Raw genomic sequence first — 60,522 nt, 5'->3', positions numbered from 1 at the left:
TTACAACCAGAGCCAGAACCACAGATATAACAGTGAACCAGAAATTCTAATGCTCCATTAAACAACCCTGTGCAAATTAACGCTTTTCAGGCTTGGTCCAATCCAGCCTGACCATAGAGCTTAGACAGGTTTAGAAACTTGCCCAGGGACATCTGTAAGCGACAAACCCCAGACTCAGCCCCAAATCTATTTGACTTTGGGGTACATTTCACTGTCTTGGTTCATTTTTTCCCCCAGATTAAAGTAAGAATTTTCTTTTATTTTTATGTAATTGACATATAACATTACGTTACTTTCAGGTGTACAACACGATTTGCTATTTGCAAAATGATCGGGACAATAAGTCTAGTTAACACCCATCACCACACAGAGTTACAAATTTTTTTCTTGGGATGACAACTGTTAAGAACTATTATATTATTTTATATAGGTGCCAGAACAACCTTACAGAGTAGTTAGTGTGAGGCTAACTTTTTTTGCAAAGGACCTAATTGAGTTAAGAAAATATGTTCATAGAACAGAGGTCAGCAGAGTAGAGCCAAAGGGCCAAATCCAGTTCTTCATTTGTTTTTCTAAATAAAGAATTTTTGGACCGTAGCCACACTCATTTGTTTACATACTGTCTATGGCTGCTTTTTTGTTACACCAGCAAAATGGAGTGGTTCTAACACAGATAGCCTGAGGAAACGTAGCAAACTTACTGTCTGGCCCTTTAAGAAAAATTTGCAGACATACAGTAGGAATTAGGATCAACATTCAAATTCAGTTCTGTCGGATTCCAAATAATTAGTGCTTAGTTACCTGGTCTAATTATACCTGCTCCTTGTGTGTACAAATTTTGCAAAGTTTTTGACAGTGTTTCTCTTTTTTTTAACGTTTTATTTATTTTTGAGACAGGGAGAGACAGAGCATGAACGGAGGAGGGTCAAAGAGAGAGGGAGACACAGAATCTGAAACAGGCTCCAGGTTCTGAGCAGTAAGCACAGAGCCCAACGCGGGGCTCGAACTCACGGACAGTGAGATCGTGACCTGAGCCGAAGTCGGAAGCTTAACCGACTGAGCCACCCAGGCGCCCCTGACAGTGTTTCTCTTATCCTTATAGACGTGTCAGAGTGCTGTGGTCTGGATGATAGTACATTTACCTGTTAATTCAGTGTCTGTGGGTAAATATCATCCCACAGTCACCCCAATTGAGCTCCTTTGACCTTCCTGGGCACTATAGTAATGACAGCCACCTGGCCTCTGTTACTTCGGGCCCCATCTTCCTCCTGAGTATTGATAAACCTGGCTCTGTGCTTTCTTACCATCATCCCTGACTTGCAGAGAAGATCACCGAACCCCTTAGTGTTGCCAGTGCCCCTCTAACAAGCACAATTCCAATGGCCTTGGTGAGTAGCGTGTCCTGGGACCCTCCTGTGGGACGTAATCCTCTGTCAGGTCTTCTGGCCACCCCTAATATATCTGTTCCAACATGCCCACTTCCCTCAACCTTTTTTTTAAGCTTATTTTTATTTACTTTGAGAGAGAGCTAGAGAGCGGGGAGGGGTAGAGAGAGAGGGAGACAGAATCCCATGCAGGCTCCGTGCTGTCCGTGCAGACCCGGCTGCAAGGCTCAAACTCACGAATTGTGAAATCATGACCTGAGCCAAAATCAAGAGTTGGTCGCTTAACCGAATGAGCCCCCCAGGTGTCCCTTCCCTCAGCCTCTTTATTCTTCCCTCTCCCACCTGCCAGGGAAACTCAGACATTTCTGCTTCCCTGAGTGTTGGTCATTGCTTTTTGCAAGGAGTGCTGATTGCTGCCTGAGCCCCAGGTTTGCCCTATTCCTTTGCCAGCCGGTTCAAGCAACTCTTTTGGTGGAATCTCTTTCCTCCATCATCAGGCCCAGCATGTCCCCATCCAGGTTATTGCCCTAGCACCCAGGACACGTGGTGGGAGCAGCTCAGGTTTGCCCAACCAGAACCTTGACCTTAGCATAGCAGACTGGCCTCTGGCTGAGAATTCAGACCTCCCTGGAGCACATCTATGTCTGCTCGACTGCTACAGGAGATAGGCCCTCTTTGTATGCCACCAAAAGGGCCTACGACTCTTAGCCATTAACTGCTTATTAATGGTGCTGAGTCTCTAATCATCCCTCTGCAGGGTATTAATACAATTTATCAGCAACCATCTAATTCGACTGTCCTGGAGGACATGGTTCTCCTCATGTTTCTCAAATTCCTGAATCATTTTATCTGCAGGAGTGTTCTTCTCTCCCTGGAAATTTTTCCAGCTCACCGTTGGTAAAATCTTTAGCAACCGGGTCACAACCTCGTGCCAGGCGTGTATGTGCCCAACTACCACTCAGGATAGCATTTTGAACACCTGCCAAGTGGTAAGTCAATAAGTTCCAAATCTCATCCTTCCATCTGGTTTCCCAGGCTCCAATTTCTGTACAATTTGCAACAGTCTGAGTCCTCTGAGAGGCAAAATGCCAGCATGGGATAAGATGTGCAAGAGATTTATTAGGGGAAACACTGTGAGAAAGAATGAGGAAGCTGGAAGAGCTCTCAGTCATGACATATGTATGACCCCTCTGAAGGAGGGAGGGACAAAAGTAAGGGAGGGAGGAAGGAAGGAGGGAAGAATGAAGAAATGTCCATAGATTACAGTGCAGTTCTAAGAAACTTTTGGCAAGACCGGGAGTGTCTTCAAGTCAAATACACCCCAGAGGGGAATCCTGCATCTTGTAGGAATGGGCTTGCCTTAGTATTCCTGCCACTCTGAGTCACCGACTGGGACACAGCCAATGTGGGAAGTGTGGCCTTGGGAAGAATGCAGTGATGTATCCAGAGGACATCATCTGGGAGCATCAGCCAATTAGGATCCCTACAGTCAGAAATCTAAGAGCTACATGCCTCCACTGTCGCACCTCAGGTGCCAAAGGAAAAGGGGGAAACTCCTTTTTTTTTTAATAGGAATTTAATTATTTCCACCTTTACTGAAGTATCATTGACATGTAACATATGTTAAGTTTAAGGTGTACAATGTGATGATTTCATACATGTACGCATGGCAAAATGATTGTCATGATAAGGTTAGTTAACTCCTTCCGGGGGAAACATCTTTTAGGGGAAACCAACAGCATGACACATTCAACAAAACAGCCCAGCCAGACCACGCAACAGGGAATGAGGTCCATAAGTGCCAAGCCCCACCTATATATACAAGCTTCTTAGTTTCACACTTTCAAATATAGCTCGACTACCAAGAGTCACTGAACACTTGAGGAAAATCTCTGATCTGGAAATCAGAGACCAAAACAAACACAAACAATGGTCACAAAACCATCAAAGTCACAATATGAGAAGAATCAGAGATTATTCAAGGAGAAGAAAACTTTTGTTTTTTGTTTTTTTCTTTTCAGACTCTACTTTGTATTTCCATTGCTTTTTAAAATTTTTTTCTTTTTTATTCAATTTATTTTTTTAAGTCACATCCAAGGTAGTTAGCGTATAGTGCAACAGTGATTTCAGGAGTAGATCCTTAATGCCCCTTACCCATTTAGCCCATCCCCCCTCCCACAACCACTCCAGTAACTCTGTTTGTTCTCCATATTTAAGAGTCTCTTATGTTTTTGTCCCCCTCCCTGTTTTTATATTATTTTTGCTTCCCTTCCCTTATGTTCGTCTGTTTTTTCTCTTAAAGTCATGAGTGAAGTCATATGATATATATGAGTGAAGTCATATGATATATATCTTTCTCTGACTAATTTCGCTTAGCATAATACCTTCTAGTTCCATCCATGTACTTGCAAACGGCAAGATTTCATTCTTTTTGATCGCCAAGTAATACTCCATTGTGTATATAAACCACATCTTCTTTATCCATTCATCCAGCAATGGACATTTGGGCTCTTTCCATACTTTGGCTATTGTCGATAGTGCTGCTATAATGCTATAGCATTATAGTGCTATAGTGCTGCACATGGGGGTGCATGTGCCCCTTCAAAACAGCACACCTGTATCCCTTGGATAAATACCTAATAGTGCAATTGCTGGGTCTTAGGGCAGTTCTATTTTTAGTTTTTTGAGGAACCTCCATACTGTTTTCCAGAGTGGCTGCACCAGTTTGCATTCCAACGAGCAGTGCAAAAAGACCCTCTTTCTTTGCATCCTCACCAACATCTGTTGTTGCCTGAGTTGTTAATTTTGGCCATTCTGACTGGTGTGAGGTGGTATCTCATTGTGGTTTTGATTTGTATTTCCTGGATGATGAGTGATGTTGAGCATTTTTTCATGTGTCTATTAGCCATTTGGATGTCTTCTTTGGAGAAGTGTCTATTTATGTCTTTTGCCCATTTCTTCACTGGATTATTTGTTTTTTTTGGGTGTTGAGTTTGATAAGTTCTTTATAGGTTTTGGATACTAACCCTTTATCTGATATGTCGCTTGCAAATATCTTCTCCCATCCCATCGGTTGCCTTTTAGTTTTGCTGATTGTTTCCTTCGCTGTGCAGAAGCTTTTTATTTTGATGAGGTTCCAATAGTTCATTTTTGCTTTTGTTTCCCTTGCCTCCAGAGACGTGTTGAGTAAGAAGTTGCTGCGGCCAAGGTCAAAGAGGTTTTTGCCTGCTTTCTCTTCAAGGATTTTGATAGTTTACTCTCTTACATTTAGGTCTTTCTTCCATTTTTAGTTTATTTTTGTGTATGGTGTAAGAAAGAAAGTGGTCCAGGTTCATTCTTCTGTATGTCGCTGTCCAGTTTTCCCAGCACCACTTGCTGAAGAGACTGTCTTTATTCCATTGGATATTCTTTCCTGCTTTGTCAAAGATTAGTTGGCCATATGTTTGTGGGTCCATTTCTGGGTTCTCTATACTGTTCCACTGATCCGAGTGTCTGTTTTTGTGCCAGTGCCATACTGTCTTAATGATTACAGCTTTATACTACAGCTTGAAGTCCAAAGAAAACTTCTAAAAAACTTGTTTTTTTAATGTTTAAGTGAGAGAGACAGAGTGCGAGTGGGGGAGGGGCAGAGAGAGGGAGATACAGAAATGAAGCAGGCTCCAGGCTCTGAGCTGTCAGCACAGGGCCCAACGTGGGGCTCGAACTCACGAATTGAACTGTGAGATCATGACCTGAGCCAAAGTCAGACGCTTAACTGACTGAGCCACCCAGGTGCCCCGAGGAGAAGAAAACTTTTAATATATGTTTCACTGCTAGGTTCGGGAAGAAAAGATAGGTTATTATATCCAAGAACAGAATAGGATGCTATACAAAAAAAAATTAAAGGGAAAATTTAAGAGAAATTAAAAGTATGAAACCAAAATGAGAAACCTCAAAATAGGTTGAAAATATAGTGGAAGAAATTTTCCCAGAAGTTTAAGTAAAAAGACAAAGAGACAGAAAATAGGAGATAAAAGACGATAGAAGTAGGGGAGCATTGTAAGGATTCAACGGCAAATGGTAGGAATTATGGAAATACAGAATAGAGACGTGCATGGTCCCCATGAGGTAATTCATGAAAAGATCCTACAACTGAAGTGCGTGAGTTTCCGGTGAAAAGCTCCACAAAGTGCCTAACCCACAAAAGAATAATATTAATCCCAGCTCAAGACATATCATTCTGAAGTTTCATAAAGCTATGGGCAAAATAGAGAGTTGAAAAGTAATTTTTCTTCAAGAAGGGGAAAATTTAAGGTGTTTGTTTACAAAGGATCAAAAATCAAAATAGCCTTGGATTTTTTCCACAGTGACACTAGAAGCTAGGAGAATTGTAGCCAAGTCTTCAATATTCCGAGGTAAGAATGATTTATAATCTGTACTTGGTCGAACCAAGTCAGTTAATTGTCATCATAGAAAAAAAGATACTTTAAAATATGTAAGGTGTGTTGGAGGAGGGGTCCATAGCTGGTGTATTAAACCAAGAATATGCAGATTATGACCTGCTGGATGAAGAGGCACAAGCCACCCACATAGGGTTGACAGGGAACTCCCTCAGCATTTGAGCTCCCACTTTGGGAAAGAGAAAACCTGGGGTCCTTTTGATTGAAGAAAACACAGCTTTAATGCATACAAAAGAAGTAACATCACAAGATTTATTACTGACAGATCCCAGAAGCAGGGGGTGGGGGGGAGGTAGGGGCTGCAATGAGTGGGGGGCAGTCCTCTGTCCCAGTTCACTAGGAAGCAGAAGATACTTTTAGATGTTTAGATTTGTCTAGAGCAAAACTATGATCCATAAGCTCCTGATCCAAATTAGTATTATTCTAAATAACCTCAGTGTTATCACTGATAACTTTAAAAAGCAAATGTTGTACTTTAAATTTCAGACATAAATTTTACCCTTTCTCCCCGAGAAATGATTAAACAATGCACTGTCTTTACAGCATAGGATGGAAATGGACATAGTTTCGCTATATTGGATGGAAGCTTGTAAGGTACATTTTTTCTATCTGAATCAGCTTTGTAGTTTATTTAGTCCTAGAAAATCTGTAGGATTAGGGAGGACTTGTGGGAGGACACCGGAATGCAGTTTATACCTACATTTGACTTATGATTGTTTCAACCAAAAGGTGTCAGTTCACACTAATTTACAGACTTTGGAGGTTATAAAATCATTCCTTCAGGAGCCAAGGAGATTCAAGAGTTTCTTGTCATAGAATGCAAATAAATGGCCACAAATTCTTTTCAGTGCTTATACAGTTCTGACACCTGTTGTTGTCATAAGTTCTAAATATTATATCTTTATATGACATGTAAAACTATAACATTTATTATTATATTATTAAATATATATATATTATATAAGTATATATAACATTTATTGTATTATTAAATATCTGTTTACACATATAATTATATATACATTATATTTAATAACATAAAAATAGGAAATTTCAACCATATAACAGTGCTATGACCCAATGAACTGTTTAGGTGCCAGTCCTAAGGATACAGGCAACAGGAGTTGATTTTTCTTTTTTCTCTTTTTAAAAAATATTTATTTATTTTTGAGAGAAAGAGACAGAGTACAAGCAGGGGAGGGGCAGAGAGAGAGGGAGACACAGAATCTGAAGCAGGCTCCAGGCTCTGATCTGTTAGCACAGAGCCTGATGCAGGGCTTGAACCCACGAACCGTGAGATCATGACCTGAGCTGAAGTCGGACACTTAATCAACTGAGCCACCCAGGCACCCCGGCATTGGATTTTTCTACTTTGTTCATCCAAGGGTGGGTTGCCTTTAGAATATTTAATTCAATTCTCATATCTTAAAAAAATGACAGCATTATTGAGATATAATTCATGTACTATAAAGCTAACCCTTTTATTTTTAAGTTTATTTATTTTTTTAGTAATCTCTACACACAATGTAGGGCTTGAAGTCAACCCCAAGATCAAGAGTCACATGCTTGTATAACTGAACCAGCCAGATGACCCTTGACCCTTTTAAAGTATACAATTTAAGGGGCGCCTGGGTGGCTCAGTCGGTAAGCGTCCGACTTCGGCTCAGGTCATGATCTCGCGGTCTGGGGGTTCGAGCCCCGCGTTGGGCTCTGTGCTGACAGCTCAGAGCCTGGAGCCTGTTTCAGATTCTATGTCTCTCTCTTCCTCTGACCCTCCCCTGTTCATGCTCTCTCTCTGTCTCAAAAATAAATAAATGTTAAAAAAAAATTTTTTAAATAAAGTGTACAATTTATGAAGGATATTCTACTTTTTTGTGTTGCTGTTCGGTTTTGGTACCAGGGTGATACTGGCCTCATAAAATGAATTGAGGAGTGTTCCTTACTCATCTATTTTCTAAAATGGTATTAATAGATTTAGTACTATTTATTCCCTTAAAATATTTGATATATTTCACCAGTGAAGACATTTGGCATGGGCTTTTCCTTGTGGGAAGAATTGTATTTACCAATTCAAGATTTTTACCCTGATATGTCTATTCGTATTTTTTTACTTCTTTTTATTTTATTTTATTTTATTTTATTTTATTTTGGTAATTTGTTCCCTCTAGGAATGCCTCTGTTTTCAACTATTTTTAAAATTATTGGAATTATGATGTTCATAAGTATTCCCTTATAGTACTTTTCATTTTTGTAAGGTCTATAGTGTTGTCCCTCTTTTCATTTCTCATTTTGGTAATTTATACCCTTCTTTTCTTCTTAGTCTAGCTAAAGGTTTATCAATTTAATTTTTTCAAAGAATGTGCTTTTGGGTCTTTTTCTCTATTTCCTTTCGGTTTTGATTCATCGATTTCTATTTTTATCCTATTTCCTTATTTCTACTTAATTCAGGCTTATTCACTCCTCTTTTTCTACCTTCTTGAGACGGGAGCTTAAATTATGGTCTTCCTTCTAATGTAAGCACTTAATGCTATTAATTTCCCTCTAAGCACAGCTTTGGTTGCTTCCCTTAAACTTGATATGTTGTATTTTTGTTTCCATACAGTTCCAGATATTTTCTAATTTTCCTTGTGATTTCTCCTTTGGCCCATGGGTTATTTATTTATTTATTAAAAAAATTAATATTGATTTTTGAGAGAGAGACAGAGCACAAGGAGAGGAGAGGCAGCAAGAGAAGGAGAGACACAGAATCTGAAGCAGGCTCCAGGCTCTGAGCTGTCAGCACAGAGCCTGATGTGGGGCTTCAACTCAAAAACCATGAGACCATGACCTGAACCGAAGTCAGTCATTCACTGACTGAACTGCCCAGGCACCCCTAGAAATGTGTTAATTTCCAGTTGTTTGGGGGGTTCTTATATTTGTTTTTGCTAATTTAATTCCATTGTAGAAAGAGAACATATCTTGGATATTTTAGTCCTTTCAAATTTATAGAGGCTTGTTTTGTGACTTGCTATATATAATCTATTCTGGATGGTGTTTCATTTGTTTGAAAAGAATGTGTATTCTGCTGTTGGAGTTTTCTACATGTCAAATATTTCAAGTTGGTTGATACTGTAATGCAGGTCTTCTATGTCCGTGTTGACTTTCTGTCTTCATTGCTGAGAGAAGAGTTTGAAATCTATAACCACAAGTGAATTGTAAATTTATCCTTTCAGTTCTCATGATTTTTGTTTTACCTCTATTAGAATTTCCTTCCTTTTGAAAGCTAGTTAATGTTCCTTTGTGTGTGTTTGTGTGTGTGTGTGTGTGTGTGTGTGTGTGTGTGTGTGTATGCCACATTTTATTTACCCATTCATCCATCAATAAACACTTGGGTTGCTTCCGCTACCACAAACATGGATGTACAAATAGCTCTTTGAGTCCTTGATTTTGATTCTTTTGGGTATATACTAAGAAGTGGAATTGCTGGATCAAATGGTAATTGTATGTTTAATATTTTGAGAAGCCACCAATACTGTCTTCCACAGCAGGTGCACCATTTTATATTTCCTCCAGCTGGCAAGCCATGGGTTTTTTACCTCCCAGCAGGAATGAAGTCCATCCCCTCTGGCAAAAAAGTAGCTAGTTTTCTTAGCTAGCCCAGTCCACACTAGTAAAAACTAGAGTTCTGCGGCAACAGGTGGGGCAGGACAGAAGCAGCCTCAGGCATGTCTTGCCTGAGTAGATGTCACAGACATCTACTATCTCTATTAGAATTTCTAGCAGTTTTTCAAGAATCAATATTTCTCAAATTGTCTGTGTTTGATTTCAAGAGCCTTGAAATGGTTGTTTCTGACAATTTTGTCCAGTTATGTACTTGTTTTGTGTGCAGAGGAATTGTTGACCATGTCACATAGCTGCTGCTGAAAGATTCTTCCACAGTTTCTTTTTTCTTTAAAATTTTTTTTAATGTTTATTTATTTTTAAGAGAGAAAGACAGACAGAGTAAGAGCTGGGGAGGAGCAGAGAGAGAGGGAGACATGGAATCTGAAGCAGGCTCCAGGCTCTGAGTTATCAGCACAGAGCCCAATGTGGGCTTGAACTCATGAACCTTGAGATCATGACCTGAGCCAAAGTTGGCCACTTAACTGACTGAGCCACCCAGGTGCCCCGTTCCACAGTTTCTTTTTAAGTGGGGACCTGTATTAGTCATGTAAAAGAAATCCAACTGAATTAGTTAGGACTTTAAGAATTTTGAGTCACAGAACTTCCCCTTCTCCCAAACTGGCTGAAACAATATAGGAAATTGATGGCTCACAATTTTTTAAACTATTGTTTATTTACTTTTATTTTTGAGAGAAAGAGAAGGCTCAAGAGGGGCGGAGAGAGAAGGGGAGAGAGAGAATCCCACACACCCGAGGTGGGGCTCAAGCTCACCAGCGGATTATGACCTGAGCCAGATGCTTAACCGACTGAGCCACCCAGGCATCCCTATGGCTCACAATTCTAAACAGTCTATAGGATAGTTTATAAGTTAAGTCAGACAGGTGAGGTTTGATAGTGCAGCTCTAATGATGCCACTACACGCCGAGTTCTCCTTTCCAGCACTCATTTGACAGTACTGACTTCATCTTCAGGTTTTATTGGTGCCTTTTCCCTAGATGCTATCCCTTCAGGCTTTCCCCTTGAAGGAACAAAACACTTGCCCCACTTTCAGACCTCATATACTCAACACCATACCAGAAGAGCAAGGAGGCTGCAGTTTATTAGAAGATCCATCTTAGGTCTCTGTGGAACTCACTGGTTCTGACTGGGTTCCATGACCATCTCAGAAACATGACCATCTCAGAAGCTGCCAGAGGGAATGGTTATGCTCCATGGCTTAAATGGGAGGAATGAATGCTCAGGAGGCGACCAACAAATGTTATACAACCACATAAATTAGCCCTAAATAAGAATAAATAAACAACTGTATCGGCTCTCCCAGCGAGGCTCATATGCTCAAAGCACTTAAAGAAGAATTGGCCTTTGAAACTAAAACCAGAGTCTTCATGCTGTCAGCAATTGATTTCTCTTTCCAACCCATCCTCCCCTCCTGTTTTGGCCTCATTCATGGCTACTGCAGAAAAGGCTCACCTTATGAAGAATATGGCCATCAGCAGTTACCCCAATAAGCGGCTTTTTCCCCCTCCCTTTTCTTTGTCCATGTAGCAATTTCAAGCAAGGGCTCAATAATGCCCAACTCAGGTCAGTGCCTATCCCTTGGCCCAAATAGTGCTGCCAGAAGCAAAGAGTATTGTAACTGACGTTGTAACATGCCCATCTCAGTGGTCAGGGGACACTCTTCTGTTGCCAGAAGGGCAAAAAGAAAGCTTCTCAAGCAATCAGGAAACAACGGGTACCAAAGACCCTGCTGGGGTCTAATTGTGGGAGGCTCTTGAAAGTCAGGCTGAGGGGGCTGAACTTTACTGAGAAGAAAACACGTGTGCAAGGGAGAGACCTATTGTCAACTTGTCGGTTTATCTGGGAGGTACAGGGCAGGGCAGATCACACGGATTCATCTACATAATACAATGAAGTTCTGAAGACAGTATTGCACGTAGGTATGTAAATGATCGGGAAGGCCATTTATCCCAAAGCATATCTTTCCCCTGATTAACCACCCAACTTTTATAAAACAAGAACACTTCAAAAGACCCGATTTCCGGCCACGCATTAGCAGAATAATTCTTCAAGCCTAGGAGCCTTGGGGGGAAATTTAGTTATTGTCAGCCTTCCCCAGGATTGTTATTTCTCCTTGCAACCTAAGCAGTGCTAATTCAGGTCTTCCTTTGCCAATGTTGAACCAAGGAGGGCGGTGGAAGACGGCAGTCCCACAGCACGGCACGCACCAAGGGCTGGCCCTTGTCAACACCTATTGTAGGATTTCTTAGAGGGGTCCCGACACAGAGCTTTAGGCCAAGTTTCGCCTCAGAGGCCCACGGAGCTTCCTTTAAAGAAAGCCCACAGCAAGAGTCCCCACCCAAGCAAAAGATTCCCCACCCAGTCCAAGGCCGGGAAGATGCCCCACCCAGCGGCAGGCTGGGCCGGCCTCCTAGGCTGGTTTAACTGGTTGGGACGACCGAAGCCTGCTGGCACAAAAGGTCTGCATTTCGGGAGCTGAGGAGCAGCCAGCCAGAGGGTGGAGAGGAAAGCTCTTTCCGTTCTCAAGACCACCCTAGCCGCTGCCCCCAAACCTCCTTCACTGATACTCGCTGGAGGTAGGTGTTACATCCCACCCAGGCCCCCAAGACAGGGGACTGCGCAGGCGCTCGCTGAGCACCCGCGCGGCGCGTTCTCTCGCGCGCTCCCTCAGCTTCCTTAGCGAGCCCCTGGGCCGAAGGAGGCGCGGTGCTTCCAGGGTGTTGTAGTGTGCTTCCTCGACGAAGGGCCCTCACGTAAACTGGGCGCTGGGCGTCGGAGAACTACGCCTCCCAGCGTGCCCCGCGCGAGGGCATAGGGCGTTTGCCCTTGACGGCTTTAGCCGTCAGCGCAGAGAGGAGGACCCGGGAAGCCGGCAGTGGCGGTAGGAGGGAATGCGCGTGCGCGCTGGGCCGGCTCGTCCCGTTCTGTCCCAATCATTGTAAACAGGCGGAGGCTGGGGCGGGGTGGGAATGGGGCGCCCGAGGCCGGCCGGGGGCGCAGCGCAGGAGGCGCCTACGGTGGCTGCGGCGGCACGGTGAGCGCGAGGAGGCGGCGGCTGCGGCGGGGCGGGCGGTCGCGCGGCGTCAGGCACAGGTCAGTGGCGGCCAGCGGTGGCGTGCGGGGGTCGTGGCGGTGCCCCTCGCCTGCCCGCGGGGCGCTCTCCGCACCCACCTCGCAGCGGCGTCTGTCAGGCAGCGTGCGGGGCTGGGAGCTCGCCGCGCGCGGGGTTGGAGTTGGGGGTGGGGGGCGTGGCTGCCCCGAGTGCGGGTTCATCCCGGGCAGGCTTCTCCCCAGTTCTCGCCCCCTTGCCTGCCGTTCTTCCCATTTGCCGGCCGGGCCTCCCTCGTGGCACCCGCGTTTGTGATTTGGTGCTCTCGGGGTCCGGAGGAGGAGGGTCGGGAACCGGGCCCCTCCCCCCTTGAGTCTCCAGGCCTCAGGGCAGCTCTTGGGCACCGGAACGGAGGAGAAGGGACTCTGTCTTTTATATAATCACTGTTTTTTTCATCGCACCCGGAGTATTGACCCGTCTCCGGGACTTGCCCAGTGGGCTAGGAAAAGGCTCTTGATGTTTCCCACCGCTGGCATGGAAGCAGTGGAGCTCCTTTGAGTGCTTCGGTCTTTCGTTCAGGTTTCAGTGCGAATGGGGACAGATCTGGAGTTGAGAATCCTTCTTACAACTCATTCTCAAGTATGCTTGTGCCAAAAGGCTCTTCTTGAGGTCGCACCCCCCTCCCCCTTTTAAAATTTGTCCTTAGCAGAGTGGAACAGGTTTTACACAATATTCCACGCCTCAGTCTTAACCTGAAATAATTACGCTGTTTCGAGTTTTGCGATTCATTACTTCCGAGCCTCCCTCTTGCCTAAGCAGCTTGTTACTTCTAAGGCCTAGTAGCGTTCTTGACAGTAATTAAAATGTGAAGTCGAGATACTTTGAATGTGCATGGTAAGAGAAGGGCAGTCGTTTGGACATGGAGTTCACACACCATCTAGCCTGATTAGAAAAGCTTTCGCTGAATTGTTTTAGTGGAGTGGGCATGTTCGAAGGCTGCCGCAACTTTAGGTAGCATTCCATCATACTTGGGAGTTATTCATAAAATATTTAAGGGGTGATAAGGAGCAAGCTCGCTTTTGGTTTGGTGGTTGTGGAGGCAGCACTTCCAAATGAAAAAATAGGACTGCGAATAAGAAAGGTAACCTCACTTGACACGTTTCCAGTTATCTTGGTGATTTGATAGTTCCTTTCTGAGTGTCTTCCCGAAAAAGAGTAATGGCTGTAAACTGTATTGGCAGTAGGAGAGGTAGGAAGGAAGTTGGTAGAGTGGTTCCCACTTTTCAGAGTGACCCATAGATTTAAGTGGAGTAGGCTAGTTTAACAGTAACCATAGGGTGGTAATTCTTTGAACAAAGAATCTTGAGGCCATGTACCATAACTTAATTTGCTCTCTCTTCAACATAATCTCTCATTTTAGGTCTTTCTAATTTAGAAAACCAGAAGTGTCAGAAAATGAATAATTTGTATCGTTGTGTCTGCACAGCTGTTTGCTTGGCAAGGAGAGATGGGGCCTGAATGTAACCCCCAAATATGTCCTTTTTGAAAGAAAATTCCTGATCGAAACCTAAGTTAGTATATGTGGGAGGAATAAGGAAGAATGCAGGTCATTTAGTATGGGAGAATTACTAGTAATAATTCCATAGCAGCGGGTACTGTCCCAGGTGAAGAAGACTTCCAGATGGATAAGGCACTGCCCCTGCTGTCAGAAGGGTCAGATTCTATCTCTGACTTGAACCGTTACCAAGGACAGTACGTTTTTAAGATTATTTTGACTGGACAAAGTGTGGGCGTATACAGGGTGTACAAAGGAGATAGTGGCCAGTTTCCTAAGGGAAGAGAAGAAGAGATTGAGAAAGGTGGCAGCGGTAAGGAAAACGTTATGTATAGGAGGGGATGAAAAGAGTAAGGATGGGCATTTAGGTAGAAGGAGTGTGAGCAAAAGCACAGGGGTCTAAGCTGCCATAGGGAGTTGGCAGAGGCGAAATTATGGATAGTCTTATACACAGTGGAAGTAATTCCGACTTTTATCTTGTGAGCAAATAGGAGTCACTGAGACAGGATAAAGAAAAGAGAAGCCTAGGCCAGCTCAACCCATTAACTCCCTGCTGTGTGTTAGGTGTTGTGTTAGGTACCTCATGCTTTAAATTCTTAAACTTGAAGGTGTAGGCATGACTGAGGCAGAAAATGAGAGAAAGGAACTTAAGGCAGAAGGAAAGCTGGACATGATTAGAGAGAGCATAGAACACTTAAAAATTAGAAGTCGTTCTCTACAACTATAGCATCGGGTTTATGGTGGGAAGTAGCAGAAGATGAGGCTGCCTAGATAGATCCTTGAGCATTGCATGCCATTCTAGGGATTCTAGAGGTTTTTTTCCTATAGATAATAATAGAGTTCATGGATTTTAGTCAGGAAAGATTCTTGAAAGGTTTTCATTTTAGAAAGATCATTCTGGTATTACAGAATGCAGATTTCAGAAGGGAGGGAGGGGAGGTAAGGCAGGGTGCAGAGAGACTGGTTAGGAGTTTTTGTAATAATTGAGGTGACAAGTAAGACCCTACGTTTAAGGTAACATCAGTGGAGATACACAGGAGTAAGTTCCTAGCACAAACATTTAGAAAGTAGAATTCATAGGATTCAGTTACAGTTGGATTTTAACTTGGGTGATTGAATAGACAACGGTAAAGTACAGTTGACCCTTGAACAATGCAGGGGGTAGGGGTGCTGACCCCCCTCGCAGTCTAAAATTCATGTATAACTTTTGACTCCCTCAGAACTTAACCACTAATAGCCTGCTGTTGACTGGAAGCCCTACTGATAACAAAAAGTCAATTAACACATATTTTATATGTCATGTATGTTATATACTGTATTCTTACGGTAAAGTTAGAGAAAAAAAGTGTTATTAAGAAAATTATAAGGAAGAAAAATACGTGTACAGTACTGTATTTATCGAAAAAGACCACATACGAGTGGACCTGCACAGCTCAAACTCATGTTGTTCAAGGGTCAACTCTGTAGTGAGACAGGGACTTCAGGAAGAGGAGCAAACTTGGGGCGGAACAGTATTTTAGCTTTTGGATATACTGAATAGGGAGTTAATCTATGAAACATTCAAGTGGAAACATTGGCTGCAGAGTCGGGTGTGTGGATTTGGAGTCTCCGAGAAGTCTTACTGTGCAAGTCAGCAGGCTGTATTCTAGGTGGTAGCTGAAACCTTTGATTTAGGTAATACCATGTAGGAAGAATTTACCAATGGAGAATAGTCCTGGAAATAGACAATGGAGAATAACATTTAAAGCCAGATAGAGGAAGAAGACCTGGAAAGGGAAATTCCTGTGTTTAGAGATGCAGAGAAATCATGAGAAAATGTCATAGAAGCCAAAATGGAATCATTTCAAAAGGAAGTTATACTTCAAAACCAACTCTCCAGGAAAAAAAAAAAATTAAAAAAAAAAGCTATGCTCTAACTGCTTTGAGAACTTGAGTTAAACAAGGATTGTTAGGAGTCTATTGAATTTAATAACTAAGATCAGTTGTAACATTCTACTTAATGCTTAACTTAAATTCTACTTAATACAATTAACTTTTGGGGAAGGAACTAGGTTTTATTGAATTGAGGAGTTAATAGAAGGTCAGAGAGTGAAGAAAATAAATGTACATTATTTCAAGAATAAATAAGTCTTAGCTGTGAAGAATGGAAAGAGGTGTTAGCAGAAGGTAAAAAGGGTTAAGGGAGTGATTTTTAACATGGCAAAGATTTAAGCCTGCTTTTTTCAAGTGTACAATTTAGTGGTTTTTAGTATATTCATACAGTTGTGCAGCCATCTCCACAGTCAGCTAGAACATTTTTATTATCCCGAGGAAGAAACCTTTTACTCACCATTCAGTCACTCACCATTCCCCCTACTCCCACCCATTAGCAATCACTAACCTACTTGCTCTCTCTGGATTTGCCTACTCTGGACATTTTGTATAAATGGAATCATATATATTATCATTTGTGACCGACTTCCTTTACTCAGTATAATGTTTTTGACGTTTATCATATTGTAGCATATATCAGGACTTAATTCCTTTTTATTGCCAAATAATCTTCCATTGCCTGGTTGCACCATGTTTTGTTTATCCAGTGATCAGTCGGTGACTGAGTTTTTTCTACTTTATGGCTATTGTGAATAATGTTGGTGTGAATATTCATGTGCAAGTTTTGGTGTGGATATATGTTCCTCCTGGGTATATACCTAGGAACAGAATTGCTGGATCGTATAGCGACTCTTACGTTTAACGTTTTGAGGAAGTACCAAACTGCTTCCCAAAGCAGCTGTACCATTTCATCATGCAGTGTAGGGATTCTGGTATCTCCATATCCTCACCAACACTTGTCATGTTCTGGGTTTTAAAATTTTAGTTATCATTGTGGGTGTGAATTGGTGTCTCATTGTGGTTTTGATTTGATGATATTGACCATCTTTTCAATGGCTTTTGTAGCTCATCTTTGGAAAAATACCGACTCAAGTCCTTTGCCCACTTTAAATTGGGTTGTCTCTATGTTTTTGCGTTGTAAGAGTTCTTTTTGTTTATTCTGGATGCTAGACCCTTATCAAATAGATGATGTGCAAATATTTTCTTCTGTTCTTTAGGTTGTCTTTTTACTTTCTTGATAACATCTTCTGATAGTAAAAGTTTTTAATTTTGATGAAGTACAGTCTGTCCATTTTTTCCTTTTTGTTACTCATGATTTTGTTGTCATATTTAAGAATCCATTGTCAAATCCAAGGATGTAAAAATTTAGGCTAGTACTCTTTTAAGAGTTTTATGGTTTTAGTTTTTATGTTTCGGTGTTGATTCATTTTGAGTGAATTTTTATGTGTGGTCTGAGATATGGGTCCGTTTTTTTGCATGTGGAAATCCAGTTGTTTCATACCCATCTGTTGAAGAGACCATTCTTTTCCCATTGAACAGTCTTGGCACCCTTGTTGGTAATCAGTTGACCATAGATGTTTGGGTTTATTTCTGGACTCAGATCAATTCTGTAGGTCTGTATGTTTATACTAATGCCAGTACTACATTGTTTTGGCTATTCTATAGTTTTGTAGTACCTTTTGAAATCGGGAAGTGTAAGTCTTCCACCTTCTTCTGTTTCATTATTTTTTGTGGCTTGATTCAGGGCCCATTGTAATTCCATGTTAAACTGAAGATCAGCTTTTCCATTTCTGCAAAAGAGATTGTTGAAATTTTGATAGAGTTTCCATTGAATCTATATATCCCTTTGAGTTAGGGCATTATTATTTTGTCTTAACATTGTTGAGTCCTCCGGTCTGAAAAGTCTATATTCCCTATGTTGTACCTTTTACCTCAACAAATGGAATTTTTTTAAAATTTCATTTTTGGACTGTATCATCATACACAGTTAATTTTCTATCTTCATCTTGTATCCTATAACTTTGTTAAACTCATTTATTGGCTCTAATAATTTTCTAATATATTCTTTTGGGTTTTCTATGTAAGATTCTGTCATCTGTGAATGGAGACAGTTTTACTTCTTCTTTTGCAATGTGAATGCTTTTTTTTTTTTTTTTTTTTTTTTGCCTGGTTGTCCTGGCTAGAACTTCCAGTTCAATGTTGAATAGAAGTGGCAAGGACAAATCTCCTTGTCCTGTTCCTGGTCTTAGGAGGAAAGCTTCCAGTCTTTCACCATTAATTGTAATGTTAACTATGGGTTTTTCACTGATGCCCTTGATCAGTTTGACAAAGTTCCCTTCTATTCTTAGTCTGTCAGATGTTCTGTTAAATGTTGGTTAAGATTCCTACATATTTTTTAATTTAAAAATTATTTTTCAAATTATTGATTTTCATTGTTATTTCATTGTGGTCAGGGAATATACTTTATGTGCTTTCAATCTTATAAAATTTATTCAGATTTGTTCATGGCCTAACATATGATCTTTCTTTAAGAATGTTCCAGGTGCACTTGGGATGAATCTGTATTCTGCTATTGTTGAGTGGAGTGTTCTGTGGATTTCTGTTAGGTTTAGTTTAAAGTATTGTTCAAGTCTTCTCTTTTTCTTATTGATGTTTTGTCTAGTTAGTCTATACATTTTGAAGTCTTCAACTATTGTTGAACTGTTTTTCCTTTCAATTTAGTTAGTTTTTTTGTTCCATGTCTTTTAGGGTTCTGTTATTAGGTGCATATATGTTTGTAATTGTTATCTTACTGTTTTATCATTAAATATTTTTCTTTGTCTCTTAGAATATATTTTTGTTTTAAAATTTATTTTGTTACTAGTATAGCCAGTCCTCCCAGCACTCTTTTGGTTACTGGTTGTATGAAATATCTTTTTATTTTCAACTTGTGTCTTAGAACCTAAAGTGAGTGTCTTATGGGCAATAGATAGTTCATCTTAAAAAAAAAAAATCTGTTTTGCTAGTGTCTGCCTTTTAATTTTGGGAATTCAACCAATTTATATTTGAAGTAATTATTCATTAATAAGAACTCCTGCCCTATTACTGTTTGTTTTCTATATATTTAAAATTCTTTTTATTCTTCATTTCTTCCATTATTGCCTTTTCTGTTTCTTTGCAGTGTACTATTTTAATTCCTATATTTTGTTTACTACATAGTTTTGAGTTAGTTCTTAGTGGTTAACCTGGGGTTATGATTAACATTTTAATTTGTATTAGTCTAGTTCAGATTAATAACAGGTTAATTTCAACAGTGTACTCCTATAGCTCCACTCCCCTTTATAGTGCTGTTGTCACAAGTTGTATCTTTATACCTTGTATGTCCATCTGATTTAAAACTGTTGCTTTATGCAGAGAAAATAGATACAAATGAAAAATACATTTATGCTATCTTTTATATTTACCTATGTAGTTACTTTTACTGCCGTTCTTTATTTCTTCATGTGGATTCAAATTACTGTCTAGTGTCCTTTCATTTCAGCATGAAGGACTCCCTTCAGCATTTCTTGTAGGATAAGCCAATTAGCAATGAATTTTTTCAGATTTTTTTCTTCTGAGAATGTATTATTTTTTTCTTTCAATTCTGAAGGATAATTATATAAGATAAAGATTCTCGGTTGACAGTTTTTTTCCTTCCAGTACTTTGATTATGTCATCCCACTGCCTTCTGGCCTGTATGGTTTCTGATGAGAAGTCAGCTGTTAATGAATGAAGATGCCTTGTATGTGATGAGTCACTTCTGTGGGCTTCTTTCAAGATTCTCTCTTTGTTTTTATAACTATTTGATGAAGATGTGCCTCAGTGTGAATTTCATTGAATTTCTCCTGCTTGGAGTTTAGTGAGCTTCTTTGATATATAGATTAATATTTCATTAAATTTGAGAAGTTTTTAGCCACAGTTTCTTCAGATATTATTTCTTCACTTTTCTCTCTCCTCTTCTTTTGGGACTGCCACTATACTTGGTATGCCAGATGGTGTACCACAGATCTCTTAGGTTTTGTTATATTTTCTTCATTAATTTTTCTTTCTGATCCCCAGACTGATACATATCAATTGACCTGTCTTTAAGATCACTGGTCTTTGTCCTGCCTTCTCAAATCTGATGTTGAGCCTGTATAGTGAATTTTTCATGTCAGTTGTTATACTTTACAATTCCAGAATTTCTATTTGATTCTTTAAAAAATAATTTTTAAATTTTTATTTATTTATTTTTAGTGTTTATTGACTTTGAGAGAGAGAGAGCACACGTAAGCAGGGGAGGGGTGGAGGGAGAGGGAGAGGGAGAGAGAGGATCCCAAGCAGACTCTGCGTCATTAGCACAGAGTTCGATGCAGAACTTGAACCCGTGAACCGTGAGATCATGACCTGAGCCAAAATCGAGAGTTGGATGCTTAACTCACTGAGCCACCCAGGTGCCCCTAAAAGTAATTTCTGTCTTTTTATTAATGTTCTCTACCTGGTGAGACAGAATTCTTACGCTTTCTTTTAGTTTTTTAGGCATCATTTCCTTCAGCTTTTGAACATACTTAAATCAGATCTTAAAGTCTTTGTCTAGTAAGTCTGATATCTGGGATTCCTTAGGGAGTTTCCGGTGATTGCTTTTTTTTTCCCTGTGTGTGTGGGCCATTCCTTCTTGTTTCTTTACATGTGCATAATTTTTTGTTGAAATTGGACATTTTGAGTATTATAAAATGGCAGTTCTGGAAATTAGGTTCTCCTCTTTCCCCAGGGTTGTTGCTACTTGTAACTGTTGTTAGTTGTTTAGAAACTTTTCTGAACTAATTTTCTAAAGTATATATATTCTTTATTATGTGTGCCCATTGAAGTCTGTGTTCTGTTAGCTTATTGGTCAGCTAATGATTGGACAGGTATTTCCTTAAAACATTTCATACCAAAAACATCTCCCAGTATGTTCAGAGGGGTGTTGTGCTACTGTTGAAGTATTCCTTGAGCACTCGGCCACTTTACAGCTCTGGTTAATCTTAATTTCCTGTTTGTATAAAGGTCAGGGTCGTCCAGAGTGAGCCTTCTTGGTACAGTAAACTCAGTGAGATTCACACTGAGACTCTTAATCAAACAGTTGAAAAACAGAGAATCTTGAAAGAAGCAAGACAGAAGTGACTCCCCACATACAAGAATCCTCAATATCATTTAACAGCCAACTGCTCTGACTTCTTAGCAGAAACCATAGAGGCCAGGACGTGGTGGGATGACATAGTCCAAGTACTGGAAGAAAAAAAAAAAGTCAAGAGCTGGCAAAATTCCTGAGCATGTGCACAGCCCTGGGCATACACATTGCGTCCTAGATTCCCAGGAATCTGTTCAAGGTCTTTATTTCCCAAAACATCTCATCGCCCAGCCTTACCACTCAAGGTTTTTTGGTCAGTTTGTTTGCCCCAGCTTTTACTCATTGCATCAGGCAGCAGCGCTGAAAACATCTGCCTGTAAATGTTTTTGGCAAATACCCTTTGTGTCCTGTAGTGGCTTTAGCTTCGGGGAAAGTCTGAGGTAGCATTATTAGGTGAGATAAAGCTCGACTTTTCAGAAAGTCTTCCAGGGAGCCCTTAGGTAGGTCAAAACAAATAGTTTCAGTTTGTTTGTGAATGAGGTTTGTTCTGCCAGCCAGTGCTGGGAACGCGTGCTGCTGTTTTCATGGCTGCCACTGATCTGCGGAGCTCAGGGTAGGACGAGAGTAAGTTAAATGCCACAAAGCTCTGTGTTTTTACCAAGATTTAGCGGTGTCTTGAATAAGTAATCCTGGGATTGCTGCAAGCTTTGGGTTAGTTTCTGCTGTTCTGGAAAAGTTGATTCTCACAGTTTTTAGTTGCTTTTAGGGAGGGGTGGACTTTTGCTGTTTCTTATGCCAGCATTTTGCCAACATTCCATCTATTACACTACACTTAACTTTTAGGCTACCTGGTATTTGTATAGTTCAAGTGAATTTCATGTAGCATACAGTAAGCCAGCATATTCTTCTTCTCAGTGCTTTATTTTTAAAGGATTTTAGATGTGTATAGAGATGCAATGTAAATAAAGGTTTCTTGGCTGTTATAAATGTGATGTTAAGTATCCTTTTACTTATATTCTTGCTTACTTTTGTGTGTTTGAGGATAAGGTTTTAATAGTGGAATTGCTAGGTGAGAATATTAATTTTTGATAGGTTTTATTAAGTTGCCCTTTTAAATGTATCAGTTTACACTTTTACTACTAATGTATTAGGGTGTCTCTTTCTACACACCCTTCCATCATTGGGTATCAGACCTGTTCATCTTCAGAAGATTTGCAGTTAAAAAAGAAAATGTCTTTAATTTCCTATTCCTTAATTTTTAAAATCTCTTTTTTGTGTGTTTTGTGTTTATACCCTCTACCATTTTTTTCTTTTTTTTTAAATTTTTAATTTTTTTAGATTTTATTTTGTAATATAATTTATTGTCAAATTGGCTAACATACAGTATGTAAAGTATGCATGTTTATTTTTTTTGAGAGAGAAAATCCCAAGCAGGCTCCATGCTTTCAGTGCAGAGCCTGATGTGCGGCTCTATCCCATAAACCCTGAGATCATGACCTTAGCCAAAATCAAGAGTCAGATGCTTAACCAACTGAACCACCCAGGTACCCCTTGTTTTTCTTTTTTTTTACTTTTTTTTTTTAATGTTTATTTTTGAAGGAGGGAGAGACAGAGTGTGAGTGGGGGCGGGGGCAGAGAGAGGGAGACACAGAATCCGAAGCAGGCTCCAGGCTCTGAGCTGTCAGCACAGAGCCCCATGTGGGGTTCGAACCCACAAACTGTGAGATCATGACCTGAGCCAAAGTCAGACACTCAACCGACTGAGCCACCCAGATGCCCCTTTTTTTTCTTTTTAAAAAATTTTATAAAATATTTGCCACATGTAGTGTCAGTATTTTTTTCCATGTTTCTTCTTGGCTTATTATTTTTTTAAAGTTTAAGTTTTTTTTAAAGTTCATTTATTTATTTTTGAGAGCATGCAGGCGCTCAGGGGGCAGGGGCAGAGAGAAAGGGAAAGAGGGAGAATTCCAAACAAGCTGCACACTGTCAGCGCTAAGCCTGACACAGGGCTTGAACTCAAGAACCGTGAGATCATGCCCTGAGCTGAAACCAAGAGCTGGATCTTAACTGACTGAAACACCCAGGCCCCCCTCTTCTTGGCTTTTTAAATGTGTTTACGATGTTTTTAAAATTTTTTGAGGGGTTTTCAAAGGGACAATCACAAAGAAAAGGCAGGAAAAACCTCATTTTTCAGAGTGTTAGATGGGGGAGAAATATAGTTTAGAAAATTTCAAGTTTTGTCCAGACATTTTTTTTTTTTTTTTTAAAGTTAGTGAAAGCTCGAGCGCCAGCATGAGCAGGGGAGGGGCAGAGAGAGAGGGAAAGAGAAAATCCTAAGTAGGCACCGGGCCTGTACAGAGCCTAATGCAGGGCTTGATCTCAGAGGGTGAGACCATGACCTGAGCTGAAATTAAGAGTCAGACGTTTAATCGACTAAGCCACCCAGGTGCTCTGTCCAGACATCTTTATACTCTTGCTTTTTTTATAGTTAATATAGTACACAAGTACTTACAGCACAAGTAAATATTGGCTAATCTTATTACTGCTTACTGAGTGCCTACTATATATGAGGGATTCCATTCTACTTAATCTTGCCAATGCCTTGCCAGATGTCAGTATTCTTTTGTACAGATAAGGAAATTTGGTCTCTGAAAGGTGATGGTACTTAGTCAAAACCCATAGTTGTGTTCCAGACAGAGTTAAGATTCAAGCCCAGATCATCAGACTCCAGAGCCCAGTATACTTCCTATTTACCAAATTAGCTCTGTGTCGGGATATTTCCCAGTTTCCTTACAGAGGGAAGGGAGTCTGCATGAGACAAATATGATTGTGTTTTTCTCAGCCGTTAAAGATGCTGCCAAAGGAAGAAAAACTTAATTTCTTGTATGTTCTTGCAGAGATATTTTATACACATACAAAGATACATGTATATCTTTAAACATGTATATCTTCCATTCTAAACAGTTGTAGTACATGGAGTGAAGGAATCAATATTTGTTGAGCACTTGCTGCGTACCAGGCACTAGGCCTATTTCTTTTCTTTTTTTTTTTTTAATTTGTTTAATGTTTATTCATCTTTGAGAGACAGAGAGAGAGACAGAGCATGAGTGGAGAAGGGGTAGAGAGAGGGAGACACAGAATCCGAAGCAGGCTCCAGGCTCCAACGAGCTGTTAGCACAGAGCCCAACGCGGGGCTGGAACTCACAAACCGTGAGATCATGACCCGAGCCGAAGTGGGCCGCTTAACTGACCGAGCCACCCAGGCGCCCCAACTAGGCCTATTTCTTTGAGTGAAGTCCTTAAAACTGATTGCCTTAGAAAGTTGTACAAATATTTAGATATGAAGCTTCTGCATAAAAAATTGTTAAAAACAAAAATACTAGTGAAACATTTGGAATTGCTTTCAGAGCCACCCAGGTGCCCCCAGTTTGGATACAGAAATACTGAAGAGAAAAAAGAGAGGGAAGATGAGGAAGAAAGCTCCCCTCTCCTATACTAGAAAGAAGACTTTGTAAGGAAAATTTATAAATTGTAGCAATTTTAAGATGTTGGCAATTTTAAGTAGTTTCTTCGGAAGTTAAAATAATAAATCAAGACCTTTGACGTTCCGCTTAGGAAAATCATGGGAAACAAAAGTGTGGATGTAAAACTGGAGAAGAGGCTCGTTGAAGTCTATATTGTTAACACGCTAGTGTGGTAACACAATTGGAAAGCAGCAGATACCATCCAAGTTTTTCAACTTAAGTTTAGTGTTTTAAGAAAATGAGCATATTATGACATTAAATTTAGCTTCCGTAGGTTTTCCTCAGGTTACTTTTTCTTTTTTTAAATTCACAGACTTTTTAAAAGCAGTTTTAGGTTCACAGGAAAATTGAGCAGAAGATAGAGATTTCCCATATGCCCCCTGCCCCCACATATGCATAGCCTACCCCATTACCAGCACCCCCTTCACCCCTTGCCAGAGTGGTACATTTGTTATGCTTGATGACCCTACAGTGACACTTCATAATCACCCAGAGTCCACAGTCCACATTAAAGTTCACTTTGGTGTTGTACATTCTGTGGGTTTGGACAAATACGTGACATGTACCTACCATTGTGTTCTCACCCAGTGTTTTCACTGCACTAAAAATCCTTTGTGCTCTGTCTGTTCTTCCTTCCCTGCCTCCTTCCACAGCCACAGCAACCATTGATCTTTTAGCAGTCTCCAGAGTTTTGCCTTTTCCAGGATGTCATATAATGGGAGTCAGTACAGTATGTAGCCTTTAAAATTTTTTTGTTTTTATTTATTATTATGTTAAAATGTTTACATATTTATTTATTTTGAGAGAGAGAAGGAGAGAGATGGAATCCCAAGCAAGCTCTGTGCTGTGAGCACAGAGCCCATCGCAGGGCTTGAACTCTGCTTAACTGACTCAGCCACCCATGCGCCCCAGTATGTACCTTTTTAGATTGGCTTCTTTCACTTAGTAACAGGCATTTAAAATTCTTCCTCCATTTAAGATTCCACTCATTTATTTTTATCACTGAATAATATTCTGGTGTCTGAATATATCACAGCTTATTTATCCGTTCCCTTATGAAAGGGCATCTTGGTTGCTTTTAAGTTTTGGCAATTATGAATAAATGTAATTCTCTAAGCCGCAATGAACATCTTACGTGCAGGTTTTTGTGTGTACATAAGTTCTCTCAACTCATTTGGGTAAATACCAAAACATCAAGGAGTGTGATTGCCGCATTGTATGTTGTATGAGGATGTTTAGTTTTATAAGAAACTGCTAACCTGTTTTCCAAAGTGACTTTGCCATTTTGCATTTCCACCAGCACTGAATGATAGTTCCATATCTTCATCAGCATTTGGTTTTGTCAGCATTTTGGATTTTGGCTATTCTAATAGGTATATAGTATTTTCTTGTTTTGTTTTTTTTAACTGAGGCATAACTGACATTTATTTTAGGTGTACAATGTTATGATTCCATATTTGTATATACTGCAAAATGATCACAAGAAGTCTAGTTAACATCCTTTGCCATACGTAGTTAACAAAAACATTTTTTTTAATGTTTATTTTTGAGAGGGACAGAGTGTGAGTGGGGGAGGGCCAGAGAGAGAGCTCCCTCTCTCCCAGAATCTGAAGCAGGCTCCAAGCTCTGAGCTGTTAGCACAGAGCCAGATGTGGGGTTCAAACTCATGAACCGTGAAATCATGACCTGAGCCGAAGTCAGACGTTTAACTGACTGAGCCACCCAGGTGCCCCAACAATTTTAAAAATAGATATATCATTTTTTTAAAATCTAGATTTTTTTTTTAATCAGGTTCATCATTTTAATTAGAAATGTTCCCTAATGATATGGAGCATTTTTCATATGTTTACTTGTCATTTGTATATTTTCTTTGGTGTCTGTTCTGCCCCATTTTTAAATGGATTCGTTTGCTTATTGTTAAGTTTCGAGAGTTCTTAGTACATTTTGGATAACAGTCCTTTGTTACATTATAGTCTTTTATGACTATTTTCATCCAGTGTGGCTTGTCTTCTCATTCTTGGTCTTAAGTCTCTTAATTTTTATATGTTTACCCTCCCCGCTCTCTTTTTCTTACAAAATATTAACTAAAAAACTAAATTCCATACCCTTTAGATTTTGAAGCTTAATCAGATTAAGATTTTATTTGCTTATTTTTGCAAGGCTGATGTGTGTGTCCATCAGAGAGCACATTAAGGTGTTTCTTTTTTGTGTAAGATATTAGCAGCCATTGATAATCATTATCAGTACCCATTTTTAACTTGCTTATTAAGTGGTGATAGTCTTTCATTTCTTTGTTTATTAGGTGGAAGATTTTGATCAAAGTAAATTTGCTGCATCAACACTTTGTAATGGAAGTTCAGGATAAATGCCTTTTTCCCCCTTTATTTACCAGCTATTCCAAATAATGAGATGGTTCTCTAGCATCCTGCAAAGTGACCAGTGAATTTTATTTTTGAGTATATTATGAACTCATGGATTTAAATATACTTGATACATTTTAGTTCATTGCAATTATTTTATTAATTTTTGACCAGTGGGATCATCTTCTAGTTGCCTTCTGAGTCATTTGGACTTGATTTCAAGCATCTTTTGTAACTTTATTTTTTTTTAATGACATGATATTTCAGTCTCGTCTTGTACATATCCTGCTCTGAGACCTGGTGTCAGCCTAATGGAAATGTCTAATAGTTCCATGTTATGTTGTTATGTTCACACAACTTCATGTGTATTTATGTCATGACAGTTTAGTTCATATTTGAAAAAAATACACATAAATTGAAAGAGAAGATAATATTTTTATTTCACTCTTAAATAACTAAATGGTTTGCCTGTGCCTGCTGGATACTGTACATATTAATAACTTTGTAATCAGATTGGACATTACCACTGTCATTTCTTATCCCATGTTGATTTTCACATGGTACTTAAAAAAAAATTATAGCTACTATCCCCAAAATCTCACTTCACAAAAATATGCCATTGACAGGAATGTAGCTCAACCTAATGTTGAAATTGAACTTCTTTTAGCTGGTAGTTTGTACAGTGTCTGACAGATGTTGAGCACTGCTCTTTGTCTCAAATTGAAGATGCCCCATGGCTCTTTTATGACTTGGCTTATGATGCTCTGGGTGCCTCAGTGCACTGTTTGGGAACCATCGACTAGGTATTTCTGCCCAGTTTCTGTTGCAACCAGTGGTGTGCATTTTCAGTTTGTTTGTTTGTTTGTTTGTTTGTTTGTTAGTAATCTCTACACCCAACATAGGGCTTGAACTCATAACCCCAAGATCAAGAGTGGCATGCTCTTCCTATTGAGCCAACCAGGTACCTCCTTTGGTGTGTGTCTTAAAAGTTATTGTTAAATAAAGTTTGTTTGTCCTTATACTCTCCAGTTAAATTCTCATGTAAGATTTCCTTGAGAATAGATTATCTGATTATGAAATGTGGCAGGAAGTATCTGATTATGAAATGTGGCAGGAAGGAGGCCTGTCTTCTCACCCCTCAAAAGGGTATACCATACCTCTAAAAATGTTCTGTTTCACTGATAAGTACCGAATGATATGTATTATGATTTTTTTTAATAAGAAAACTTTTTTTGTCCTGTGTATAGAATGACTGCTAGTGATACCACTTTGATTTTGTTTAAAGGCAAGAGTCCACTGTGGGTTTTCCCCTGATACTTAATATACATCTCTACTTTTTGATTTGGGCAGCTGCACATAGGACTGAACTGTGCCCTTTCCAGCCTACCTTGTAGACAGAAGGTGGAATTATTTTCTGTATGTTTTGGCTGCTCATTTTCCAACACTTGACATTCGAATCCTTAGAGTCTGAACTTTCACTTTAAATAAAGGACATAAGCTATGCTTTTTTATATTATTTTTTACCTTGGAGCATAGTTGACACACATTGTTACGTTACTTTCAGGTGTACAAGGTAATGATTCCACAAGTCTATACATTATGCATTGTTCATCACAAGACTAGCTACCATCTGTCACTACACAACCCTATTACAATACCATTGACTATATTCCCCATGCTGTATCTTTCATCCCTGTGATTTATTCACTCCATAACTGCAAGCCTGTACCTCCCACTACCCTTTACCCATTTTGCTTAACTGCCCTCCCCTCTCCCTTCTGGCAACCATTAGTTTTGTTTTCTGTATTTATGAGTCTATTTCTTATGCACTTCAGATTTCATTCTCATCTGGAGGTTGATTTTACAGATTGCATTATGTTAATTTCCTGAACTAACTTGTTAGTTTTTCTGTTTTCTTGTCATTAATTGTATAGTAGTTGTCAGCATTGAAAATGCATTCATTTTCATTATAATGAACTTCAGAATTTAAAATTTTTAAATTTTCTTTTACATGAATATCTTGGGCATATTGTTTTTGTTTTTTTTGTTTTTTTTTTTTAGTTTATTTATTTTGAGAGAGAGGGAGGGACAGAGAGAGAAGGGGAGAGAGATTTACAAGCAGGCTCTGAACTGTCAGCATGGAGCCCTGTGTGGGGCTCAAACTCACATGAGATCATGACCTGAGCTGAAATCAAGAGTCAGACAACACTTAACCCACTGAGCCACCCAGGCACCCGTAGGCATATTATTTTAATCAGTGACACTGATAATGTTAGAAAGCTGAGTAGAAAACATGAAATCACTATGTCATTCAGTGAATTTCTGTGAGTGGCATGTGGGACTCTAATGTTTGTTTGTTTGGATAGACACCTGGGGGTAGGGGAGAAACTAAAGATGAAGTCTTAGAATATATAAGAAGGGTATAGAAAAGAAACAATAACTTCACATAAAAAGTAAAATCTCTATTAAGGTACAGCCCTAAATAGTTGTTAGTAGATTTGAAAGGACTAATTATGTAACAAGGGCAATTGATCTGTGGGGATGTGCATGAGAAATTGTCGTCAAGCTTGTAAATGTGAATACCCGTGTGCATTTACTGGGCATAGGTCATAAACCTCAAGCATACTATCATGGGGATAATCTCACTGCTGATGTTATGAACCCCTCTAAACCCTATCTGCTTCATCTGAAGGATTATATAGGTCCCATTTTGTTTATAAACTTAAAACATTTTTTTTCTTGGACGGTAACATTCATATTTTAAGAGAAATCCCTTTTTCTCTTTTATTTGGTTTTAAAATAAGATTGCCAGCATCCTTCTTTGTGTGTGTGAGACATGATTTTTTTAAGTTTTAAAATTGTATCAGAATAATTCTTAAGATAGTCTAAGGTATCCAGTAGTGCTCGTGTAGAGTTACTACAGCTGGCTGAGACTGGAAAGGCCTGCCTGCAAAGTCAGTCCTGGCTGTCACAGGAAAACTTGATGTTATGTTTTGCACAGTACATTCAACTTTTCCTAGATGAGAAGAGTGGCTTACTGTGTCTCAACTGTTGGTAAAAACAGTGCGGTTTCTGCTGAATAACCTGCTTTCTTTCTGGGAGTCTGGAGTCCTTCCTGTACGTGCTAGGCTCCACAAAGACCTTGCGCTCAGTCTAAGGAGCTGCCTGGCAGACAGCACTTCACACGTTACTGTTGAAAGAATTCAGCCTGTCTCTGTGAGCTCACTGCAGGAGGGCTCTTGGAAGCTCGAGCCTGGTTTCCTCTGGACTTCTCTCCATGTGCCTTTTCTTTTGCTGTTTTTGCCAACCTTTCATAGTAATAAATCTCAGCCTTGGGTATGACTATATGAGGACTTATGTGGGTCATGGGATGATCTTGAGGACCCCCCCCAACATAGTACTGAACGACTTACAATGGAAAACGCTATTCCCTGCCTCATTCTTGCACCCCCCCCTCAGTCTTATTTCTTTTGTTATTTATTTCCTTATTTCTAAATAATATATTTACACTGCTGTTTTTTTAAGATACCAGTTGTAGGTGTTGTCAAATAACTGGGTGTTGTGGTAGATGAGGATTTAGGTCTCATACCTTTTCCAGAATTCCCTCCCTTAAGCCCTCTGATGCAATCCTGCCTGTCACAGAGCTTGATTGAGTCAGTGTTCATTGTTTTCATTATGATGACTGGACAAATGTGTAATGCTGAGCTAGGCGATAGACTACAATTTCATTTTCTCATCTGCCTTTTTCTTTTCCTTACAGTTAATGGTTGGTTACCTTCTGTTTTTATTTGTTTTTCTATCCTGTTCTTATGACCAATTTATTTCAAAAGCCCCAGCAGCTCTTCACCAGAAGAGCTGTTCTTTTACTGTTCTTTTCCACATGGTCAGAGGTCTGTACATCCCACTGTCCTTGGGAACTCTTCCTCCTGTGTCACTGTGGACTGCGTCAGTAGTTGGTCACAGGCCTGCTTTTCCTGGGGCTTCCTTTGCTGCTTTCCAGGGTTGCACTCAGGTCTTTGGAACTCCAGAGAAAGTGTATGGGAAGTACATTCCTTGATGCTGTGTGTCTGAAAATGTCTATGTTCTACCTGTACACTTGAATGGTTGTTGGAACTAATTTTCTTTTAGAGTTTTGAAGATATTTCTTCATTGTCTTTAAATTTCCAGTGTTTCTGTTGACATATTGGTCCTGATCTTTGTAAGTATTTTTCCTGGAGGAATCTCCTAGTAATCTCATTCTGTCCCCTTACGCTCTGAAACTTCGTAATGTGCTTCAGTGCGGGTCTCTTCAGTTACTATGTGGGGTGCTTAGTGGTCTCTTGTGATCTGAACTTTAATTCTGAGAAAGTTTCTTTCCACATCATTTGAAGAACAAGAATGTGTTGTGTGTCCAGATACTATTTACAAAATTTGGCATTCCCAAATAGTAGGTTAATGCTAGTTAGAGGTTCAGTAGGTAATGTATTAATGAGCCCGTATTTGGATTCTCTTGTGGAGATTTAGATTGGAGACTCTTAGTTTACAGCTTATTTTTTAAAACTAAAAACAAGGAAGACCTGCTTCTACTGAGTTTTAGCCTGGTATTTATTAATAAAGAACGTTTATAAAATGCTGAATTTGTTTGACTTATAAACTAGTTAAGCAAGTTCTTGGTTTTCTGGCATAGGTCTTTTTCTGTGTAGATATTATCAAGTATAATAAAACATTAGAGTTATTCTCAGAAGGTCATTTTGGGAGACTTTAATTTAGTAATCTTTCTTTCTTCCCTACTTATATTACTTTGTCCTTTTGCATGGATGATTCTTATTACATGAGCTGATTAATACTGGTACCAGAGCAGAAAAGACTGTTTTAAGAATAATGTATATCGGGGCACCTAGGTGGTTCAGTAGGTTGAGTATCTGACTTGGCTTAGGTCATGATATCATGGCTTGTGAGTTCGAGCTTCGTATCAGGCTGTATGCTGACAGCTCAGGGCCTGGAGCCTGCCTCTGGATTCTGTGTCTCCCTCGCTCTCTGCCCCTCCCCCACTCATACTCTGTCTCTCTCACCTTCAAAAATAAATGAATGTTAAAAAAAAAGAATAATTTTATTCTCTTAGTTCTTTGGAGAAAAGGTATATGTTTTTATTTTTATTTATTATTATTTTTTAAATTTTGGAGAGAGCAGGGTAGAGGAATGGGGTGGGGAGAGAGAGAAAAAGAGAGAGAGAGAGAGGGAGGGAGAGAAAATCCCAAGCAGGCTCCATGCTGAGCGCAGAGCCCTATGGGGCTTGATCCCATGACCTGGGATCGTGACTTGAGCTAAAATCAAGAGTTAGACACTCAACCAACTGAGTCACCCAGGTGCCCCTTTTATTATTTTATTTTCTTTTATTGTATTGTATTTTATTTTATTTTTCTATTCTATTCTACTTTATTTTATTTTATTTTTTATTTTATTTTTTAGGAAAAGTGAATGTTTTTAAACCATTGAGTCTAATTTTATGAAACTTTTTCTTTGCTTTACCTCAGTGGTAACTGTCATAAAAGTGCTTTATACTTTTAGTACTTTTTGTCAGATACTGCAGAGGTAACACTTTTTACCTTTAGTATAGTGCAACTCCTGGTTCTGTACTATATTTTATATGCAACATATAATCTTTAGTATTTTAATGTTTGTGCATTAATATTTTCAATTTGTTTAATGATTTTGCTGCTAAGATTTTGCCATCCCATTCCCATTTTTTCCTTTACAATTTTATCTTATTTTAAAGTTTATTTATTTATTTTGAGAGAGAGAAAAAGCGTGAGTGGGGAAGGGGCAGAGAGAGAAGGAGATTGAGTCCCAAGCAGACTCCACAGGGTCGGTGCAGATCCCAATCGGGTTGAACTCACAAACGATGAGATCATGACCTGAGAGAAAGATGCTTAACTGACTGAGCCACCCAGGCTCCCCTCCTTTACAGTTTTAATTTTTTTTTAATGTTTTATTTTTATTTTTGAGACAGAGAGAGTGCGACTAAGGGAGGGGCAGAGAGAGAGGGAGACACAGAATCTGAAGTAGGCTTCAGGTTTTGAGCTGTTAGCTCAGAGCCCAGTGTGGGGCTTGAACTCACGAACCGTGAGGTCATGACCTGAGCCGAAATCAAGAGTCGGACGCTTAACCTACTGAGCCACCCAGGCACCCCGTGTGTAATAATCATTTTTAAAGTGGACCTTTTGTAAAAAGCATACAGTTGGATCTGCTTTTTGTACAGTCTGATTATCTCTGTCTTTTTAAAAAATGTTTATTTATCTTGAGAGAGAGAGAGGTGTGCGTGGATGGGGGAGGGGCAGAGAGAGGGGGAGAGAGAATCCTAAGCTCGATGTGGGGCTCAAACTCATGAACTGTGAGATGACCTGAGCCAAAATCAAGAGTCAAGCACTTAACCTACTGAGGCACCCAGGCGCCCCATCCCTGCCTTTTTATTGGAATGCTTAGTCCATTGCATGTGATGTAATTACTGGTTTTAATTCTACATGTTGTGATTTGCTTTCTGTACAATTAACCTTTTCTTTGGAGAATTAATTTTTTTCTCTTTTGCTTTTATTTTCCCATGTGGTCTCCATTGACACTCAGGTGGGGTGGCGTCACTACCACTGGGTGATGATGAAAAATTCTGACTCTTCACTAGGTGTCCTGTGAGACTACCCAGCAGCAGTGGAGCAGGGTGCTCAGTTACTTACAGTTTGGGGGTGTGGGGTGGAGGTCCAGATTCTTCACCTGGTCTCGGTAGACACCCCTGCAGGAGCAGAGCACTCTTAACCAACTGGCAGGTGTGAAAGGCCCCAGTTCCCTACTTGTCCTTTTTTGACAACCCCCAGCGGGGGTGCTGGGCCACCACCTGAGGGCACAAATCTAATCTCCCTCTTACTGGTGCAGATAGGGGCAGAACTTCAGGTTTTTTGGTGTTTGCCTAGGGTAGACCATTATTATCTGGAAGTTTTCGTCTTGAAAGGCAGCCCCTTTCCTGGTCCTTTGGCTAGAGAGAGCAGGTTTTTGTTGTTTTATCTGTGCCTGTCTGGGATTCTGGGTTTCGGGCTTCTTGAGAAGCACATCTGAGATGTAGAGGCAAAAAGAAAATGCAGGGAACTCACAGCTCTGTTGTTGTTAGAATCCTGAAGTCCCTAACCCACCAGCCTTCTCTGCCTTTTGTCTTTTGTCTGTTTTTTGTTTATTTTTAACTCTATTATCCAGGATTTCTAGTTGTGCTTACCAGGAGGAATAGTGATAGGTATTCTTTCTTCAAATGTTTACAAATTTAGAAGTAGGAATTTCTAATTTTTGTGTTCTTGTCTTTGGCTATTTATACTTAAACAAATTGGACCATTTGAGGCCTGTTCTGCCCTTTTATTTGGTGAAGTTTAGGCTTGCTGCGGCTCCCCAGTTCTCAAAACAGTGTGCCCTAATGGAAACACCAGTTGTTGTTACCTTTAAATCATCCTGTTTTCAGGCCTTCACCCCTTCATATGCTGCTACTTGCTGCCCTTCCTTTCACTCATTCCCAACTATAGGGAAGCAAGTCAACAAATATTTCTCTAAAGTAGTTTTTGCAAGATAATCTATTAAGCACTTTATGAACAAACGTGTCTTCTTCATCAGTCTAGTATGGAAACTGAGTAATGATAGTAAAGGAGCTGGGAGAATGTGTGTGAGTGTGCACATAGGCGTAAGTTACAAAACGCCGCAGGAACACGGGAGAGAATGACCACATGCCTGTGTGGCATTTGATTGTGCATGTTCCTACTCTGACTCCTTTCAGTGTCAGTTTTGTCACTACTGGCTTTGGAATTGGTGATGAGTCAGCTCCTACATCAAGGCTGAAGTTCTCAGCTTGGCATTCGGTTGGTTTTCAGTTCAGAGTCCACCTTGTCCTTCCGAGCCTTCCCTATCCTCCTTCCCAGGAACTGCTCCCGTCAGACCAGGCTTGCAGCCATCCTGCAAATAAGCCCCGTGTTTTCTGCTTGTGCCTTTAACTGTGCTGTTCTGGCATGAATGTCCTCTCTTCTGGGTGTTACATGCAAAGGGCAGTGTAGTGGAAAGAAGATCCCAGTTTCACTTCTTCCTTGCTGTGTGACTAATGTAAGTTACTGCGGCCCTCTGAGCCTTGGTTCCCCTGTTTGTGAACACGCAAAAGTACTTCTTTTCTAACACTATGTACTAAGGTTCGTTAATGTATATGAACATGGCTGAAACCACAGGAGCTCAAATAAAATTCGGGCTCCATTGCTTTGTTTCCTTAACTAAAATGTACAGCTAAAGGTCAGGTTCATTCCTTCTAGTCTTCGTCTCATCAGCAGACACAATATGTTGAGAACATGGAAAAAACTAAGTAGTTCATTAAGTAAATGTTTGAGTACTTCCCATAATGCTCTGTGTTGTGTTAAATGCTGGAGCTCACACATTTGCTGGACAGGACAAGTGGGTGTGCAGGCAGTGAAAACACAGCACGGTGCATGCAGTGCTGGAGGTGTTGGAGGTGTGTTCCAGAGATTTGGGGGGCACAGAAAAGGAGTGATGAGGGAGGATTCCTGGAGAAAGAGTTGCTGGTAATTGACCTTTTTTTTTTTTTTTTAAACAGCTTTATTTAGGTGTGATTTACATACACATCAGATCCATCTACTCTAAGTGTATAATTCAGTGATTTTTTTAGCAAATTAACCAGTGTGTGTAACCATCACCACAATCCAAATCTAGGCTGTTTCTGTCACTTCAAAAAGATTCCTCATGCCCATTTTCAGGAGCCATGTCGAAGGAGGGGTAGCAGTTGGCCATGCAAAAGTGCTGGAAGGAGGGCTGGACTCCCGGGAGTGAAGACAGCCTTGGCAAAGCCAGGGGAGCACGAGATCAAGTGGTGGAGTGTGGGTGGCACGGGTGCCTGTAAGGGGTTTTATTTCTGTGCTGTACGGCTGTGTTCTCGGGGCTGTCTTCTGGCTCCTCCATCTTTGGAGCTCAGTTTGCTCACCTGTAATGTGTAACTGTTATGCTGTTGGGCCCCAGCTCCACCTAAATCCTGTGAGTGTCAAAACTTACGATGCCTTCGATTGAAGAGAGAATAGAATGTACTTTTAAAAAACAATAGCCAAACAGAAAAACAGAAGAATTAGAGTGATGCTTACAGATCCTCTAATGGAACTCTCTCCTCTTTTTATGCAATAATGCATAGTGGGTACAAAATTTATGAAATGTAGAAGGGTAGGAAGAAAACTTACGTCACTTATGATCTTTCAATTCAGAGAAAATTGTTCACATTCTCGTTCTTATGATTTGTTTTGCATAAATGTTTATGTACTTAAATATTGATATTGTGCTGTAAATAAAGTTGTTTTTCCCCACATTACTAAATAGTACTAAAAGCTTGATTTTAAATGCTGCATGAGTTTTATGAAATTAAAAACATGCTCTGTTCATTTTTTTCAATTTTTTACAATAATAGTAATAAAAGCACATGGTAAGTTTCAAACTACATAGAAGGAATAAAAATCTTTCTCCCATTTTACCACTTCCAAGAGTTAATAATTGTTAACTTTTTCTTTTCTTAATGTTTGTTTATTTTGAGAGAGAGAGAGAGACAGAGTGTGAGCAGGGGAGGGACAGAGAGACAAAGACACAGAATCTGAAGCAGACTCCAGGCTCTGAGCTGTCAGCACAGAGCCCGACACGGGGCTCAAACCCACGAACCGTGAGATGACCTGAACCAAAGTTGGATGCTTAACCGACTGGGCCACCCAGGCGCCCCAATAGTTAACTATTTCTTACATGCTTTCAGAAATTGTGTGTTGATTTATATTCCATTATGTGGATAAATCATAATTGAATTGATCTGTTGATAGCCACGTAGATGATCATGTTTTTGCTTTTACAGTGCTAAAATGAATATTTTCATGTGTACATCTTTGATTTCTTACAAAAATGTATGTGAAGGATAAATTCCTGAAAGAGGAATGCCTGGATCAGAGAGTACATTTTATATTTTGATATTGCCAAATTGCTTTTCAAAAAGGATTGTGCTAATTTATACTTGTGTTATTAGTAGAGAGTCTTACGAGTCCTTTGCTTATATCTTTACAACATTGGGTATTATACACTTTTTTGTTCTGATATTAGAAAAGTAACTTATTGTTTTAGTTTATACTTTAAAAATTAAAACTGTACCTGAACATTATTTTTGCATGGATATTAGTCGTTTTTCTGTGAATTATATCATGTCCTTTGTGTAGGTGTCTTGATTTGTTCATATTTTTACTGATTTGTAAGAGCTCTTAGCTCTTTAAAGAACTTAGCTATTGCACATTTTTTTTTTTTTTACAGTTTATTTATTTTGAGAGAGAGCTTGCAGGGGAGGGACAGGAAAAGAGGGAGAGAGAGAATCACACGCCGTCAGCACAGAGCCCAATGAAGGCCTTGAACCCACAAACCGTGAGATCATGACCTGAACTGAAACCAAGAGTCGGATGCTTAACCAACTGAGTCACCCAGGCGCCCTGCAGAATTTTTTTTTTTTTTTTACATTTTCTTTTGAGTCTGTTCATGGTCAGATTTATTAGTCTTGTCATTTAGGGCTCTTGGATTTATTAAATTGCAAAATAACCTTAAAAGTGAATGCAAAGAGAAACAAGTGATTCTAATAGTTTTCCAAATGAGTATCATAAAGATATTAAAGTGGAATAAGAACTAATAATCCAAGTAACTTTTGAATAATGTACATAGACTGTGTTACCTCTGTCTAAAGAGGAAGAAAAAGTGACCAAACCTTGAACTCTTATTGCATTTGTCCTGTATAGTGTCCATTCTAGTGAATCTATTTAGTGTGTCTTTCGGATTGAACAAATAAGGGTTCCCTTGTTTCTTTTAACATAACTGCAATACAAAATAAGTTACTATCAACACATGAACTACCTAATACCATGCACTGTAGAACTATAATGAATGATCTATAATTGTGTGAATCATCAAATACATCGCTATAAATATTGTAAATTTTAATTCTCATTCTGAACTATTCATGTGCAGTTGTATTAAGCTGTCTGTGTAATTTATTATTCATGGTTGTTTTTTCATGACTTAAAGAAAAATAGATTGCATGTTGGATAGAACAGTCAAAATGAAACCCCTTCTTTTTAAGAGGAACTCTGTATTCGACTTTGAGAACTCTCATTTTCATTTGGTTCATTTTTCTAATACTTAAAGGTGCCAGTGCTTTCTGCCTCTCTGGGAACTTAAATGTGTGATGAATGGAATGTAACTTGAGATGTTAAAATGAATGACTATTTTCAGAAGGGTTGTAAAGAAAAATATTTTTGATTTGTAAATGCAAGGTTAATCGCCGTGTTTTGTGCGGTGCTTTTGTGTTCTGGTTGGTGTTGATGATCTTTTCTCCCTCTGTGCAGGTGTAATGGATAGGTAACAGAGAAACCCTCCTCACTGTCTCGTCAGGGAGGCAGAATGACTGAGTGCTTCCTGCCCCCCACCAGCAGCCCTAGTGAGCACCGCAGGGTGGAGCATGGCAGTGGTCTTACCCGAACCCCCAGCTCTGAGGAGATCAGCCCTACCAAGTTTCCCGGCTTGTACCGCACTGGCGAGCCCTCGCCTCCCCATGACAGCCTTCATGAGCCTCCTGACATAGTGTCTGATGATGAGAAAGACCATGGGAAGAAAAAAGGAAAATTTAAGAAAAAAGAAAAAAGGAGTAAGTGCCATTTTTCTCTACGCTTTTGGTATATTTGGGGTAAACTTTTACTCTAATCACTGTGCCTGCTGTCTGCAAAGATTCTTGTTTGGCATTTTCTGTTCTTTACTTTTCTGGGTCTCAATTTTTGTATACCAGAGTTGTATCTTAGGGTCTTACTCTTGTGAACAAAATTACTGAATTTCCAGAAGTGGTAAAGGTTTTTGTTAGAAGTTTCGTAAATGGGTCATTTTAAATAATGTATAAAAAGTAGATATTGAAATTTTACCCTTACAGAATATTACTTTCTTGGCTGGGTTGTGTAGGCCAGTGGGGGTACACTTTATTGGAACTGTGAAAAAGGTAGTTATTTGTTTGTCTTAAGCAGATGCCACGATGCATTCTCTGTATAGGTCCTATTCTGTAGGAAAGCCAAATTGTTTAAGCATAGCTCTTTAGTATATTAAAAGCAAATGAGGTGCTCTGTTTTGAGTTTCATGTTATACTTAAGTCAATTTGTTTTTGAAGTATAGCATTGAGATAGAATGCACAAATTGTGTGCCACTTGAATGAGCTGTCACAAAATGGACATGCGTCCTTGTAATTACAAGCATCTGGAAATAGAGCATTATCAGCACGCTTAGAAATTCCCTCCCATTATCCCTGTAGAGGGAATCCCCCACACTTCCCAAAGGTAAGTTTCTTTCAGTATAGCTTGAAACTGCCTGATTTTGAATTTATGTAAATGAAAGCATATTTCCTTTTGTATCTAGTTTCTTTTGCCCAAAGTTGTATTTGTTAGATTCATCCGTGTTATTCCACGTGGCAGTAATTTGTCGTTTTTATTACTGGATTTTGTTTCATTGCATTAATATGCTAGAATGTATCTATTCTCTTATTCGTCATTTGGGTTGTTTTCAGTTTTTGACTTGTGAATGGTGCTTCTGTGAATGTCGTTGTACGTGGTTATACATTTCTGTTGTGGGATTGCTCTCTTAAAAGGCCATGCTTATTTTAGCATTAGTAGATCCTGCAAAACGATTTTTCAGAGTGGCCGTACCAGATTGCACTCACACCAGCAGTGTCTGAGAACTGCAGCTGCTCTGTATCGTGGTATTCTCGCCCTTAAGATTTCTGCTCTTCTGGTGGCTGTGGCGTTTGTGGTATTTTAAGTAGAGGGTAATTTGTGAAATTTTTAAATTTAATCTTCGTTATGAAATGGCTGATTAAGGTAGCTGGCTAAAGAAAAGAACAGGAAAATCATATTTTAAAATAACAACCAAACCAAAGTAAGATAACTGATAGGATATAAAACAAGTGTCAGTGTGTGAAAACCAGGGCTCTAGATGCAGAGAAGTGGGCTGATGCATTCGGCCGCCATCCAGAGATTAGGGAACTTTCCTGGTTCTGCCCTCTACCCAGTTGAGACTTCAGCCCCTGCTGGTCTCCAGAAAGAACTTCACAGCTAGTGACAGGAGGGCAAAGTGTGACAGGGGAACGGCCGGAGCATCTGAACGCAGGGCCATTTGTGTCGTGGTGTCAGATTGCTTCAATAACAGGGACCAAATATATGAAAAAAAAATCTAAATAAGAGGCCATTATTCAGATGATGATTTTTCATCATTTTTCATCATATATTATAGAAGGACTCCTTGCATTAGCCCTCTCTGCAGATCCTTTGTTGTGTGTTTACAATATTTGGTTTGGTTTGCCAAAATTCCACGGGCACACACATGAACCCGGTTACAAAGGTGACTGGCACGCCGCATTCGCCCTCTTGTGGTCAGGAGATGTCAGTGCAGCATCTCATGTTAGCTGAGAAGAAACCCCTTTCATGACTGGCAGCACCCAGGAGGGATTGGCCATGAAGTGAAAAGCAAGGTAGCCAGTCCCAGGTGGCACTGTTTTTGGTCCTGTTTTCCAAAAGTTCATGGACGGTTTGACATGAAACAGGTGTATGACTTATATTCCCTGCATTTCTTTGGCAGCTGAAGGCTATGCTGCCTTTCAGGAAGATAGCTCTGGAGATGAGGCTGAAAGTCCTTCCAAAATGAAGAGGTCCAAGGGAATCCATGTTTTCAAGAAGCCCAGCTTTTCTAAAAAGAAAGAGAAGGATTTTAAAATAAAAGAGAAACCCAAAGAGGAAAAACATAAAGAAGAAAAGCACAAAGAAGAGAAACATAAAGAGAAGAAGTCAAAAGACTTGACAGCAGCGGATGTTGTTAAACAGTGGAAGGAAAAGAAGAAAAAGAAGAAGCCAATTCAGGAACCAGAGGTGCCTCAGGTTGACGTTCCGAATCTCAAACCCATTTTTGGAGTTCCTTTGGCCGATGCAGTAGAGAGGACCATGATGTACGACGGCATTCGGCTGCCGGCGGTTTTCCGTGAATGTGTAGATTATGTAGAGAAGTATGGCATGAAGTGTGAAGGCATCTACAGAGTTTCAGGTATTGGGCACACGTGCTTCTCTTAGGGGTTTTTAAAAATTCACTTCCATTTTTCAAAGGAAGGGAAAAGAAGAACTTGTGAGGAAAATTGTGGCATGGTTCCTAATAAGCCTTACTCATTTCCTCAGTCCTTCTAGTTGCACAGACATCCCCCACACTGTGTGTGTGTGTGTGTGTGTGTGTGTTTTAGCAGTTTGCTTTTTTTGTGATATTCTGTTCTATCAGGAGCCTTGATACACGAGTTGTTCACAGTTTTCAGGAGCCCGGATGAGTCTAAACAAAGTATATGAGTCATGTCCCTTCAGTTGGGTGCCCTCAGACTATGCTTTATTCTTCTCACCTCCTTCCCTCTGAGCAGGGCTCAGTGTTGTGAGGGAGATCAGCAGAGCAAGGAAAGATATCTCAGTTAAGGGACGCTTCTTGGCCAGGAGACACTTTTATTGACCTAATCATAGAATGTATTTCCTGAGTTCGGCTGAAAGAACGTGAAATGTTACTTGCTAAATGTTTAGGCCCCAAATGTCAGTGTTTTTGTCAGCCGTGTGCAGCTATTACATACATTAGTGAAATTGATTTTCTGTTTATGTTTTCCATACATGTGAAAGTTCAGATTTCTTATTTGGCAAGAATGTAATTCATATTGGATGTCTAAAATCCAGCTAAATGTATGCTACTTAAAGAAAAAAGATTTTATTTCTTTCTTTTGTACTGTACAGGATGGAAGTCCTGACCTGTGGCAACATCTGTGTTCTAAATCATTACTTTCCCATGATTTAGTTCTTGATACTGGAAATTATTTATTTATTATTATTTTTTTTTTAATTATTATTATTTTTTTAATGTTTTATTTATTCTTGAGACAGAGAGAGACAGAGCATGAGCAGGGGAGGGGCAGAGAGAGAGCGAGACACAGAATCTGAAGCAGGCTCCAGGCTCTGAGCTGTCAGCCCAGAGCCTGACGCGGGGCTTGAACCCACGAACTGTGAGATCGTGACCTGAGCCAAAGTCAGACGCTTAACCGACTGAGCCCCTATTATTATTATTTTTTTAACACTTTTATTTCGAGAGAGAAAGACAGTGTGTATGTAAGTGGGGAAAGGGCACAGAGAGATAGAGAGGGAATCCCAAGCAGGCTTAGCACTGTCAATGCAGAGCCCGATGTGGGGGTTCCATCTCACGACCGTGGGATCATGACCAGAGCCGAGATCAAGAGTTGGACACATAACTGATTGAGCCACCCAGCTGCCTCTGGAGATCTATTTTATAAAACTTGTTGTTGGTCACACATTTTCATGATGAGTCAAATCATACATATTTAGAATATAGAGACATTACACTTAGTTTTTCCATTGATTTGGTTCACACAATCAATTTTTAGAGGGCAGATTTGATATATTTGGCTTTTGGGGAAAGGACAGGCATCTCTGATAATTGGGGAACCCTTAACATAGTACCCCTTAGACAGCGTATCATCGTTAAGAATATTTTGGCTAACATGCTACCATTTTATAGAAAATATAATCCACAGATAGGGCATTGCATTTGAATTTATAATTCTTTAGTAACATGAAAATAAACACATTTAAATGAACTTGAAAATTTGACTTTTAAAACTAATGATGAATTGATTTTTAAAGATTTAAATAATACCAACATAGCTGCTTCGCTCACTTGAGTCTGATAGGAAGGAATTTTGTTTTAGGTGAAAGTTTCTCTGAAGAGTTTCTACAGCTTTGTTCAAAGGATTCTTTTGTCTTTGACCTATTTTTGATGTTTGCATTCTTTTGGAGTTGGAGTTGCAGAACTCTGTTTGTGTGTCAGAGCACTCAAAGGGAGCTGTTCCCCTGATCATTGATTCCTGGAGGCTGAGCTCCTGCTTTGATCAATTTTTTATCATTTTTTAAGCTCTGACAGTGTGCTATATTCAGGATACCGTGGATTAGAGTTAATGGCTGTGACTTTTTTTTCTTTCTTTGAATGCTCATAAGACTGTTTTCTGCTGGAGAGTTTTTGGTTCTTATTCCTATTATAAGTGCTAGTTTTATTTTTTATTTTGAGTTTTAAAGTTTATCTATTTTGAGAGAGAGTGTGCATGTGCCTGCACATGTGTGTGAGTGGGGGAGGGGCAGAGAGAGAGAATCCCAAGCAGTCTCTACTTGTCAGTGCGGAGCCTGATGCAGGGCTCGAACTGTTGAGCCATGAGATTATGACCTGAGCATAAAACAAAAGTTGGACACTTAACCGACTGAGCCACCCATGTGCCCCTATAAGTTCCAGTTTTAAAACACACATATCATTTTGTGTATGCTCTCTCTCTACCTGAGATGTTTTTTTAAGCATCCAGTCTTTAAAAAGAAAACAATTTTGATAACTTCAGAGTAACAACAAACCAAAGACATTCTAATTGTTTACTTGTGCAGTTTTCTGGGTAGGCACTATTGGAGAGAAAAATTAGATGCATATAAATACATGTGAGAGAGAGAAGAGGTCTTTGCTAAGAGTTTCAATTAAAGTTATCACTCACCATGTTTTAGTCATGTCATAAAAGTAAGAAAATGGGGAGTATTTTCTAACTTTTATGTCAAAATGAAGATTATACAGAAATAAGCTTTATTTTGTTACTTTCATATTTAGAGTTATTGATTTTATTAGCACTGGATAAGTGACACATTTTTTGTAATGCCTTTGGAAGGTTTTCACATAAGATAAGCCCAGATGTAATAAGCACTATTGATTATAAAATGCTCTTCAGGTTAGATGACACTTAAGCATTTGCACCTGGACCATTACAGTCTCTCAGCCTTAATCTTGTTTCAGGTAATTGGCCTAGAATTTCAAGTGTTAAACACAACAGAAAGCTTCCTTGTGCTTTTATGAGCATTTGCTGGCACTGAATCCATATCACTTAAATTCAGATTGGACTGAGGGCTTCAAAACTTATAAAATGTTTGAAAAACAGCCGTTTTGTGTGTCAGTGTTTCTGTGCAGTAAGAAAAACAAAACAATTGGATTTGAGAAACCCAAGTTTCGCTTTTTTTTTTGTGGTGGTTCCAGCTGTGTTCCAGATTAAGAAAATATACAAAAATTCAAATTTAAAAATAGAAATTAGATGGGGATTATTTAATGGACACTTTTTTCACAGTGTGTTTAGATAGCAAACCCACCTTTTGTATTTATGATACAATGTTTGCTTATAAAAAGTAATGACCTACAACTTATTGGAACATGCTTATAAATACCGAGTTGTGCTGTATGTTGTCAGTCTTGTGACTTGTTAGAAAAGGCCATTGGCCCTTTTTGGGGAGCAAGATTTACGCTTGGATTGTAGTTGAATTTTTGCCTGAATTTTTACCTACCCAGCTTTAAATGAAAAAAAAAAAAAAAAATGTCCCTTGAATCACTTGGCATGTTTTAAAACTTAAAACGTTCCCTGATTGCTCTGACTTTTGTTCTGAATATTGAGTTTTCCTGGTATCATTTAGCTTTTGGTTGAATTCACCCTCACAGTGTAGTCTTTTATGTTATCATCCTTACGGAGGAATTGTACAAACCTCGAGCAGGTCATTGCTTCATAACTAGAGGTTTGGCTCTCCTCAAATCTCTTCCCACAGCAGTGGGTGTCATGGTTTGTCAAGTTGTGTGTTTGATTATTTTCTTGATACCCTCTTTCCCTTCGGAATTTGGATGTTTTTAGGAATTAAATCAAAGGTGGACGAGCTGAAAGCAGCCTATGACAGAGAGGAGTCTCCAAATTTGGAAGAATATGAGCCTAACACCGTGGCCAGTTTGTTGAAGCAGTATTTGCGAGACCTTCCCGAGAATCTGCTTACCAAAGAGCTGATGCCTCGCTTTGAAGAGGCTTGTGGGCGGAGCATGGAGAGCGAGAAGGTGCAGGAATTCCAGCGCTTGCTCAAAGAGCTGCCAGAATGTAACCATCTTCTGATTTCTTGGCTGGTCGTGCACATGGACCATGTTATCGCGAAGGAACTGGAAACAAAAATGAATATACAGAACATTTCTATAGTGCTCAGCCCAACTGTTCAGGTACATGGCCTTCCCTGCACACGTGCCCTCTGATGCTGACCCTGGGGAGTCATTTTCTATTGCTAAATCGCACACCAAGCAGTTAACCAGCAAAAGTAGATACTAGAGTATTGGTCTTGTTCTCTCGGAACACGGACAGTGTCATGACTAGCATGTAGCTGTGCAATTTGAGTGTTGTACAGTCTTTGGTGTGGTTCTCCAAACCAGTTCCTGATGACAGTGATCCCTCATGAGTAGAGGAGGAGCCCATGGTACCCACAGTTACAAAGTTCATCTGTAGACTTTGGGAGATTTCATTTATTTCTTCAGATAGCTTCATTAAGCTTCATTGCTTAATTATATTACACCCTATATCAGACTCCAGCACAGAGGGACCTGACATCATTTGTTTGGTCAGGGATTTATCCTGATGATTTCATTCATAAAGATAGATCCTAGAGAAGGATTTTATAGAATTTTAATGTGAGGAGGCATTTCAGGGAGTTGGTAGTATGTTAATTGGTGTCTCTTTACAGCATAAATACTTGGCCTTTGTTTATTGCTGTTGACTGGGTGCTGGCACAGAGCGTTTATTGTCATTTAATTAGAGTTATACGGTATGCTCGATATTTTATTCAGGCCAGATACAAAAGGCAAAAAAAATGAAGTGCTGACGTTTGTATTATTTTAAGCTCTCTTTTTGACCAGTATACTAGGTTATTATCAGCCATTGTTACAATGCACTGTTGTTGTAAGGGTGTATTTTCTTGTATTCAAGATTCTTTCATCGCTCATTGACTATATTTTGGAAGCAAAATGTTTCTGAAATTTCAGTTTGATCGTTCAGACTAGTCAGAATTTCAGAATTTGGTAAATATTATATTGTTACTTAATATTACTATAGTAGGGATGATAGTTTCATAGAAGGTTCAAGTGTGTTGTTAAGTTTTAGGTAGAAAGTAATTGATGTCCTGATCTCCTAGCGTATGAACGTGATATTTAAACACTGGTTGTCCATATGTGCCTGCAAAGCATTGATTTCCAGAGTAATGGCTCTCATGTCAAGCCCAGCTTGACAACTCCCAGTACTCTTCCTTGCCCTGTCCCTCGCTACATACACTGGTATGTGTTAAAGGTCTCAGAATAACTCGAGAGTAAAGAACATAAGAAGAACATAAGATTTTTAAGATCAGTATTGCTAAAAAAAAAAGAGAAAATTGATGATCATTGAGTTCTGCATCCTTTTCCTGTCCTTTTGTTTATTTATTTTTTCAAATTCCTTATGGTGCTTGAATGCATTCTTGAATATATGCTGTTTTTCCATTCTCTTAAGTTGGTCAGTAATTAGCAGAGCATGTCCAGTCACTGCCTTGGAAAAAAGTCACTCCCATGTCTACGATTAAAGGATGTACTATGCAGCAGACACAAATTAAATGAAATAAAATGATAATTTGAATAGGTTTTTGGGGTTTTTTTGGTTGGTTTTTTTTGTTTTGTTTTTTTTTTTTTTTTTTTTTTGCAAATCTTTTTATTTATTTTTTCTTAGATTAGCAATCGTGTCCTATATGTGTTTTTCACACATGTGCAAGAGCTCTTTGGAAATGTGATACTAAAGCAAGTGACCAAACCTCTTCGATGGTCTAACATGGCCACTATGCCTACACTGCCAGAGACCCAGGAGAACATCAAGGAGGAGATCAGAAGACAGGTGTGTGTGTGCTCAGCCCCACCTTCAACCCTAAAGAGCCTACCTTTGCTCTGACCCTTTTGGATGATTATGATGATCAACAGGGGTGGTTCGGAGGAGGAGCTCTTGTTCACTGAGCACTTTCTGTGGGTCTGGAAATTGTCGGGCACGTTGTTCGTGGCACGCTGAGGGCAGAAATCTCTGCCTGGCCCTATTTCATGCTGGTGAAGTCAGAATATTGTGGTAGAAAGAATACAGATTTTGAAACCCAAAAGACCTGGCTTTAAATTCTTGCTGTGGTTAAAGTTAACTGATTTTTAGGCATACTGCTTAACCTCTGTTAACCTTGATGATCCCATTTTAAAATGGGTCATCTTGTGGTTTGGCATGAAGATTACTACCATAAATGAGATAGTGGTGCCAGGCACGTTGTAAGGAGTCCAAAAGTGTTAACTTATCTGGACAGGGTTGCTGTTATCAGCCATGTTTTCCAGATAGAAATAAACTTGTGGAAATTAACTCACTGTGTCACGTGGCTTTAGTAAACTGTATAGAACCAGAATTTGACCCCAAATCCAGTGCTTTTCCACCGTTCTGTTCTGACAGAAAATACCGTTCATTTGATGTGTGTGTGTTTAGCAAAACTGATTACGAAATTCAGGGCCAAGAAATCTACCTATATTTGATTATTGTTATACTTTTTATTTGCATACATATTATCAAATTTTTGCTTGGTTTTCTTTCCTTTTATCTGCTCTGAGCTCCCATCATTAGTTGTTGATGTGTTGTGGGAAAGGGATGTGAATGAACTGTTACTGAACCAATGTAAATTAATGATGAGAACCTAATGCCCAGGCAAAAAAGGATTTTCAGTGATAGCCTCGAAAAAATAATTCATGCCATTAAAATTCCCTTACTAATAATTGAAAAATAGTTGGTTGCACATCTTTAGAAATTTCATATGGTTTTATTTTGCGATGATGAGACATGGGATACCACTCAGTGTGTGGTATATTGTTTTCTAGGAGTTTCTTTTAAATTGTTTACATCGAGATTTGCAGGCTGGGATAAAGGATTTATCTAAAGAAGAAAGATTATGGGAAGTACAAAGAATTTTGACAGCCCTCAAAAGGAAACTGAGAGAAGCTAAGAGACAAGTGAGTAAATTTGGCATTTTGGTACGTCATGTCGATAATAGAATATAAACAGAATGCGCTGGAATTTTTTAAGTTAAGTTTCTCTTAAAACACAATATGTACATGTCTCCTGAAGTAAAGTTCCCTGAGTGTTCCCAGTTCTGGATTATTGATCCTTCATTTTGGTATCAGGGAAATGATCATTTAGGAAGTTGGTTTTTTGGTTTTTGTTTTTTTTAAGTCAAACATGATTTTACTAAAAGCTGTTTTGTCATTTCCTGCTTGGTTGTACTTGTAAATAGAAGCAATTGGATAGTGATACATTTCAGAGACTGCTGGGGAATTTGAAGCCTTTGAGTCCGCTCTTGGGAAACATGAGGAGGCAGTTTTATTCACCTCATAAAAGGAAGAGTAGCCTGTGACTCCTGCTAAGTTTGGGGCACATGAATCAGACTTTTAATCTCCTCTCATGTATGTTTCTTGGTTCTGGGGCCGTGGGTTGCCTAGCCAAAAGGCTGAGATCTCAGATCTCTGGACCCTCTTACAACCTGTGTTCAGATTCAATGGCAGGCCCCACAGTACTTCCAGGGAACGTTAGTCAGCATCCATCAGACTGCTAGAGCATGATCATTGGTGGGTCACCATTGTGGTTGTGCTAACAGACAAAGACAGCTCATGTATTTATGTCGCTCTGAGATTAGAGATTTGCATTTATGTGGAAGTTAGCTTTGTCAGAGAGGAAACATGAGGTGTTTGCACATGCCTTCTAGGACTGGCAGACTGGCAAAAGCCCTTTGTGTGTTTTTCTTCCTTCTTTTCTCCTGCTTACCGATTATCTGTCTTTTTTTTTTTTTCCTATGCCTGTTGTCGTTCTCTTCATGCTTCAGTCTGGAACCAGTGACTGACCGATTAGCCCTCATGGTTGTAATTATTACCCATGTGGCATTGCCTCTCAGACTTGAAATGAAGGGTCTCTGACCTGTGACAGGGATAACGGATGTTTGGTTTTCATTACTCTTGCTTCTCCTCTCTCTTGGATAAAAGAATTGTGACAGAGCAAACCAGAGGCACTTTAGAAAGGATGGATTACTTTTACTCTACCAGTTTTCTTTATGCTATCTCTTTATAGCTGCTCGTTCATTTATAAAATTCTCAAAAGGTTTTGTCAAGTTGATTTCAACCTTGAGAAATAAATTATTTATTTGTTTAATGTTTATTTGACAGAGAACAAGCAGGGGCAGAGAGAGAGAAGATAGGATCCAAAGCAGCCTCTGTGATAGCCAAGAGCCTGATGTGGGGCTTGAACTCACAAACCGTGAGATCATGACCTGAGCTGAAGTCGGATGTTTAACCAACTGAGCCACCCAGGCGCCCCAAAAATCCTTTATATGTAGACAACATGACTGTCTACATACAAAATCTATCAAAAAACTGATAAGTGAATTTAGCACAATTGTGGGATACAAGACTAGATACACAGAAGTCTGCTGTATTTCTGTATATTAGCAATGAGCAATCAGATATTGGACCTAAAAAGAAAAACGAAGACCTAAATAGGTGGAGTGATATATCTTAATATTGTTAAAATGTTAGGTTTTCTCAAATTTATCTGTGGATTTAATCCCAATCAAAATCTAAACAGGTGGGTTTGTAGAAATTAATAAGCTCTTCTAAAATTTATGTGAAAATACAAATGATGTAAACAATTGTAGAAAAAGAACAACACTGGAGGACTTGTACTACCTGATGTTAAGACTTGCTGTGAAATTACAGTAACCAAGATAGTAGATGTTGGATAAAGAGAAGCATATAGAGGAGAAAGTCCAGAAATAGACCCACCAATATATGGGCAGCTAATTTTCCACAAAGATGATAAGACAATTCAGTGGGGAAGGATTTTCTTTTCAACAAATTGTGTTGGAACAATTGAATATCTGTATGCAAAAAAAGAATGACCAAAACAAAATCCTTGACTCTTTCTACACAGCATATGCAAAAACTAAGTCAAAGTGAATCTAAGACCTAAAAAGAACTTCCAGAAGAAAGCATAGAAGATCTTACTGACTTTGACTCAGGTCAGGCAGTAATTTCTTAAATAGGACACAATACCCATGAACTGTAAAAAAAAAAAAAAAAAAAAAAAAAAATTGTTAGATTACATCTCATCAGCATTCTAAACTTGCTCTTCAGGGGCACCTGGGTGGCTCAGTCGGTTGAGCACCTGACTCTTGGTTTCAGCCCAGGTCGTGATTTCACAGTTCGTGAGATCGAGCCCTGCCTGCGTCGGGCTCTACGCTGATGGCACAGCACCTGCTTGGAATTCTCTCTTGCCCTCTCTCTCTGCCCCTCCCCTGCTCACACATGCACATGCTCTCTCTTCTCTCTCAAAATAAATAAACATTAAAAATAAATAAAAATAAAACATGCTCTTCAAAAGACACTGAAGAAAATGAGTATACAAGGCAGAGGCTGTGACAAAATATTTGCGAAAACACATACCTGATAAAGGACTCAAATATATAAAAAACTTAAGACAACAAAATTTTTTTTTTAGAGTTTATTTTTTTTTAAGCAGATTTAGGTTCATAGCAAAACTGAGAGGAAGATAGAGATTTCCCATATACCCTCTGCTCTCCCACCAGAGTATGGTACATTTGTTATAATAAGAATTCAGTTTTTAAAAGGGCAAAAAAGCTGGGGTGACTGGGTGGCTCAGTTAAGCGTCTGACTCTTTATTTTGGCTCAGGTCGTGATCTCATGGTTCATGGAATTGAGCCCTCCTGTTGGGCTCTGCGCTCACAGTGAGGAGCCTGCTTAGGATTCTCTGTCTTCCCCTCTCTGCCCCCCTTCCCCCTTGTGTGTGTGCACACTCTCTTAAACATTTTTTTTAAAAAGGCAAAAAAGTTGAACAGGCACTTTACCAAAGATCATGTACAGATGACAAATAAGCACATGCAAATAAACAATGCTCAACATCGTTTATCATAAAGGAAATACATATTGAAACCACAGTGAGATACCACTAGACGCCAACAAGAATGATTAAAAATAAAAATACCAGGTGTTGCCAAGAATGTGGCGCAACGGGAATGCTCATTGTTGCTCTTGGTAATGCAAAATGGTACAGTAATTTTGGAAAACAGTTTGGCAGTTTCTTATAAAGTTAAACATATGGTTACCATATGACCAAGCAATCCCACTTTTAAGTATTTAAAAGAAGGAAGCATATGTACCCACTTGAAGCATATATGTACGAAATGTACATAACAGCTCTGGTTATAATGGTTCAAAACCAGGAAGGATCCAAATGTCCATCAGCTGGTGAATGGATAAACAACTTGATGTACATTTATGTCATGGCATATTACTCAGCAAACTACCAATACAAACAACAAAATAGATGAATAGTAAAAGCATTATGCTGAGGGCACCTGGGTGGCTCAGCCAGTTAAGCATCTGACTCTTGCTTTTTTGGCTCAAGTCATGATCTCATGGTTTGTGGGTTGGAGCCCACTGTTGGGCTCTGTATTGCCAGGGTGAAGCCTGCTTGGGATATTCATTATCTCTCTCTCTCTCTCTCTCTCTCTCACTCTCTCACTCTCTCACTCTGTCTCCCTCCTTCCCTCCCTCCCCTTCTTTCCCCCTCCCTCTCTCTCAAAATAAAGAAACTTAAAAAAAAAAGCATAATGCTAAGTGAAAGAAGCTACATAAAAAAAGATACTGACTGATTCAATTTATATGACACTCAAGAAAAGGCAAAACTATAGCAATGGAAAACAGGTCAGTGGTTGCCAGAGGCCAGCAGATGGTGGAAGAACCCAAGGGTACTTTGTGTGGTGATGGAAATGTTCTGTAATGTGATTATTGTGCCGGTTACTTAACTGTATTCATTTGCCAAACTAATTGAATTGTATACTTAAAATTGACAACATCCAAACAAACAAAAAGATCACAGAAGGTCATTTATATGGATGGGTTCCAGAAATGGTGAGCACGTTTTCATAGTGCGACCACAGACTAAGATGCACACCTTATTTTGGAAGCACAGTTAACAAATGCTCATCTATCCAGTGGGTCACCTGACTGTTACTGCTACTTTTGCAATTCTGGGAAGTGAGAAGGAAGTTTGGTGATGGTGTGGAATTGTTGAATATGTGTTACATAGGGGCTGAGCAGTTCTTTTTCATTTGTCTCACCCAATAGGAGTGTGAAACCAAGATTGCACAAGAGATTGCCAGTCTTTCAAAAGAGGATGTTTCCAAAGAAGAAATGAATGAAAATGAAGAAGTTATAAATATTCTCCTTGCTCAGGTAAGCTAAACTTGTTCTCTACTTTGCAAGATCCTTTCTTAAAAATAAAAATTGTACATAATTAAGGTATACAGCATGATGGTTGATACACCTATACATAGTGAAGTGATTACTATGGTGAAGCTAATTAACATTGTTTCCTCATACAGTTACGTTTTTCTTTTGTGATGGGAACACCTGAAATCTATTCTTTTAGTACATTTCCACTAGTTAATACAATGTTATTAACTATAGTCGTCATGCCTGTATACTAGATCTCTAGACTTACTTATCCTTTGTAATTGCAACTTTGTATCTTTTGACCAACATCTCGCCATTTTCCCCATCCCTTTGTCTCTGGTAACCACTGTTCTACTCTCTACTTCTATGAGTTCTACTTTTTTTTTTTTTTTTTTTTTTAACATTCCACATAGAAGTGAGATCATACAGTATTTGTCTTTCTATGTATGGCTTGTTTCACTTAGCATGGTGTCCTCCAGGTTCATTGTCATAAATGGCAAGCTTTCCTTCTTTCTCATGGCTGAATAATATTCCTGTGTCTGTGTGTGTTCATACACACCCCACATCTATCCATTCATGCATTGACCACGAAGCTGTTTTCATATTTTGACTATTGTGAATAATGCTGCAGTAAACATGGCAGGGCAGGTATCTCTTCAGTCTTCTTTTCATTTCCTTTGGGTATATGCCCAGAGGTGGAATTGCTGGATCGTATGGCAGTTCTTCTGTTCTGTTTTTCATAACGGCTGGGTTCAGTTTACATTCCTACCAACAGTGTGCTCTGTGAATGTGGTATATCACATTTATTGACTTGCATATGTTGGACCATCCTTACGCCCCAGAGATCAATCCTTCTTGATCATGGTGTATGATCTCTTTGCTTCTGTGTTCATCAAGGATATTGACCTGTAATTTTCTTTTCTTGTAGTGTCTTTGTCTGGCTCTGGTAATCATAATGCTGGCCTTATAAAAGGAAGTTTGAGAGCATTCCTTTTTCCGTTTTCTTGGAAGAGTTTGAAAAGGATTGGCATTACTTCTTTAAATGGTTTGGTAGAATTTACCTGTGAAGCCATCTGGTTGTGGTTTTTGCTTGGTTGGGTGATTTTTGAGAACTGATTCAGTGTTTGTACGACTGTTCAGATTTGCTATGCCGTCATGGGTCAGTCTTGGCAGGTACTGTGTTTCTAAGAACATACCCATTTCTTCTAGGTTATCCAGTTTGTTGGTGTATAAATGTTTATAGTAGTCTCTCATGATGCTTTGTATTCCTGCGGTATCAGTTGTAGTTTTTCCTCTTTCATGTATAGCTTTGAGTCCTTTTATTCTAGCTAAAGGTTTGTCAATTTTGTCTTTTCAAAAGACGAACTCTTGGAGTGCCTGGGTGGCTCAGTCGTTTGAGTGTCTGACTCTTGATTTTGGTTCAGGTCTTAATCTTTGTGGGTTCAAGTCCCACATTGGGCTTTGCACTGAAAGCTCAGAGCCTGCTTGGGATTCTCTCTCCCTCTCCCTCTCTGCCCCTCTGTGCATGCTACTGTGCACGTGTGTGCTCTCTCAAAAATAAACATTTACAAAAATAAAAACAACTCTTAGTTTCATTAATCTTTTGTATTGTTTTTCTAGTCTCTATTTCATTTATTTCTGCTCTGATCTGTATTATTTCCTCCCTTTTGCTAATTGTAAGTTTGTTCTTTTTCTAGTTCCTTCAGCTGTAAAGATACGTTGTTTGAGATCTTTCTTTTTTCTTAATGAAGGCATTTATCACCATAAACTTCCCTCTTCGAGTTGCTCTTACTTCATCCTGTAGTTTTGACACGTTGTGTTTCTACTTTCATTCATCTCTAGATATTTGATTTCTTCTTTGACCCGTTGGTCCTTCAAGAGTGTGTTGCAAGACTCTAAATGGTCCTCATATATTATAATTTGAGAAGCTCAACCACAGAGGTGTGAGTCTTTTAAAGAAACTCGAAAGATGATTAAGTGGCTTTAATGGGATCATGCCTGTTGTATTTGTTGGTTTTAACTTTTATGTGGTGTTTGCTGGAGTGTTCACGAGAAACTGTCCTCCACTGACTGCTACTTACCGGACACTGTTCTAGATGCTTAATCTTATTTTATCCACACACAGGGCTGAGTTACAATGTTTTCCGTAACTTACAGGGGAGTTGTAATTAATTTGTTTCATGTTAATGAGATGGCAGTTTAAAAAAAAATTAAAGTTTATTCTTTCATTTTGAGAGAGAAAGAGTGTGTGAGTGAGTGGGGGAGGGGGAGAGAGAGAATCCCAAGCAGGCTCTGCCCTGCCAGCACAGAGCCCCACGCGGGGCTTGAGCCCATCAACCATGTGATCATGGGCTGAAACCAAGAGTCAGACACTTAACCGATTGAGCCACGGAAGCGCCCAGACTTTTAATATTTTAAAATGTGTTTTTCCTGACCACAAAGTTTGGGATCCTTGAAATGTAACAGTATAGATTTTATCTGATTGTTGTTGCTGATAACATCTGTTCAGATATTTTCATTTTATTCTTTGTGGGTGAACTCATTTGTTGGAGATGAATTGCTTTATTATTCATTCATTGATTTGACAAATAGCTCTTGAGTATCTACTGTATTCCAGGCATAGAGTGGGAAATGAGCTCCTTTCTTTCTCTGCATTTCTCAAGTCAGCCTCACTCTGTTCTGGAAACTCCCAGAGGTTAACCAGAAATGAAGTCCTAGGTTCTGATGGCAGTCCGTGTATTTCCAGAAATTCACATGTGTCGGGTACCTAAAGCTTTACAAGTTCCATTCCTTTTCTGTCACTTTTTTTTTTTTTTTTAATGTTTATTCTTTTCTGGGAGAGAAAGTGAGATAGAGTGCTAGTGGGGGGAGGGGCAGAGAGAGAGGAAGACACGGAATCTGACGCAGGCTCTGAGCTGTCAACACAGAGCCCGATGTGGGGCTCGAACCCATGAACTGCAAGGTCATGGCCTGAGCTGAAGTTGGGCGTTTAACTGAGCCACCCAGGCATCCCCCTTTTCTTTCACTTCTGAGAAGGACATTGTTTTGCCTAGCAGGAACACAGCTCTTCCCCTGAAGACAGGATAAAGTCCCAGATTATGTCTTTAGTTCAGAGTTTTTCAGTCTGACATTTTTCAGAACATGAGCTTTAATGGGTCCCCTGGGGTAAAGGGAAAGCATCTGTGTTTAGAAACACATGGGGAGGGAACGCTGCATATTACATCTCTGAGAGCTTGCTCGTGCTTGCTGGAGGCTTTGAGTACTTCCCTCTAGAATTTGACCCCAGTGGCGTTCAGGTTCAAACACAGGTGCTTATCCTTTGAATACCTAGAAGTTGAGAAGGAAATGCTGTAGACCCTTGCCTCAGACTCCTTGTTTTCCATAGCCTGACATTTCTGCCTCTGAAATTTTGTCTGCTTTGGTTCTTTTCTAGACTCATTTCTAGACTCATAGGTTGGAGGGGTTAGCTTCCCTTTGGTGATCCAGTTTTAGAAATGCATATCTGTGAAAGCAGAATATTTACGGTTTATCATCTCTGGGGACGTGGGTTGAGGAGGACGGTGGATTTTGGTGAGGAGGAAAGATTTCATCTGGGAATGTTTTCCCTTTACTAGGATTTGCTTTAAGGTAATACACCAGCTGGGTATCTCCTGGGTCCTTCTTTTCCTAGTTCTATCTTGACCCCGAAATAGATAAGAGAGGTCCTTACTGAGAAGTAGAAAGGCATTCAGGAGGGACTGGGAATTAAAAACAGACAGTCACTTGACCTTTGTGCCCAGGGTACTGGTTCATCGGGAGCCTTTGCAAATTGAGGACAGGGGATTCTGAGGTGGCATTTTTTGTCTTGGGAAAAATCTAGATATTCCTCCCAAATAACTTAGTCTACTTTTTCTCAGCCTTTCCATGACATTAGTTAGGGAAACAGGATTATAAGCTTTGTAGTACAAGCTTTCCCATAACTTGTGTTACATATGGGGCTAAAGAATTTAAGGCAACATAGGAGACCCCAAAAAGTGACATTCCCTAGACTCATACTCTCGAAGGTGCTCACCAGTGGTCATTATTTCAGGAGAACGAGATCCTGACTGAACAGGAGGAGCTTCTAGCCATGGAGCAGTTTCTGCGCCGACAGATCGCCTCCGAAAAAGAAGAGATCGAACGCCTCAGAGCTGAGATTGCTGAAATTCAGAGGTAGAGGAAAGCAGAGGGTCTTAGTTTTAAGTTCGCAAGAATGTTTACTGAAAAATGCACGTAGTTGTTTCAACTCTCAGACTTCCACGCAAAAGAACTGGGCATCCGAACCAGTCAGCTTTACCGTTTCTTCCTAAGTGGCTCCACTGAGTGGACCCGTGGAGCGCTGGTGAAGGGGAAGGAAGGGCGGGAGGGCAGCGGTGCGCGCTCCTCTGCTCACCGGCTCTCTCGGCCTCCCGCCCGCAGCCGCCAGCAGCACGGCCGCAGCGAGACCGAGGAGTACTCCTCCGACAGCGAGAGCGAGAGCGAGGACGAGGAGGAGCTGCAGATCATCCTGGAGGACCTCCAGAGGCAGAACGAGGAGCTAGAAGTGAGCACCGGCTTCCAGAAAGTTTCCCTTAAAAGCGGTCTTCCTTTCTGTGGGAACGAGCGGGGAGGCTGAGGAGAGAGTTGAGGGGACGTCTCACCGGAGCCGGCCGGGCGCGCCGCACAGTGTGGCCTCAGCGGGCGTCCTTGGGCTGTGGCGGCTGCCCCGACTGCCCTCGAACCGCTGCGGAAGATCTGGGCTCAGTTCCCAGAGATGAGCAGAAAGAGCAATGCTGGTGGAAGAGGTCGAAAAGCCTCCTGCCTCTCCTGTGGGTAAAATGGGGACAGAGCTTTCTCTTGTCCCTTAACCCTCGGAGCAGCCAGTGTGTCGGCCCCAGGGATCGGGGAGGCAACCGCGTGGTGAAAAGCAAGAGATTTCTGTGATCGCGATCGGAGTTCCCCTGCTTACCCCAGATTAATCATTGTCTCCAGATGTACCTCAGGGGTTGAGAGAGGAGAGCCGTTCTCGTCTTGCTCTAAGAACAGGGCGACGGCTTGCTTTCCCTCGTCCCGATGCACTCAGCTGCTGGGGCAAATCAGCCTCCCACTGCATAGAAAATAGAATCCCGCACAAAACTGCCGCCCACAGAAGTCCCGTGGACAGAGTTCAGAGGGGCTGCCCACCAAGGTCCACATCCCAGGACACTGGCTACGGCCACGGGTGTGTCGTGGGAGAAGCAGAGCAGCGGTTGAGGCCTGGGCCACCAGGTGGCTTCCCTTCTTTACAAGGGCCTCCCATTGGCACTTTAGTTTGCTTTCCTAACACTTGGCAGACCACGTGAAAATCCTAAGTAGGAAGATCTATTCCAGAATTGCAGTACTTGGGATCTAGGTGTAGCCACTGTAAGAGAGGATACTCTCGCGGTTTGAACAAGACGGTTATGTCCCTGGCAGACATGCACGTCTGCCACCCTCCACACGGGAAGCCCTCCTCCCACGTGGAAAACATCTGGGGTCCAGAGTGGCCTTAGGCCTTGCCCACTCTCAGCAGGAAGGGGGAAGGAATCCAAGGATGCCTGGTGGTTAAGGGCCTCCGCTCATACCTTGTTAGCAAAGGCACAGTCACGTGGCTGTAGGTAGCCGCCAGGGAGCCTGGGAAACGCAGGCTGCGTAGAAATGCCACAGCACAGAGAGGAGAGGGTGCGCCGTGCAGCCAGTAAGTAGCCTGCTACCGAGGGAGGTTTGTAGGATTCTGGGATTAGCTACTATCTCGCTACCTCGACTTTGCTGAATGCAGGCAGATAATCTAGAACTGATAGTTTTCTGTAGTTTGCTTCAGTAGCACAGTTCAGGTGTAAAGAAATGCCATTCACAAAAGACAAAGGACGTTCACTTTTGAGATAAATCTGGGATTTGATCCTGTCTCTGGTCAAGTCCCTCTCATCTTCTGCTTACTTAGGGCTAGTCAGGAGCCAGTTCAAAACATACACCTACTTGAAACACTGAGATATTTATTATTATTAAGCGAACTGTTTTCTCTTGGTACATTTATGTTTTCCAGATGTGTTCACTCTTCTGCAATTAGCAGCAGTTTCGTTCTTGAATTTTGTGCATTCGGGGTCGAGGTGTTGACGTGTCTCATTTGCGCATCCGTGTTCCTGTCTCCAGTCTCACAGCTGAGTTGACTAAAACAGAATAGATTGCTGTGTAGCACACCCTTGCTAACTGTTCTCTATTCCTGAATCTGTTCCTTTGGACCTTCTTGCTTAAGTGACGACTGTTCTTTTGTCGTTCCTCAAGATAAAGAACAATCATTTGAATCAAGCAATTCACGAAGAGCGAGAGGCCATCGTCGAGCTGCGGGTGCAGCTCCGCCTGCTTCAGCTGCAGCGAGCCAAGCCCGAGCCGCCAGGGCAGGACGACGAGGAGCCCGAGAGGCGCGGGGCCGGCCAGCCGCCCAGAGACGGCGCCCCGGAGACGAAAGCGGCTAAGGAGCAGGCCAAGCCGTCACCGAGCAGAGACAGGAAGGAGACGCCCATCTGAGCAGCCCAGACCCAACGAGACCCGTGCATCTTACTGTAATCCCGAGAGTCAGAGTGCACAACTCTGTGCTGTACATTCTGTAAAGATGTCTTTTCTTCTCAGACTCTTTCTTCTCTCACACGTATGACTTCTCCGCGTCAGGCTCAGGTTACACGGGAGGACAAAGCAGTGCACGCATTGTGGGCTTGTAGGGGACAGATGAGTTTTCCAGATAGTGTCAGCTTATTTGAAGATTAATTTTCCTTGTTAACTTAAAACTGTTTTAACCCTTGAGTGGCTTCTTTTTAAACCAAAAATCGTCTTTCTTTGCTTTTTTATTACAGCAGAATCAGGATCTCTTTCTCTCGGTGGGGGGTGGGGTGGGGGTGGGGGGGTGGAGCCAAACAAGGTAAATCCTGTTCCTGCCTTGTGGATTGGCCCGTAGTGTCACCCTCCGGGATCTCTGCTTACTAGTCACTCTTGCTTGTGCCTTTTACACCTTCTCGGTGCAGATTCTATAATGGGGAGCTGCCTCAGATTTCCTGACTGGCCAGAATGGCTGTTACTGAGGTTACCTTTGCCCACCCTCGTCACCCTCTCCTTTGACGGCCCTAAACCAGTCCATGAACCTGAGTCACCGGATGGCCTGACCTGTCACAGAGCTGCCAGTGGAGCCCACCCGCTGGCCCCGGGGCAGCGTGGCCCCCGTGTAGGAGCAGCCGCCAGGCTCCTGCGGGCTCCTCGCTGCCGGTGATCACATGCTTTTCAGTGGGTTGGTCGGAGGTAGCCGCCTGACCTGAGGCCTCCACACACAGGACCGGTTCCTTAACCCGGAGATCTTCTCGTGTGACTGATCTTCCATTAAACACAGGATGACTTAGATTGCTTGCTTGGGCTGGAATGTAAAAGTCTCTCTGCCTGAATAAGCCATATATGCTCTTAAATAAAAGTGTTCAATTACCCGTATCCTATGATCTCAGTGAACCTGCTGACGGACTCCCAATTGACAAGATTGAGCAATAGAAAAAAACTTTTCCTTTAAATGATAGCTGTGATTCCCCGACCCCGTTTTCTTGCTTCTGTAACTTCTCCGGTGACTGAGGCATCTGGGAGGTCAGCTCTCGGGCACCTTTGTTCAGTCACGCTCTGTCTGAATCAATGGCACCCGTGAGGTAGGTCAGCTCTCATGGCTGTGAAGATAAACCCCACGCACTCAAGGTGATGGAAACAAACCCCCCACGAGGGCTCTGTCCTCTCCTAGTTACTATTTATTTTCAGCACCTGTTTGATGCGGTTTTTTATTCTCTACCTATTGCACTGTTGTGACTTGTTGGCCATTGTTTGATTTTTGTACGAAAAAAGCTTTGTTATAGAAATCAGCATACTATTTTTTTAAATCTGGAGAGAAGATATTATGGTGACTGAAAATATGGTCAGGTGTCAAATATAAACGTATAAAAGCCTTCTTGCTGTCCTGTCGGTCATATTACATTTATTTTATATTTACTGGCAATATCGAAGGTTTCTTTTTTGTTTGTGTAAACTCTAATTTCTATCAAGGTATCATGGATTTTTAAAATTAGTATTTCATTACAACTGTCTCCGCATTCGTTAACTAATTTTTGCCAGGACCATTATTGATCAAACAAATAAATTCAACAGCCATTTGAGGAAAAACAAACCAACAAACAAAAGCATCTTGTTTTTTTGTGCACCTTCTTTCTTTGAAGTAGCGTCCTGTGGCTGACAAGGAGTTGGT

The 60,522-nt window shown here is 40.3% G+C and overlaps 1 protein-coding gene across 1 annotated transcript; it reads left to right on the top strand.

The window, feature by feature from the left end:
• The first annotated feature begins 12,409 nt into the window (after nt 1-12,409).
• RALBP1 (ralA binding protein 1) lies at nt 12,410-60,228 on the top strand. The gene is made up of 10 exons (XM_027068488.2): nt 12,410-12,577; nt 38,363-38,661; nt 40,629-41,087; nt 44,782-45,131; nt 46,657-46,818; nt 47,823-47,954; nt 52,137-52,244; nt 56,314-56,435; nt 56,682-56,805; nt 58,542-60,228. The coding sequence occupies exons 2-10, from the start codon at nt 38,418-38,420 to the stop codon at nt 58,782-58,784; spliced, it is 1,944 nt and encodes a 647-aa protein (XP_026924289.1). The 5' UTR covers nt 12,410-12,577; nt 38,363-38,417; the 3' UTR covers nt 58,785-60,228.
• The last annotated feature ends 294 nt before the right edge of the window (nt 60,229-60,522 follow it).

This window comes from Acinonyx jubatus, chromosome D3, assembly GCF_027475565.1.
Source record: "Acinonyx jubatus isolate Ajub_Pintada_27869175 chromosome D3, VMU_Ajub_asm_v1.0, whole genome shotgun sequence".
NCBI classification, from domain to species: Eukaryota; Metazoa; Chordata; class Mammalia; order Carnivora; family Felidae; genus Acinonyx; species Acinonyx jubatus.
Note: the sequence above shows the minus strand (reverse complement) of the source record. Positions and strands in the feature narration are given on the sequence as shown.

Excerpts from the sequence above, each read along its gene's own strand:
- RALBP1 (XM_027068488.2), top strand. The coding sequence starts at position 38,418 with ATGACTGAGTGCTTCCTGCCCCCCACCAGCAGCCCTAGTGAGCACCGC. Across the intron at positions 46,819-47,822 it reads AGGAGGAGATCAGAAGACAG|GAGTTTCTTTTAAATTGTTT; the intron begins GTGTGTGTGTGC and ends ATTGTTTTCTAG. Across the intron at positions 56,806-58,541 it reads GGCAGAACGAGGAGCTAGAA|ATAAAGAACAATCATTTGAA; the intron begins GTGAGCACCGGC and ends TCGTTCCTCAAG.